The following is a 56124-nucleotide window of genomic DNA, read 5'->3' as shown; positions in this document are numbered from 1 at the left end:
CCCATGTCGTCACTCGGTCACTCACGATAAAGGGGAAGTTAAAGGGGAGCGCAGACGGTCGATGGGGGGCGAGCGCGGTTGTCGAGGGGGGGTGGGGGGAGGGGATTGGGTGGTCCGTGCGCACACATACACGGGCATTGCACGTGGGGTCGTCGAACGCCGCATCGAACGCGCCGAACCACCGATGCGTAGCGCCACTGAGCGATGAGTAGGCCCTTAGATGACGGCTATCTCTTGAATTCGCTAGAGTTACAGGGGTGGCTGCTGCCACCCCCACCCACCCACCCACCCTCTCTCTCTACTCATCGTCTATAACACTCTCGCGTCGTTCTCTTTAATTGTTTTCTTCGTTTTGTTTTTGCTCTCTCTCTCTCTCCTCTCCAACTGCTGAGAAACGTGTTTGCTTGCTACCTTGCGTTGTTCTTCTACCTTCCGTTTCTACACATTTCTCTGTTTTTAAATTTTATTTTTCCCCTCCGCCTGCTCCGTTCCCTCTCCCACTTTTTGGTGTTGGGGAGTGTGTGTGTGTGTGTGTGCGAACCCACAGCCTCATTTGCACGCCGCTTTTTGCTGCCCCGCGATGCGATACGGCGACTGAAATTTGTGTTCGGTGCGGACGAATTATGAAACGAAAACCAGCACAAAACGTCGGACGGCGAAGCTTCGCCACACACCGCTGTCGAGAAGGGGAAGGGTTGTTAGGGTGGCGTCCGGTATAAGGGTGGAAGGGTTAGATGTCGCTCGCTGTGTTTGCGGGGCGCAGTGTTGTACCAAAACTGGTTCCATTCGGAGGGTGTTTTTTTTTTGCACCATTTGCTAGAATTAAACAAAGCGTCAAAAGTTTTGCGCTGGACAACAATATATCCAAACCCAAAGCATTGGAAACTCACCGTGTCTGTCAGGTTCAGTCGGTGTACTGAAGAATGTTTCCCAACGGTACATCACTGGTGGCGAGTGAATGCAGATGAGGGATGCAAACGTGATAGGATAGGCTACCTAGCAGACCGTCGCTCTCATCACTGCTCGGACAATCCACCTCTTCTGCTTCTTGCTTCTCTTTGAGACCAATCCCCCCCCCCCCGCCCGCCCCCCCCCCTCCACTCACCAAAAGCGAAGGGCTCATAGTGGTGGTCAGGCATTCGCGTTGGAATGCTCTCAATAAGATCTTTCTGATTGAGAACGAGCTAAACGATCGCAAATTGCTCGTGCCTTAAGACATTACATTTTCCATCGAGAAATTTAGCAAAGTAACCAAAGCGGTAAAGAATGCTGCATTGTTGTGAATGATGGTATAGGTATTTTCCCTCGCATGTGTTTGTTCTGCCCTGATCACGCGGAACTCCTGGAACTGGAGCAGTGGAATCAATAGCACGTCGCAAGCCTATGGTCAACGAGTTTTCATTTCAATTGATTTTTATTACCGGGTTTCTATTCCTAGGTGTACTACACTATCATCTCTGTATAAATTTGTTTAACAGCTGCTAGAAAAGGGGTAAAAAGCAAATGGAAAACAATTACCCTCGTGCCGCTCACGACGGACTGTTGAGAAGCGTGCCTATACTCTTGATACGGCGGTTTGGTGAAATATCGGGAATGTATTTTGGCGATTCACCCTCAATCCGGTGGATGATATATACACCCCCTAGAAGTAACCGGATCGAAAATGTCGAACGAGCGGCAAGCGCGTTCCATTTATTTTTAGTTCCCGATGGACAATTTTCCTGTGCGAAACATTCTTTGCCCTCCCTCCCCCCTTCCTCCGAGGGTCGGTGGAGTCGCGAAGGGGGGGGGGGGGGGGGGGGGGGGATGGACCTGGTCATCTGGTCTAGTATTGTGCGCCTCAGCCTAGCCCCGCATGGAGCGGGCCGAATGACCGAATGGATGGGTGTTTTTTTCTTTCTTGCCTTTTTAATTGGAAGAAGTGGTGTGGTACCCGCACACTCAATTGGCTGTGCCGGGTCGTGTTAGTGAACCTCCGCGGCGGCCCTGGGCAGGTGGTGCGAAAGAGTGTGAGGAAGGGGGTGTGGTGGGGGCAGTGACCTGCGAGAGGCAGGCGGGCGGGCGCGGTGTGGAGCCCGAGAGTCACGCAGAAATCACGACGGCGCGCACTCTCAAATGGTGGCCAAAGCGACGCCGCAGCGGTTGCAGTGCCGACGCCGACGCCGACGTCGGCGACGGGGTGGACGTTTTTGAAATCGTGGCGTTATTTTTAGCCGGCGGCTTGTGATCCGGCCGACTTTCACCAGCAGGGCGGCGCCGAGGAGCCGAGGATGGGGGGGGGGGGGGGGGGGTTGTATGGCAGCGAAAGGAAGAGGAAGTAAATAGAGAAAATCGATCGATGGCGGGGCAGCGGAAGGGTTTCGGGCCTGTTGCGGGCGGGGTTACTACACGTCTTTCTATCTACCGCTCTCGTCGAAGTACGTCGAAACGAGCTGACAAACGAAACCCAAAGATTGACACAGGCAGCCTAAGGCATCGGACCCTGCCTCGCTTACTCTGCTCCTATGGTGTTACTGTAGCACACATTTAGGACTCGATGCGCGCTATTTTCGGCCCATGTCGCACGGCAATCTGGAATGGAACGGTTTTGTGAGTGCACCGGAAAAAAGAGGGAAAGCATCGACTCACACTCGTTGGATGAACTGTGTAACCGGCTCATCACCAGATATGGGAAATGCTTTCCAAAAGGTCGTATGTAAATTTCACCCACCCGATACGCATACTGAGCGGAAGGCCTTGCTAGTGCTTCAGCCCCGTAGTCTAGTTGGTTGAGCGGCTCATCAACTACTGCGTCTCGGGTTCAACTCTCACCACCGGGTTCGTCCCGAAATGAGATTATTCCACTTGCTCCTTGTCCCGAAATCTCAATCATGCTTTCAGGATTTTCTCTTCATTTCTCCTCCTCAGCATGAGTTCCCTCGGTGAATGGGGTGACCTCTCTCGTCCTTTTTGAATAGAGTGCCCCCTGGTGAGGGGCCGGAGGGGGGGGGGGGGAGGGGGAGTGAAGGAGGAGAAGGAGGAGTAGGAGGAGTAGGGAAAAAAGGGAGCACTCACCCTCACCTCCCGCATGCCGCGCGAAACTCCCGCGGGAAAGTGAGTTCCGACGACGATGGAGCCGCCCGGTGTTAAATTCGGATAAAGATTTGTTTGGCCAAGAAATAAACCTGCATGCTGTGCTGATAATGAAACACATCGAACACATCGCTAGCTACCCGAAGCTCATTTCAATGAGTAAATAAGAAAAACTTTCAAATGACCTGTGCTTCGATTGAAAAAACGTCTTTAGTTGTATCATTAGTTCAAGACGGGCTTTCCTCACCGTTTTATCCGACTGTGTGCGTCCATTTTCGCTTGATGTTTTATAGGACCGATAATCAGCAAGCTTTTTCGCAGCGCTAGCCTACGGCAGGAATTCACTTCACTTCGCGGTGTGTGGAAAAGCGTTCGTGTTTGTGTGCATACCTTCCTGCGTTTTTTGGGCTTTTGAAAACCCCACATTTGCCCTGCACATATACGTGTATATATACATAAATGTGTAGGCCCGTTTCGGCGGTGGACGAATTTTTCCGAACATAGTCTCGCATGCTCGCTCGCCGGAACAAAGAACCACCCTCCCCGTCCTGTTGTGGCTCCCAATCCCCCCCCCCCCACTACTTCCCTGCCGAGCCACTTGGCCGCGGGGAAAGTCTCGCTTTTCACATTCCTCTTATCGCAGCAAAATCGAACGAGGCTTCGTTCGGAATGTCGTTTAGACGTCGTCCAACTATGGCCTGGTTATTTTATCATATATATATGTATATATATATATACATGTCTCTCTCTCTCTCTCTCTCTTTTTCTCTGTCTCTCTCTCCCGTTCTCTCAGTCGTGCATCATTCTACCACTTTTGCCCTTCTTCCTCTCTCACTCTTCCGGGGCAGACGCATCCTTTTGCACGGTTGATATTAACCTTTCTCTTCCATTTTTCGCCGGGTTTCGCTCTGCCTTTCTCTGGCCTGCTGCGAAGTCGCAACTTCCGCTTCGAATAACCTCAAAATTACCATCCGCCAAACTGCTGCCCTCTCCTCCCCCCCCCCCCCACCCCCTCCACCTCAATTTGTTCATCCTTTGCTCGTTTTAACGACCGAAGCGAGCGCTGCCCGTTGCAATTGGTCCACTTCGATCTTCAAGAGGTCCTACAGTTTTGCGCCGGGCCACTAACCACCAAACCGCATTCCTCCTACACTCCCTTCCCTTTCTGGCGGTAGTCGGATGGCAGGGGACCGAAGCCGTTGTTTTACGCTAGCATTTTCTTGCACAACTTCAACCTTTTTATCCTTCGTTTTCGCCGAATCAAAAAGAATGTGGAAAAAGGAAAAAAAACGAAGGAAATGGCGATCTTTTGGTTATATTCTATTCCCGTTGCCATGTACCCAACCATCTTGGAAGCGTTAGACGACGCCACGGCGAGTTTTCCACAGTGGGCTAATCGAGCGACGAGCGCGCGTTGGTGACATAAGGGAAACCCCTGTTTGACATTACAAATAATGTTATTGTATGCAGTGCAAATTGAAAAGTTCACGATTGTTTTATGCCTTTTGTCCGGATGGTGTTGCGCTACATAATTTAACATTTCCCGCTACCGTTCGGAAACTTTCTTCCATATCTCACAATCATCGTTCGCTTGCGTTAACGTTTTAGTTTCGTTACGCTGGCGAAAAGCTGATCGCAATTCGCGCCCCCCGTGTGTTTGCTTTGTTTGATTATACAAGTACCGCCCCCCCCCCCCTCCCCCCCCACCCCACCAAACAAATGAAAAACTAAATCAAACAAATCGGCTGCCCAACAGTTGGTAATGTTGCAAAGCACCGCCGAAAGTTCAACACCGAGAAGAGCAACAGTTATATCAGAAGTTGTCGAAACTCTTGCGAAATCGGATGGGGGGAAGTGCAGAAACTCCCGCCGGAAAAACATATTACATTACACTACTGTGCATTTATTGAAGCTCGGTATTTTCCACTCCGTCGCTTCGGCGCTTTGTCCTAAAGTTTTATGCGGTTTGAGAGTAGCAGTTTTTGGAGGTTTTTATTAATTATCAACCCACCACAGAGAAGGAAACCCTTAAACTCACTCTCCCCCCTCCGATCGATGAGTTTTATCCGAGACGCATTTTTCCGCTTATGCAATCCTCGGCATAGCTTTTCTGTTTTATGTACCCCGCTCTTGCTGTTGTGGGGAAGGAAAAATGGAGCACCAAGGGAGTGGGGGTGGGGGGGGGGGGGGTACCGATCGAAAAGAATGGGAAAAGCTCAGTCGATGGGAACAAAAAAGAATGTGTTGTTGTGAGGCGCGCTGGGTACAAGTAAACAAACGGATGAACATTTTTTTATCTCTTTTCGTTCTCTCCCTCGCTCGACCTCGGTTTTTCAGCCATATACACTGCTTTCCTTTTTTTTTTCTTCTCCGCTTTTCTGCATTTTCTTCCACTATTCTCAGCGTTACAGATGGGCACTGTTTTCTAACAGTTATTTTCCTACCTCCCGGTCCCAGCATTTTCCTCCTCCGGATGTAGAAGCCACTGTGCGCGATGAAACGAGAAAGCAAGCAAAATGGTTTGAAAGGGGTGGGGAAGAGGCTGCGTTCGGGGAAGTAAAAGAGAAAATCTCTAATGTGCTTGCCGCGCACGAAAAATCTGTGTGTGTGTCTTTGTCTCACATACACACGCGAGACAGGGAAAGAAAAAGGGAGAGAAAGAGAGAGAGAGGGTGTGAGTGAAATTCAGATTCTGTTCTCTTCAATAATATTTGCCGATTTTTCCATCCATTCGGAAGTGTTCATCTTCCTTCCGTTGGTAAATGGGTGGGTGAGGGGTGGGGTGGATTTCGGGGGTGGAAGAAAAATGTAGTGTATCCGTTTGTTTGTAAGGGAGCAAGGGGAAAAACAGAAAACAAGAGTGCTGCGACGAGTTCAACAGGGTTAGAAATATTGAAAACGCTCGAAACGCTGAAAATTTCCACTTTTGCGTTTGCGAAAAGTCGTCAAACATTCCTAATTTCCACTGAAAATTAAATTTAAATGCGTATGCGTGGAACAAAATTCTAATGGACATTTTTCTAATCCAATTGTTTTCTCTCGTTTCTTTTTCATTCGCAGGTATGTTCAACAACACTCTACGGTCTAGTTAGACGCGAGTTCCTCTTTTCTGGTTCGTATTAGAGGGGTTTTCCTTTCGCTGTTCCTATCAACCGTCATCATTTCGGTTAGTGGACTTCACCGTTCCTCTCTTTCCTCCCCAACACCTCCCCCTCCCCTCCGAGTAACGGGTCGGGTAAACTGTGTTCGGTAAACTATTCTTATAACTTTTCCTCGGCGGACGGGGTGTATTTGACCTTCTTGTGGACAAACGTTTTGCTGGTTATGTGATCGCGTCCATTTTTTTTCTCCTCGGGGTTTCCTATTCTTTGTGCAAGTGCTACGTTACGCAACGCGCTGCACGGGGTGGTGAAGTGCGTAATCAAGCTTTTAAAGGTAAGCGACACACTCACTCCTCTCCGAGGCCCGAGGGACACAATACGGGGTTGCGGCGAAAACTTGTCATGTGCCATTTTGTGTACCCTCTTCCATCGCCCCCCTCCTCTCTTTCCTCTTCCATTTCGCTAAGAACAAATTGGTCACTTTGGGTCGGGTCAACATTTTTAAATACAAAACGGAACTATCCATCTGCATCCGAACGGTGGCCAATTTCGCGCAACATTTTCCGACAAGTTGTCCGCCCGGCGCTAGTTGAGTTGGTGGCGGAGAAATTGTTTATCGATAGCCAAATTTTGCGAAACGACGGCCTACCGAGCTGCTGGGATGAAAAGAAAAAAAAAACACATACACAAACACATACAGACGGACCAAAACCATTTTCACACTATAGACGCGAAAATGAGAGATAATGCTAGCCATCGGATTCCGGTGGTGCGAGCGGACACCACCACCACCCAGTCAAGATGGAAAACCCTACCCTTAGGGTGACATTTAACGGCGCTCCCAGGCCGAGGGAGTTTTGCAAATGGCAAGAGATATAGAGCAAGAGAGAAAAAGGCTGCTAAGTGGGTAAATATGCTTCGAGTATACTAGCGACTATGTATTTATGTACGGACCGGTCAAGACTTTCCCGGCGCGAAAAGCGGCGGTGCACCCAGGCGGGGGGGTTGGTGGAAAAGCGGCTAGGGATGGGGAAAATGATCCAGAGGTATGCTGCTAGTGGTGGTGATGGAAATTGGAGATGGTTTCAGAATATCAGTCTTGCCGCCGCTGTCTGCATCTGCTTGACTGACTACGTACCTGCACACATACACGCACACAAACATTGCACCACGCACAAACACAGTAATTTTAAATAAATTCATATGGTTTTGCTACTCCTTCTCCCTTGCACACATACACTTTCTTTCTCTCTTTTAGGGGTGTGCCTACCCTTCTCCGATTCATCTTCATTTTCCAGTTTTTCATCGCAATACCCTTCGTCTCTCCAGTGGAAAATGTTTGTGTGTGTGATTTTTTTTTTTTCGTTTCCTACATCGGTTTGCTGTGCTTTTCTTTTGTTAGACATTTCTAGCGCGGAGACGTCCGTGGCGTGCGCTTTGGAAAATCGTTATATTTTCACTTACCAGCTGGCAAAGTGTGCGGACATGCAAAAGAAAAACCTCGAAACGGGGGTTAGGAAAGCTGACCCCATCCTGTGGGCTTGGAGGTCGTACGGGAGACGGGTGGTGGGCGACAGAGGTTGGTCGAGGATCTGCCAGCGAATGAACGAAAAAGAACTCAAGTGAGGTTTTTTATTAAATTCAATAGAGAGATCCTGCAATCAAGGCCTCCCAAACACACACTTTACTTCGAAGAGAAAGGAATCGGGCGTGAAGGAGAGAGGAAGAGGAGAAGAGTAGCCATTGCATTAATCATCGTGAAAAGATTCATGAACTGACCCTCCCGTCGTCTGCTAGATTTGAACCCAGGACGTATCGAAGTTTGGAACTGGGAACTCGCAGCCTTTACCCATTCGGCCATCGAACTGTGGCCTCGGTAGGACGCTAAAACTGCCTTTTATTATAGACGCATTTCGAAACCGAGCCTTGTTGTCTGTCTCTTTCTTGCTTGTGTCCTGGTGCACGCCGTTTCCGTTCGATTCCATAGCACATTTCTCGATGGCCATGGGCTCTGGAAGTACATATCTACATATCGATGCGTTCCGCGACCCAGTTGATGAGCACGCACCGCCACATGAGCTTGAGGGAGGAGGGACACGTACACATTGTGTTCCACTTCTTACCAATACCATTGCTGCTTGCGAGTGCGTTTTCCGACACCTTTCGCCACGCTAGCTTATGGGTTCCGTTTCTGTTCGATTTGACTTGCATGAATTTTCAAACGTGCAGCATAAACGGGCCCACACAGGGCTTGATGTCTTCGGACTTGTTGGGGGCACACCTGGTCCAAGGAGAACAGGTTTGTGATAGGTTCCAGGCAGCTAGTTCCACATGCACTGCAGGTTCAGAACCATTCTCGGTTTCATCCAGGAAAAAAACAGCAATAGCTAGACAAATTGTTGGGCAGCTTTGTTTGAATGGTTTTCTTTTTTTTTTTTTTAATTTAGCAATAAGTGACATGTTCCAGAATGTGCAACATCTGTATCAATAAGAGAGCCGAGGTCTGGAAAACACCCAGTGCGCCCCGTTTTCCAACGGGGCATCCTGTGTGCGCCATTGGACATCCTCTTCCATTTCTCGCTCGCTCTCTCTTTCTCTCTCTCTCTCGCTCCATCGGTGCTTTGGAGCGCACACATACACTCAAAACCCGCACAGGAATGTGGGCAATGCAACAGTAAAATCGCCCGCCGCGACGATGCTTTTCGCCGTCGTCATCATATTATCACCGTTACATACCGGTTGTCGAGCCGGCAGCAGCGGCCTGGTCTTATGCTGTGTGTGTGTGTGTGTGTGTGTGTACATCTGGTGAACTTGAACGGCGAGACTTCGCGCATCGGGGAGAGAGATCGCGTGAGCGAGACGGCGTTCGATTATGTCATTTTCAGATTGGGTGGTTGGCGAGGGGGGAGAGGGATGGTTGGTGACGATGTGTTGTGTTGTTCGCGAGCGTTTTGTTGCTGGATGATTGGTAATAAATTCGCCCGCGACGCGCGAGACCACTCGCGGCAATCGGGAGGGGTGAGTGCGGATTAGGTAGAGCGTGGGAGGGGGGGGGGGGGGGGAGGATAAGGGGACAACCGTGGGGGGGAAATGTCGTCATTCGCTCGCGTTCGATTCTCATGCTGGTTTGTTTGGTTCGGTTGCACTAGAACCGATCGATGCGACGCTGAGAACTCGACCGCTTCGCTGTATCATTTTCTCGATCGCATTCTTTTCCCGTGTTCGATCCTTCGGGGTGTGCGTGTGTGTGTGTAGGTGCCCACTAGTTTCTCTCTCGCTTTTCTTCTATTGCTTCATTTCCCTCCATCTGCTCCCAATAGCTGCGGCTATCGAATGGTAGGTGGGATGGCGACGATCAGGGATGTGATCATCTCTACTGAAACCGAAGGCGAAATCAACACCGAATGACGTTTCTCGTTTTTGTCTAGTCTAGAAGACTAGCTTAACCTCGCCTCAAGACGTGTGCGTCCGGACAGGTGAATATTCGTTGCACGACGTTTCCGTTCCGTGCCGTGTCCTAGGAACTTTCCGCTGTAGAACCATAGACAAGCATCGTTTTAGCAGCGATGGTGGGGTGGAGGAGATGAGGTGAGGTGGGGGCGAAGCAGTTGTTTCGTGCTGTGTCCCTGCTGCCATGGGCAAGTGTGACTGTGGTGTTTTGTTTTCAAGGTCAGTAAATTGTCCCACTACCAACACATGTCCCCAATATTGACGCAGCCACAGATTGGCACCGCGTCGAAGGAAATAAAACATAACAACAGCAGGTCGTATGTTTTATGTGTGCGTGTGTGTGTTTGTGTTTGATTTTAGGGGCTCCATTTTTAATTTGAAGCAAGCAACATGATTAGTTCCCCACGATATATGGAACACAGCCCGGATGGATGTAGACTAAAAAGCAGCCTTTTGCACACCTATCCGCCATCTTGTTTGCGAATCGGCGTTCATCATCACGGCGCTTGCCATTACCATCACCCACGCTGGAAAAATGCCACGCCATCATCGGGAATGGGAGAAGGAAAATCTAAACCACGGCGAGCCCTCCCTTCCCTCCCCCATCCAGCCTTCCTCCTCCTCCATGACTTTGGGTTGTGGTTTTCTTGTACCCAGTACCGCCGGTCCGCTGTTGTTGGGCTCTCGTTTTACGTGTACACTGACGCACGCACGTCATCTGCTCATCCGCACGGTAGATTTGCGTTACCTCGACTGACCATGGCACACCCACACCCAATTCGTGGTTGGTCTTCTCTACATATTCCCCGAATCCTACGCTGCGAAATCTGGGTTGAAGATCTGATGTCTATGGCACAAGGTCCCAGCTACCGGGTACACAAACACACACACATACACACGTATACTCGCATATCAGGTATTCTTAGTCGCCGGCTAATCAGGTGACCTAATTCTGCGATTAACGAACGGGAAGCGCGAGTTAGCATCGCACAATATCGCTTACACCGTCTTGTCCTGTGGTGTGGGAAGCATGCATTCCCCCTGAGCGGCGTTGTATGTTTTGACTACTGTGGCACGTATCCTAGGTCCAGGGATTCTGGAGTGTTCACCATCGTCTGGGTCCTCCCAAGATTGGTAGTTGTTTAGTTGGTCTTGATACTAATTGAACCATATTGAGTAGGACAAAAGTAATAAGCTGGTCGCACACCTGATACTACTGGATGTAATTCATCGGTAGATGAACTGAAACAAATCGAGGAGGCGGTGGTGTATATTTCGCCCTTACGCAAGGTGCCCATTTACTTCCACCCTTGGACGCTGCCGTCCATTATGCTTTTCCCTATGTACTATGCCGTAAGATGTTGGAAGTTTTGCGGCTCCCTTTGGTCTGCTGGCAAAGAGAAGTTTTGTCCAACAATGGCGAACTCCGCCAGCAAAGGAAAAGTATATCGACAAAGAACCCACAAGTTGGTAAAAGGCGTACGGCGAAGACCAGTGGCCCCGGGTGCCTGCGATGACGTATCTTCGCAAAATGTAACCCGCCGGTCCCCCCCCCCCCCCCTCCTCTCACACCTCCTTCATGCTCCTTTGCCTAGCAGGCCCTGGTTGAATGTCAATCCTTTTCCTCTCGCGTCGCCATCCACAGTTGTGGCCGACGCCGAAAACGCTGAGGAGGTGACGAGTGACGAAAGGGAGGAGGGGTTGTGTGCCGGGTCGGGTTTTTGGACTATCTCGACCTCGACCCTTTTCGTGATCGCGCATAATCCACCGACCGCTCCACTGGACCGGTAGTGTGTAAGCAGCGCGTGGACGTGACTTGACGTGCCAGTAGTGGACCACCTCTGGTACCCGGTGTGTCGTTCCCGCTGTTAGTTTTTTGGCTCAGTTCCGAGGGACACCCCTCGCGCGTGTGTGTCTGTGTGCGTGTGTGTTTTTCATCTAACCTTTTTCCTGCGATCAACTCCCGTCCGAGGTTCAATGTGTTTCTTCTGCTAGTGTGTGCTCGCTGTGCTCTGTTTTGGGCATCTTCTGCTTGTTTTTGCTAGCTTATTTGGGGTAGCCGTGTTTGGGGGTTGGTTTTTGTTGTGTTGTTTTCGGAACCTGCTTCGGCTGCCCGACCCGCTGGGAATCTCTCTCAAGACCGTGCGATGGGCCGTTTCGGGCTCCGTTTGGCTCCTCGGTCTCCGCTGGCGGATGTGTTTCTGTTTTTTCTTCTGCTTTTTACAGTACTACCACTACTTTTCTTCTTGAGTATGTCATGCACCGCTTCGCTCGCGATTCTATTAAATCGAGCCGGTCCCATCAGCTCTTCTCGCGTGTGTGTATGTACATTTGCGTGTCCCGGTGTTGGTTTGGATGATAGAGCCCACCAGGAGAGAGACTGTGTCATCGCCAGCACCCGAAAGTCGCACTAGTAACAAACAGCCGCGGCGACGGGCAACCATTTTATCACCCCGCCGATGGTTTTTGTTGTTTTTTTACCCTCGCCCCTCACATCCCCCTCTCCCTCTTCGTCAGAGGGTGTACGTTTTCCATCGTCTACGTTTCATCTTACCGCTGGCCTGGGTCGGATGATGGTCTTGCACTCGTTGTTGGACGGAATTGCTGTTGCCACACACACCGACACTTTCCGGTGCAGGGTTTGCAGAAAAGGGGGGTGAGGGTGGGTATGTGAGGATTGGCTTGGCTGAAAGGCCGATCGTTCATCGCTCTCCGCCGCGAGGGGTTGCCGCAAATATGCTGCATTTTTCAAGTCAGTTTCGCCTACCCGCACGCCATTTTATCAGCCCAAAACCAATAACGTTGATAGTCTTCCCGGTATGCTACATTGTTTCGCTTACTCCTCGCTCTATCGGTACTAGTTGGAGGACCCTTTCTTTGCATGTCGATGATGCAAGAGTGCGTTCTCGGTGCGTTTGGGTGTGCCCGATGCTCTACCGACGCTCAGACGCTTTCCCAAAACCATTTGTCATCGACAGTGGGTGTTGACTAATCGAGGTTGTTCGCAGCTTGTAGTGTACTAGATATGCACATCATCGAGAGGGTTGTCAGTGTTGCCTGCGAAAGGAATAGGACAGCCAAAAACGCGACATAGCAGCTAGTCACAATCAATCAGGAAACATGGCGTTAGCAGTCCGTACTTAACACTTTCGGGATCTATCTATCGCAGGAAGCTGGATTCAAGAGCCATACGGGAATAATACTTCGATGAAACAGAATATGAAGGATAGAAGAAGAGGTAATAGCTACAAGATCAAAACTGCTTTGTTGGTTATCAGTCTTAATAGCTGGGTGACCAAGACCAAGAGAGCTCTCTTCCAGTTGAACTTCATTCGAGAAGTATACAAAATTTCCTACGAACTGAGCCCCACATGCTCGTGTCTAACTTATCATCGACGAGGTATTTGGTGAGCTGATAGTAGCATTTCTTTCTGTGGAGTGCTTTGTTTCGGTCGTGTACGCTGACATGATTCATAAGCTCATGTCCAGGAATGCAATTTGCGCTACAGAAATATGTCGTCTACACGGGCGCTCAGCCCAGTCCTATGTCTAGACAGACACAGGCAGGCAAAACCCACGTCTTTTTGTAGTAGACGTTGGTGGGCCAAACTATCTCTCGCATAGTTTCTGGTATGAATGAACTGGATTGTGATTCTTCTACGCTTTCTGCGGTACAGCCGGTACATCAGAATCTCGAACGTCTCGGGTCATGTTCATTCCGTGAGATTCCTCAACCCATTGTGTTGGGTTTCGTATAGCTTCAATTAATTGTTGCCCACTCAACCAAATCGGCGGTGGTTTCCTCTCGTCAACCCCGGTGGGGAGAGGGTGGACCGAGTGGGTGGGGCTCGCGGGCAGGCGGAAGGGACGGCTGAGATCATAGCGGTTGAATTAATGTCGCGCGCGCTGTACTCTGAGTACCAAGCGAAAGATTGCGAGCAACGGCGAGAGAAGGCAAGACCGTCCAAGAGTGGTCATGTTATTTGGTTTTTTTTTTCGTTTTTCCATCTTGGATGGAACTCCTCGCTGTGTTTGCTGGGTCTGGTCTGGTGCTGTCTAAGAAGAGATGGTCTGGGTTGGTATAGAAAAAAAAACACCACCCGCCAGTTCGCTGAGAAGTTGCGCGTTAGCAAGAGCGAGATGCGGCGACGGTCTATAGAAGAGGGATAATAAGGATTTAAAAATAAGGGCAAGACCGGGATAGCCGTACACGCGAGAGAAGGTTAGCAGGATTGGGAGGATGTCTAGAATGAGAGGCGCCACCACCCACTTACCTGTTCCGATAACCTGTGCCCGGTCTGCGAAATGCCGCTGGCGTTATCTGCAATTTTCCGCGCTCGGCCCGTTGGTGCGCACGAGATCTTCCGTGGTGTGACACCGGAGCATCTACGTCAGGAGTCAGCGGGAGTGCAGTGTCCCTGTCGCTCCTGCGCCGAATCTCGGCTGCGCGAGCGGCCCTCTCTCTCTCTCTCCCTCTGGCTCTCGCGCGCTGGCTCGCCTTTTCTGCTACCGTTCGCGGTGGTGCTACGGTTCCGAGATATCGCAGCTGTCAGTGGAACGAAGGGTTCCGCAACCGCAACACTACACTCTCTGCTAACGAGGCGCGCCGCCACACCGTGCTTCGAGCCGGGCAGCCGAGTGTCCTACGCCAGCGGTGTATAGCATATTCGCTGTTCGGGCGAATCGGGTCGGCTGGTCGCCATCTCGAAGCTTGCCATTAGAGTAGTGCACCGCGAAGCGAAGAGATAATCGCCAATCGGCAGTGGCAGGAGATCATCGCCGCGGCTAGCACGACCACACAGCTGGCGCTTGGCCACTATCATCAGCCCCCAGCTGGCAGGCAGTAGTGTGAGTGTTTTCCGCTAGTACGGCGGCTGCAACAGTGTTGTGTGCTCCAGCAGTAGTGCGACCCGGTGCTGGCCTGGCGGTTTGCAGCAAGAAGGCAGGCAGGCTGTTCGGAGGAGAAAGCTGTGCAGCGGAAACCGCACTATCAAACGGCGGTGCACTTTCTTTCCTGCTGTGCACACAAGCCCCTCGCATTCCAACCGGCAACCCGGCCGCTTCCACCCAATCAGCCTTCGGTGCTCATCCTTCGTGTTGCGCCCGGGAACGGTGAGAGCTAGCTTTTTTGTTTTGTGTTAAGCAAATGGGAAGTGGGGTTTTGTGACAGTTCGTACACCACTTGAAGCGCCATTCGGTTCAGGTCGGTGCTTATTTTTTGTTTGTTTTTCGGGAGGCACGAACTAGCTGTCCTAACATGCACAACCACAACTTCCAGCGAGCAAGCACAGCGAGCCAATACACTTCATGAACAGCGTGAACCATCGGCTAATCGATTCTTTCGGAATCCGCCAGGATAACAACAGTCCATTCTGTGTGTAGTTGTTCGCGACAGTGTGCGTTGATAAGTGTTGAAAAAGAAAAAACGTATCAAATACAAATCTTTAGTGATTAGCAGAACAAGTTTACTGGTGTGGAGAAGGGGTAACGGGTTTGTGCGCTGTGTTGTTTGTGTCGGTGTGTTTGGTGGTCCTAGGAACCCGCAGTTTCTTCCCTGCCCCTTTAAAGAAAATCACACAAATCTCTGTCACCGATCAAATCGAGCTACCATTCGGCCATCGCGATGCAGACCGATCAGCAGGAACGCAGTAGTCGGCACATCGCGGCCAAGAGGCAGCGAAAGCTGCAACTGCTCCAGCAGCAGCAGCAGCAACAGCAGCAGTTGCGCGAGCTGCAAGAGCAGCAGCTGTTGCAGCAGCAGCACCAGCGCGAGCTGCAAGAGCAGCTCAACCAGCAGCAGCTGCACCTCCAGCTAAAGCCGATTCCGATCCTACCGCAACCGTTCCACTATCACCTGCAACCGTATCAACCCATCAAGCATCCCGATGACATGCTGAGTTCCGCGTACTACATCTACGTGAGTACCGCTGGTGATGTGTCGTCCCACACATTCCGAGGAAGTGTGGGAGTAGACGGCTATATGGGCCCTTTACAAAAAAAAAAAAAGAAAAAGGGCAGCAAAATCAAACTGGTTCACAGGGCTGGTTCGAAGGGTTTGTTCTAACATCATTGCCGCTGGCACATCGGTGCCGAAGCGACGTGTGCCGTCGCTCTGCGTTGTGTAATATACCATTTTCTTTGGTTCCTTAGCGTGTGTCCGTCACGGTGTTTAGCGGCCCGTAGGGGGGTGGTTCTAGGTCTAGGCGAACCGAGAGTGAAAGGACAAAAACTAAAGAGGAGCTCCTTCCATTGGTACAGCAAACATTTGCCTTTTGATGGTAATAGAAAAGTTCACATACATTATATAGCCGTTTTTTGCGCAACCGGAAACATAGGTACGTTTGGTGGACGCATTTTTGCTGATAGTAGCGGTGTACATAAGGATGGCAGGCAGAACAGCGAGTTATTGATCGATATCTTTGTGCTGTTTCCACTGGTGAGCTCAGCTGGGCCTAATGGAACCAGTTCGAACGGCAGGAGCAAGTGTTCGTGTGCTCGACCAGGGTGTGATATAAGAACAGTCTCTTGTGCTCGAAATTAGATGAAATTTTTCGAGCAAACATCGCGTGAGGAGGCGCCCAGTCTCCCACTCAAACCGTCTATATGCAGATGCGGACGGCGGTATCTTCTGATCGGCAATGATAATGCTGTTGTCGTTTGTTTGCATTGCGGATTGCACCATCGATGTGTAAGAACAGCGATTTCTTTTCATTGATGCTGAAAAAGCGGTGATGGACCTGTGCCAAGCCACACTCCTATCGCGCCGCGTCATTGAGAGGGTGAACGCTGGCAAGGTAAAGGGTTGAACGAACGGCCGAACGTCATTATCTCTCGGCAGTACACAATCAGCCCGTGGAATATTCCATCCAACGTCCAATAGTTGAGCAACGAACGGAAGATCTTGCTTTGCGTCGTTTAATTTGTTTCCAAACATCTTTGGACAAAGTTTTTACAAGCTTGGGTTTGTTGTAAAAAGAGTTGCAGTAAGAGTTTTTAAGCCATTAAACAGGGTTTTTCGTAATTGTATTAAATTCATCATTTAGTGTCCCAGTTTCCTGCACCTTGGAAGAAGTTTTGTAAGTTAAATCGGATATTGAAGCATATGCATTGAATTAAGCAATTGAAACGTTTGTTAGCTGCATCTATCGTATGACAACGATATGCCCTTGAAGTTCACTGTGAGTTTCCGAATTTCTTGCACAAGTTGAAACATACTCGATATTGTACAGCTAGGTTGTAGTATATCGAGATAGACATGCGAATCCAATCACCGTACGCTACACCGCAGCGCTCAATCGGTGTGTGGTTGTTATCTGCTCAATTATATCTGCAAGTTTACCTACACCTACAGCTAGATTTGGATATTGAGTCGTGTTAGAAACCTCCGGGTGGATATGGTAACACCGCCACAACTCGGCAGCAAGTAATTCATACATTTTGACGTTAGATTAACCTTAAACTGACGTACGTCATCGGTGATGTGCACATTGGAGCGTGTACTTTGCACATTGGAGCGTGCGGTTTGCGATCGCGCTTTCTCCCTTCGTGGTGTTTTTCCTTTGCTTCCTCGTTTATGAGGCTCGCTTGTGATGCTAGTGAGTTTAAGTTGATCGCAATCGATGACGCATTGAAGATGTCGTAGGAGTTCGGTTGGGTCGGGTCTCTGGTTTACACTGCGTTCGCGGTTCGGAGATACTAGCAAACGGAAGCGCTTTGGACGGCGGCCATTTTTTATGGGATAGAATATCTGCATCATACGCCGTTCTGAAAAATTCACGACGCCAGCTCCTACATGCGCTAGGTTGACCGATCGCTAATTGCTTCGTCCTTGAGAAACTAAAACAAACGAAAAAGAACACACAAACACAACGGGCGACAATGACTATCCACTTGTATGGGAGCAGTATTAGCATCGCTGCGGGCGAGGGGTGAGCGAGGTGCGAAGATATTGTGTGGGGAGATCCTTTCAAATCACATTCTGTGCGATTCGCGGTTCGAGTCTGCCCAGTCCGTGCACGACATCGGTAGAAAATGTTACCCATTTCCAAAAATAATGTTGCGGCCCTGTTGTGTTGTGGCTGTAAACGTCTCTCCAGATCTCTTACTTGAGTACTTTTGTTGCGTTCAGTAGCAGTGGCAGCCTCCGCGCAACACCGTCATCACCCACCTCCCCCCCCCCCCCCCCCCCCCCCTCCCATTCCCCCGTTACCATTGGATGTAAATAAACAGAGGAGAGGATTCGCCTCGCTCCATAGGAGACACATCGTGGTTGCAAGGCTGCCTCCCTCGCGGAAACCGAAAACGTTACTTTCTATTCTGGATGCTTCCGTTCTGTTTCCATCTCCTTTACCGACCCCCTCCCCCTCCCCCTCCCCCTTTGGCTAATACGTGCTCCAGTTGTCCTTTTTTGGCTCGGGCAGGTTCTCCTTTGGATTTTTCGTACCCACATCTCTTTCGCGCTATGGCGCCGTCTGACGTTAGTTCATACCGAGTCTAGCTTGACCCCCACCTCCCCCCCCCCCCCCCCCCCTCCGCCATGTTCTTCACTTACTTACCCGAGTGTATAGGCACAATCATCGCCGTCGTCATCATCCGGGTCTGTGTCCTGCATTGGCGTTCATCATCATCGCACTGCTCCGACGGCTCCTCTACCGGCTCGGCGAAAGATTTAACAGCCATCGGCTTCGCCATTCGCAGCATACTTACACCATTTGTTAGTGTTATTTTTGTAATACTCCACCGAACCCAAAATAACTGCTCCGTCAACCCGCGCGAATGTAGCGTTGCGCTATTGTATATGCTGTTGCCAGTTAGTTTTGTAGCCTTTTCGATGCCTAGTGATGATTCAATCTCGTTTCAAACAACACTCTGCTCGATACTCCGATGGTTGTTGGTTGCAGAGTACTCTATGGCTAAAGCTGGATACCAGAGTTGTAATGCGTCACAGCAGCTGCCGCCTGGAAGTAATCTCTCGAAAGGCATGGAGACTACGACGGAAAACATGCGCCCATTTTGAATTCTTAAAAGGTACAACTAGCGAAGGTACGGCTAGGCTTTCGGTGGTTGCCGTTGTTTGTGGTGGTTTCGATTCGATTCGCTCGTAAATTCCACAGGTGAAAGAAGTGGAGCAACGTGCAGGGAGCGGAGGGAACGTGTTAAAGCGTTCGAGCAGGATGAGGCGAGACCCGGGTGGGAGAAGGAGCCGTGAGAAGCGCACGGCGGCCTAAACATTTCTGGTCCAATTCCCTTTGCGAAACCCAGCGAACCGAGAACCGCTCGCCGAGTGTTCCTCCTCGGGCTTATGTACCTTTCCGGGCGACCTTTCTTGGCTCCTTTCTATCTTCGCTTTCGCTTGTGCGCGCGGTCCAATCTCCGTTCGCTCGCGGGAGCCTTCGGGCTCCGGTGGTCGCGTTTGCATGCTCGAAAATTTGCCCGTTCACAAGCCGCGAACTCGGAGGCGGCATCCGAACAACGGGTGTTGCTGTGCGGGTCTTATTTGCCCCTACCGTGCCGTGCCCCGCTTTCCCTTCGGTCGTCCTCTGTCCAGTCTTATGCCGGTCCTTTTTCCACCTTCGTTTCCAACGGAACCGTGGCGGCCCTGCGAGCTATGGTCCGACGCAGGGAGAGCGAGCGAGCATCTTCTTTCACTTTCCGGTCCACACGGTTTTTTGCCTTTGCTATTTATTTATTATAGAGGCCCTGCGCCTTATTACACATTGCCCCGGTCGTCTACTAACCAGTTTTCTTTCGATATATTTCTTTACCTGATGTAGCCGAGGCGCACATAGCGTAAGGTGGGGCATAGGTAGGTACATAATATGCAGTGCGTTGAATTCGGTGTTGGTTGCATTCTGCATCAGGATAGTTTGTCGAAAACGGTTCTCATATTTCGGTGGAACTGACTCTGTTGTACACGAGTACGTCACGCAAACATGGAGGCGATTAAGTGATTCACAAGTGGCAGCGTTCGTTCGATTAGTAATCGAAACACTGGTCCTCCTCCACCCCTGTACGGGGAAGACCGTGCTAAGTCTATCCGTGACTGCCAAAGGTTGTTACGCCAGAAACGAAGAAAGCGAACCAGAAGCTGCCCATTCTTGCCCGGCCTAACTCTACAGACCGACGACAGCTTAAGCACGGCATTCTTAATGTTAACTTTTGTACGACCGGCATCTTGCTCTCTGCGCCTTTTCGTCCCATTGTGTTGGTTGCGAGCGGCCAGCGAAGGCTGCGAGGCCAAACTTCACTGCGGCGAGAAGTTTGCTTTTGGGCGATTTTCCACTTTTAGACCCCCTGCCTTGCGTTGTGATTTCTATTTATGTACTCTTTCCCAGTCGGTCTGCTTTTTCCTGCTTCAAGAATTGGCTCCATCGCCAATTCGCCAAACCGTTGCGATTTGCCTACAATATATATATTTGTACGTTTGTGCTGCCTGGTGGTTCGGTCGAAAGTGAGAGCACTCTGCAAATCCACAGCTCGGCAACCTATAATGGGCACCTAGAGGTTCGGTAGTCGGAGTCCTCTCGTCGCTAGGTGATGGTTAGGCGAAGCCCACCCCGAGTGGAACCGAATCAGTGCAGGGCTCCGATGTTGATGGATTCGAGTTTCTGAATGCATGTGGATAGATGCACCATTTCGAGATCTATACTTCTCTCTATCTCACGCGTGTTTCTTCTCTAACCGTTAATTCTTCATGGACCTACCTTATTCACGCCAAGTACCTGTTCTCCATATCGTCCTGTCTGCGGTCCCGTAAGGGGTACATGTTGTTGCTGTTTATACCGTTCCCGCTGTCAACACGGTATCACAGTTAGGGCCAAGCCCTGTACCCCGTTTCACGAGGTTATTGGCATGTTCGACATCGTGTGCGCTTCGACCGTTGGAGCTTGGCATATTCGATGATCCCTAAATGCTGCTGCATAACCATCCGCCATATTGGCCGGGGGGGCTGTTTACGGAAAAGCTCCACTCTCGGACTCTTTCTCCCTCTCTCTCTTTCTCTCTTTTGGGCGCATCTCGTGCTCAAGAGACCCTTAAGGTTCCTGACTTTCGTCCATCGCACCCAGTTGTTGCCGGAGTTGATGAAAAGTACCGGTGATCGAGACCCGGTCAATAATTAATGTGTCCCCTTTCGGTGTCCGAGCATACGCCTCCAAAATCCTGACTTGGACGCTTTCCCTCACGAAAGTCACAAAAAAAGAAATGTGAAACAGTGAGAGACACCTCTATCTTTCCCGCCCGGTGTGTGTCACTATGCGGCACAACGAAGTCTGTGTATGTAATAAATCATCCTTCGTGTGTCCTAAGGGTAAGTGGGGTTTGAACAGCGAATGGGTTGTAGTCCTCCGAACTTGCGAAACATCTTGAATGTCTTACGGACATCACCACAGCAGCAGTTGCAGGTGCTCTCGATGAATGTCAAATTGGTGCTACACCACTGCGTGCGTGTGTGTGTGTTCGCAACATCGACTCCTTTAAGGATACATGCCACATTATTTATGCACCCTACGTGGCCTGTGACTTTACCCAAATCGCCGAGTCATGCAATCGGTGGTCTCGCGATGCCTCCCTGTCCTATCCCGCGGGGCATCATATCTTCTGTCTTCCCCGATGCCAAAGGGTCCCTCACGTCTGCTCCTTCTGTACAGCGGTACCCTTTCTTTCCATCTCTCGAGAAACAATAGGATGCGACTGCTGGTTGCTGTACATCCAGAAAGGCGTCTGCTGCCGGGGTTGTACCAAGGATTGCATGTGTTTAGGCTTCGGAACCAGTATCTGCTTATATCCAAACTTCTCCGAGCGGGCCTTTATATAGTGTGCTGCTTGAAAACAGAGAAATGCAAAAATGAGACACAGTCGATGTTGCGCTAGTGAGCCTATCCAGATATCCGAGGAGCCAGCTGTGGGACACGATATCCATCTATCCTACCATCCGGGCAGGTTATTCTCCACCCTGTAGGAGTCGAGTGTGTCCTTCAAGCTCTTGTTGTGGGGATTGTTTTGGCTCGGGCTTCCGTGTTGATCCAATTTGGATTCCTTCCATCTATAAGGGGTCGTTCCATCCACGTGTTCCATTCTGGACGGGGTTTGCATTGAAATTGTGCCGCTCTCATGGAAAGAGTTCCACGGGAAATCCACAAGAGGAGCACTAGGGCATATGGGGTGGGATGAGTGCTTAGGGAAGGTGCGCTTGGTTTAGTTTGTTTTTCGCCTAAGTCTCGCCGGCTATTTAATTCAGCTTACTTGACCCCCGCGTAGCCTCCCCCCCGTCCCCCGTCCCCCATTGTACTAAGCACACGTACACAAACGCAGAGCTTCGTTCGGCTGTGCTCTCGAACGTGAACGAATGGTGAATGGTGGCCATCTTGTTTTCGGTGTACGGTGGGTGCACTGTTTGCCATTTGTAGTGTTTGCCATTTTCTTTTCCCAAGCCGTGGGGCGGCTTCGCCCGCGGAAGAGAAAAGCCACCGAACGCGGCGCCGACGATCATGATATGGCGACATCGCCTATCGACCGGACTGCAATGATTAAGTCAGCGAGAGGGAGAGAGGGACAGAAAAGAGAGTGATAGAATCCGCTGGAAAGGGTCCCCCCCCCCCCCCAAGGGGGTTAGGAGCGAAGTGTTGGGAGGTGGAGGGGGAGGGAGAGGGGGGGGGTGGCTGTCAATCGATAGAGCGAGAATAAGGGAGGGAACGTGTGTGTGCGCGAGTTCGTTCGTATGTACCACACCGAAACCTTCATGGAGTCAATGTTAATATTTATAAGTACGTGCTGCGTGTGCACACTATCTTGCCCACCATGTTCCCTCCCTAGCCCCCCTTCCCCCTCCTCTCTCCAACCTATCCGCGATCTTACCGTCTGAACCTGCTCCTCTTCTTACCCTCCTCATCATATACACCCGGACTTGCTGTGGTCGACGAGGCGGCGGCGGTAGGTTTATCGCATCCGTCGTCTCTCACCCCGAAAAGGGCCTCTAGTTACCATGTCTCTATATCGCCCCCCCCCCCCCCCCCCCGCCCACCCCCACTCCTGCACCCGGCAGCATCATCTCTCCCTGCGTTCGATTCGGTTGCGTTGCCTACCAACCGTTCGCGCTCTAGTCGCCCGACCGGGCATGGGACGGAAGAGGAACCGGTGGAGGGGTGCGTGCCGTGCCCCCCCGTACACCGTGTGGTGTCCTACCATCCCAAGACCATCCCAGTTCTGGTATCTGCGCTGCTCCCGGAACCATCGCCTCCTCGCACTCGCGCGTTGGTGCCTTCTTTTTGAAACGCAAATAAATAAATTTCCGAAAAGGTGAGGAGTGCGAGCCGACCGACCGACCGACCGACCGACCGACCGAAACCGGCACGACTATACACAGGCAGTCAGGAGGCGGCAACCCATCGCCAGCGTCGTGTGTGCAGGTCAGCTGTACGTGCGTACGCTTAGAAACAGCGATCTGCTGTACATTTATATGTACAGTCACACCCCTGGGACGACACCCGGTGCTTGTGGTGCTTTTCGGTTCGTGGACGCTGTACCGATAACCGAGAAACAAACCGAGATTTTTGCCAACGGCTTTCAGGGCTTTCCGACGACGAGAGTGCGTCGCTGCGCGCCCTGCCGCCTTCGTGTGTTTGTTGTGTCCGAGGCGCGCGAGGCCTACATTATTTTGCTTCGCACCATCGACGCAGCAATCTTCACTCATTCCGGTTTAGATTTGTTTTATTTATTTATTTATTTTTTCCCCCGTGCTGGTGGCTTACGAACGCGACTGCCTCGGCAAACAAAAATTTCCAAACACACACACACACACGCACATATATATGCTCTTCTGACTTGGGCCCATGAAGTTAAATTAAATTAAGTATCGGGCCCGTCTTGCTCGAACCCGTTTCGCTCCGAAGAATGGGCCAAATGGTGGGCAAAAGACGCCACGCTTCAGTATGAGTCCAATATCTGTAGCCTCACCCGTGCACAAGGTCACGTCTGTACGTCTTATCTTGGTGTTAAATGGATGGACTTTCTGGGTAATGTTGTTACCAGCGGAGATACCTTTTGGAAGTTTTTTTTGGAACCCGGGGCCTCCTCGAACCGTCCATGAACCACCGGTGTTGTGGAGTTAGCTGATTCGCTGCAGGATAGGTTTCAATCAATAGCAATAAAAATAGTTCAGAGTTCAGAGCATAGAGACGTGTGCCTTTCGTGTCTCCATGTGTTTCCATTGTGATCGGCCGGGGAATCTTTGAAATTCCGAATGGAGAACTACCAGTGGCACTGTTCCTTCCATCACCTCCACCATTGAGAGGACGGCGTTGCAAGCGTGGGACTAGGATTTCAAAGCATATAGATGTATGTTTTTCCTATGCAGAGGGATAAATCATTTAACGGCTAAAATCAACATACCCAACCTGAGGGCCGATAGCACCAATGGCGGAAGGATAGTAGAAAGGAGGCATCCGGTCTCTTGCCGCGTTGGAAAACAAGTATATCCTTTCTCGTATGTACCGCTCGCTTTACGCCTGTATCCTGCTGGTCTCTCTCTCTCTCTGTCTTACCAACTCCATTTCCTTATGCCGTTCTAGGGCCTGTTCGACCTTGTGCGTGTGCGTATGGGTGCGGGCTTTTCGGGAAAGTGCGATGGATAGCCTTTTTTCCATGCGAGAATTTTCCATCCTTACCACCCGTGTTGCCTGGTGTCACACACGTCGACCAGAAAATTAAGGACCTGCCTGGGAACAGTTTCCCTCTCGTTAGGGTCCTCGTTTGCTTGACAACTCTCTCTCTCTTTTTTCTTTTTCTCGCTCTCTCTTTCTCTCTTTCACCCTCTCTATCGCTGGCTCTCTTGCTCCTTCCCCTCGTGCAAGGCTGGTGAGGGAATTTCCTTGTTTCATGCCATACGCACCACAACCACACGCTGTTGTATTACTCACCCGGTTAGCGAAAACCTGCACCAGGACAAAGGACAAATGTGTGTGCAGCTTCGGCTGCAAGATAATGATGGCCTTCTGTGTATTGTACCCTTCGTCCTTTTTAACTCGGGTAGTGTGCATGAGGACCGGGTGTGTGCAAGCGATGACAGCGTGGAGCGACCGACCGGGAGCGAAGCATGATGTACAGCTGGCTCTCAAGTATCAAGAAATAAACCGTCTCTCCGGCGAAACCTTTTTTTTTTTTTGCTTTTCGGTACGAACGGTAGAACAGTTGCTTAACACATTAACTCCCGAAAAACTCGAGTGCGACACAGCAACGGATGGGAGTTGTTTTTCCCCGTGCCCGTGCACTTCGCTGGCATTTGTGTGCGTAAGTGTGTGTATGTGCTAGAGGAATAAGGTCGGTCATGGTTGGCGATGGGGTGGCGGACGCGGGGGTGCGATAGTGGAACACATCGTACACATGGTGTACTTGAGCATATGATGTGTTTGCCATACGACACCCAACGCGGAAAAACGGAAAAGAACCACCGTATAGAGCACTGTCCTATTCCAGAAGGGGCCACTTGAGCTGAATGGTTTATGGTTGTCGATTATGTGTGTTACATTTTTTACAGCTGCTACTTACACTGGCAAGCCAGCGCGTCCTCGACCCTTCGGGTGCGTCTATTTTTATACGATTCTAATGCTTTTTACTATTTGTTCGATGCCCTTTTTACGCTGCTACTGCTACCGTGTCCGTGCCCTGGTGGTGTTGCCTTGCGGCATTTGCGTTTTGCTGTTCTTCTGCTTTTCTAGGATGGTTCATATGTCTCCGGCTGAATCTATCGCTTTTAATTGGTTTAATATATGTCAACTAATCAAATCATCGGTTACAGAAGGTTCCAAAAGGTTGTTGAAACATCTCACCAGCTGCTCTCCACCATACCTCTTGATAACAGTTGGTGGACAGTCAGCTGACTGCAGATTAGTATTAGAAAATTATTCATAACCAACAATTGTGAAGACACGATGCACTGCTCGAATAGCTGAGCAATAGTGACGCATACGAATAGGCAACTCATCTTTTAACCCTCGTCTGCCTTGTACCTACCTCTTGCTTCCTGTTCACCACGCTCGATTGCAAACAAAAACAAAAAACCTTCTTGTTCGTTGTCCTTTCTTCCTCACCAACTACTACTACTGTAGCGATAACAAAGCATGAACTCTCTCGAGGTCTCTCTCTCACTCATTGCTCAATGTCGTCCGGTTTGCCCGAGCGAGTGATAAGTCCTAGGCTATCTCGTCGTTGGGCAGAAAGAGAGCGAAACGACAGAAAAACATAGTGGTAGTGGGGGTGGGGGATGGGGGGGGGGGGGGGTAGGAGTGGAGTGGTAATGGTTTCGATTTCGAAAGCAATATTCACCCCCATTCATTCATACACTTTTGTTTCACTTCTTGGAAGACCTTAGTTACTAGAGGCGCCATATTTTTGTTTTGTTCAAATATGCTTGGGTATTGGGTGGATTCGAACCATTGACCATTCCCACCTGCAATCAGATGTTCGCCTTTGCCCGCTGCACCATGGGATCGGTAAGGATTTGTGGCACTGATACTCAATACGGTTATTCGTACATTCCAATTTGCATGGTGTTTAACGCAGTTTTTTCAAACAACTCTCTTGCAACAACGTTTTGTGCTATATATTCATTCTCTATGGTTATCTAATTTTGCAATACGTCCGTGTTCTCCATCATTCATCTACCTGTGAACCCCCCCACCTTCTCTTCTTCCTTATTCGTGTTTGGATCTCGCTCTGGCGCAAAGGAACCACGGGAAACATGTCGCGTTTCTCCGAAGGGGAAGTTCCCGAGTCGTTTTTCGTTCTTTCGCGTTGCGTCAATTTTATGCTGCCTTCGCTACGGGTGCTATGTTGCGTCGCCGTGATAGCGGCTGGCGGTTTTTAGACCATCTTTCTCCCTTGCTTCCGGTTTCCTTCCACTTCCCTCGCTCTCTCTCTCTATCGCTCTCTTTTTCGAATTGCGCAATGGCTTTCTGTGCTCTCCAGACATAAGGACCAGACTTCTTAAAGACGATTGTATGTTGGGTTCGGTTCTACTGTAACTTTCGTTGCTCAAGATATTCAAGAGGCCTCGGTTCTGCTACTCTCGTGTTTATGCAGCTTGAATAGAGTTTTTCATTTTCGCCATACCGTAAGGGAAAAGCAAATTCAAATTTTCTTTTTCTACATGAGCATACGCGTGTGCTGTACTGCGCGAGCAATGCTCTGTTCGAGATGTTGCGCGACGTCGCATCGCGAAAACAATATCCTTTCGTCCCGGATAAATTTTATTGATGTTGCGTCACTGTTTACCCATGCTATAAGGAATGGAAAACGCGGACCTGGGAGTGTTTGGAAAAAAAAAAGATAGGTAATAATGTCCACACGCCCGTGAGGTGGTCAACACTCGATGGCTGCTCAGCAATATGGTGAAAGAAAATGGTCATCCCAAATGCATGGTGTGGCATGTTTCACTCCAGTTTTTCTCGCTAGACTCATTTACCTTTCTCATTACGTATGTATTGGCACATGTTGTGGTATTTTCTCCTGGGATGCAGTGGACGGTATTAGGAGGTAGTCTGGGGGGGGGGGGGGGGGGGGAGATGGGGGAGTGTTAGGTGGTGATCACCCAGGTGCCAGGGGTGGGGAGCAACAACCAGAGCGACATACACACCCCAGTCGGTGGGGTGGTTTGGTGTGCGTGAGTGTTGATGTGCGCGGACGCCGATTGGGTGTCGTTGATGCCGATTCGCCGAATATCAGCCAGTTGCATCGCCGCCCGTCGGCCTACGGCATGTTTTAGTACCGCGCGGCGTATTGTGGCTCTGGTGCGTGCGGCTGACGTCTATTTAGATCAGTGCTTCGCATCCCCTAGTGTGTACTCGTATGTGTATGTGTGTCTACGCGACAGTAGCGGAGGTGGCACAACCTTACATCAGGGGTGAGCAACTAGCGAGTCATAATTGAACCAACATTTTGTTACGTTTCTTCTTCCCATCTTTTCTCAATCATCTTCCCAACAACGAACGGTGTTGGATGCATGTTTAGTAAATAAAAATAAAAGATTGTACGATATGGGATCTATACACCTTGGCGTGTTGGTGGGGGCGCATCTTTGAGAACAGTACAAAACCAGTTTGAGCTTTTTCAATGTCGGCTGTCACGTTGATTTCTCCAGCACCAGTTGGTTCCTCATCTCTGACTGAAACTACCCGGGACTATCAGCCTTTTGCAGGTACGATTCGATCCCAGCGGGCCCTTCGCACGTTTCCACCTGAGCTTCATCAGGGATTTCTGAAGTTCGATCGCAATCACGGAAAGTTTCTATGTTCCCCGCACACCCATACTGATGCGATTCCACGGGTGCCAGATGGGAATACACGCTGCACACGCGTTCGGCACGGCGCTAACTGTCCGCGGAGTTCGTTCTATTGTGTGTGAGTGTGTTCCTTTTTACGATGTCGCGGAATAATCTTGTAAACCGCTGGCAGCCACCGTCGGCAGCAGCAGCAGCAGCAGCAGAAGGTTGCTGGGAGCTACAGCCCCGTGCAGCATGGCGGCGATACTCGGCCCGCGTCGACGTCGCATGCACGTTGGCTGACGCTTTATTTTATTTTTTTTTTGCCGTTCCCTTCTCGCGGCTTCTCGCGGGGAGGGCCCACACAGCGATATTGCGTTCGGCAGCGGAAGCAGCGGGCAGCTGGGAAACAAATCCACCACTCACACAAACTCACCGGCGAACACGATAGGAGGACACGGATCTCCGGCCGGATTCTCTCGCTTTTCTTGGCACCACCGAGTTCACAAGGGCGAGAATCGCAGTTCGCGTCTAGAAGCGTTCGCGGAGCCCCTGTGACGGGTTTGTTGTGTATATGTGTGTGTGTGTGTGTGTTTTTGTTTCTGGTATTCTTGTTATTATTCAGCTGAGGGGCTCAATCGAAAACGCTACTAAGTTTTCCACCAACCCCCGTTTGTTTGTTGTTTTTTTTTTCTTCTTCATTTTCCTTGCGGCTGGTCTCATTGACAGAGGAAAAACAAAAAAACGGGAGGAGAAGGAACTAAAGCGAAAGAAAGGGAAAAGCAAGAGCGCGCTGTACGTCGTAAGGTTAAAGAAGATTTAATTACGCATCTTTTCGCCCCGGTCGCTCGGGGTTGCGTTTGGCCTGGTTCGGCGCGGCGGTGCCAGTCCGCTGGTGGACACAGTTCACGTGTAATCGATCTCTCGCGCGCGCGGCTAAACACAACACTCATACCGGACCAGCGGCGAAGCGCATGTGGCAAAGATTGCGAACAGGAGTGTGTGCGTTTTTTTTTGTTTTTGGTTTAATTTACCTCCGAACGGAAACGTGGTGGTGTTGTGGCGGCGGCGGCGGGCGCGAAACACGCGGAAGTGGCGCGACGATCTGCGAGCGCGGGGGATGATGGCGCGGCTGCCGGGGGGTAGGGGAGGCCGCATCCGACTGCATGCGACCGCGGCTACCACTCTGCCACCGTTGTTGTTGTTGTCATTGATGCCGTCGTCGGTGGTGTGTTTGCACTGAGCAAAACAAAAGCAAACCCCGCGGCCGTTCCGTTGTGCGGGGGATTGCCGAGCAAGGCAGAGACCAAAAGTAGGCAAGGTAGACTGGCACAAAACTGCGCGAATGGTGACACAGAAGTTGAGTACTGGCGCTGCTGCTGCTGCTGCTGCTCGAAAACTGCGCCAATCAGCCGTTCGGGGCTGATGAGTAGCAGTGGCAGCAGTGGCGGGCCACCGTAGTAGTAACAGTTTAGTGTGGCATCGCCATCGGTGGTCGGTAGTGGCGCAGGAAATGATGCCTAGCAAAAGCTCCGTCGGAAGTGGTGGTAGCAGTAGTAGTATTGGTGGTAATGGCGGCGGCGGCGGCGGTGGCGGTGGCGGCGACGGCGACGTCGGCCCGTACTGTGATAATACAAGCCGTTACGAAAGAAAGAATGTGCGCACGACGGCGGCATCGTCATCATCGGCGATACGCAAGTATGTTGTAGCAGAAGCCGCACAAGCAAAAGCGGCAGCAACAGCAACAGCAACAGCAACAGCAACAGCAACAGCAACAGCAACAGCGCCAGCAGCGCCAGCAGCGAATCGACCGAAAAGAAAGCGTGCCGTTGCCGTCAATGTTACCACCGCGCTCGGCCGCCATATTGATTTGGGCATTGCTGCGGTGGTACGTGTTGTGTATTTAATTTGTGTTTTATTTTTATTTCGGTCTACCCTCGCACCATCCCCCCCCCACACCCCCCTCCACTTCGGCGCTCCACACCATGTCAGCCCTCCAGCCCTGCAATCAACAGCGATCAACAGCGGCGCACAATCGCCATATTCTTCCACCCCCCTCCCTCGTTCGGCGATATCCACGTGATGATAATTTTCCCATGCAAGTTTCCACATCGTTCATGTGCTTGTTTCGTATTGTCCTGCCTCTGCCTGCACGGAATCCTGGTTCTTTCGCTCTAAATCTCGAGCATCTCGAAACATGGTTCTTGTGCCGATATATGTTTCTCGCCCCCCAAACCGCTCGAATGTGCGTCAGTTTTTAAACCCTCCAAACCCCAACCCCCATCCCCCACCCCACCCGTCAAAGGATCGCGGTTGAGGTTGAGCGAGCCTGGCTGTTCTTCTTTCTGCTGCAACATGACTATCACCCTATCGCCCAACGTTATGCTTCATGCTATCAAATCACAAGACGACGGCAGGAACAAGGTGGACCTGAAATGCAGCTGACCAACCATGTGTGTGTGTGTGTGTGTGTTTGGGGGGTGATTTTATGTGTGCTTCTAGGGTTGATTCAAACCGACACCGAACCGAATGGTATGTGTGCGGGGCTATGACAACACACCAGCAACATCTCAAAACTCAAAACAGCGACAGGCAGGGCCTGGGGCAATGCTGTTTTTGGGGAGGCATCATGGGGCGGCTCCTCACAATATACGGTCGGTCAGGCAGTGTTTACGAGGAGCGCCTAGGTGGTGTGCGTATGTTTCTGTAAGGGCCCGTTGAATCATTGTGCTGGATTATACCGATCGATCGGTCAATTGGGCGCATGGCTGTATGTGTGCCACCCCTGTTCGCTTGCACCCCGCAGCTTAAGGGTTGGTCTGTGTTTTGTGCGTGCGTTTCCTTCCCGTCCGGAATTTTCTTTCCACTGAGTTCATGTTTTTATTTGTCTGGCTGGCTCTCTTTTCTTTTTCATTCTCTCACACTCTCTCACTCTCTCTCTCTCTCTCTCTCTCTCTCTCTCTCTCTCTCTCTCTCTCTCGGCATTGCCGGTACGTGTACGTGACTGCATTGGTGTGTGTAGCCTGCGGTCAGTTGTAAAGGGACACAGCCGTGTCGGGGTACAGCCGATTGTGTAGTAGTGCCCGTGTAGCACACACGGTGAATAGATCAAAAACCCCAAAAGGAGCAAAACTTGGCTTAGGCGAGCTTGGGCGAGCTTTCATTTTTCACCCCCGGGGGTTTTTTTGCACGACGGAGGAGGGGTGTGGGCAAAGAAAATTTGTCCACGATTAATACATCGTCGGTCGTCCATTCTGCCGTGTGGTGTGGTGGTGGTGCAAGTGGAAAATCGCGCGCTGCAGTGAAGTGCGCTGCCTGGTCTCGCATATATCCTGCCAATGTTTTACACCGAACATCCCGAACATGTCGACCATCTTTTGGTCGCATTAAATTAGCTGATTTCGGCTTCGCCTTGTGTAAATCGGAAGACAGGAATAAAAGCCACCGTCCGGACCAATTGATAGTGCCAGAGGGAGTGAGAGCGAAGTGGAAAATGTGCGTGCTAGAGGGGGACCGGTAGATCCGGAGGGGTGCAGTTTTAAGCTGATACATTGATAAATACACAGCCACGCACACTACGATACACTTCACACATACACAAACGCACACCCCTATACATTCGTACATTCGCATTCAACGGAATGGACATGCTGTGCGATAATTTGAATATGTAGGCTTGCGAAAAGCTGTGGTGCTACGATAATTATTTTCATTTCAACCGTTCTCGACCCCCTTGCCGACTTCCTGTCGATGTGTAGAAATATTCCATTTTGCTGAAATATAGTGTAAGTGATTGTGTCAAAAGTTTCAGCATTGTCGAGAAATGTGAATCGAATTTTGATGATGGTTTGTGTCCGCGTCGTCCATTTTTGTCTCCCTCACGTCAAACTGTGGAAGAACTAAATGTGATCAATCAAAGAAAATAAAAGTAGAACATGGGTTCAATCCACCATCGAAGACAACGGGGTGGAAGCGAGAGAGCGAGATAGAGAGAGAGAGAGAGAAAGATGCAAAGAGCGAGTGAGACGGGGAGAAAACAGAATAAAATGAGGGAGAGCGCAATTCATCCTTGCCATAGTAGTGTGCGAGCGTGTGTACAGCAAACGCCGCCAGCCTTGCCGCATTTGTGTGCGACTCAATTGGTTAGACCGAGACCTGCTTCACATTGGTGCACGGATAGCGCCACAGCGAGCCTTGTGCATGTGTGCGCCGCAGTGTGATGTCCTTTCGGTTAGTGCACACGTTGCGTGTAACGGCGAATGCAAGGAAACCGAACCGTGGTTGTGTGGGTGTTGCGAACCAAATGCAAAGTGGTTTCGTGATTTACCATTCTTTCTCTTTCTCTCTCTCTGTTTTTTTTATATGTGAGTTCTCTCATTCTCTCTCACTCGCTCGCTCTCTTTTTCGCACATTTTCTTCCGATTGTTCTTCCACATTTAAAGCTCTCCTTTGTATGGATAGCTTGCCGAACAGATCCTAGAAACAGCGAGAGGTGTACATCGCCGTTTGGTAACAGTGGTTTTTTGATAAATTAAATTAAATAACGAATTGGCGAACGTTCGCGAAACTCGCGCTCTGCTTGCTTCTCTATCTTAAGGATGACGTTAGCTTATTGTTTGACTATTTTTATTTCCACCTTCCTGGTCTGTTTTATAATAGTTTGTTTTTTTTTTGTTGATCTGCCTCCGTAGATGTCTGCCGCTACTCAGTTGCACATGGCACCACAGGCAACCATAGTACAGCAAGTTGACCAAGCCGTTCCGCACCATCATCATCCACATCTCCAGCAGCAGCAACAGCAGCAGCAGCAGCAGCAGCAACAGCAGCAGCAGCAGCAACAGCAGCAACAGCAGCAGCAGCAGCAGCAACAACAACAACAACAACAGCAGCACCATCTTCATCACCACCACCTGCAACACCATCAGCAGCCACAGCAACATTACGCCGCCAACAACCAGCAGCTTCATCAACAGCCGCAAGTGTCGCCGGCGGTGGTGACGACTGGCGAGCTGCAGCAGCAGACGGCGGCGGTCATAACGGCCAACGCCAACAGTGGAGGAGCCCTTGGTAACGGTGCCACAGGTGGAGGTGGCAACAACAACAACAACAGCAACGCGCAGTCCGCCACCCCGACGAACACGACAACGACTGCCTCGGCGTCCACGTCGCTGTTGCCTCCTATCACCGGCACCGGAAACGCGCTGCATCAGCAGCAGCAGCATCACCACCATCATCCCCACCAACACCACCCCCAGCAGCAGCAGCAGCAGCATCACCAACAACACCAGCACAACCACCACAATCACCACAATCACCAGCAGCAGTCGCATCATAACAACAACAAGGATCAGGACTCGAACATGAGCGCCGGCTCGTCGCCTAGTGATAAGGAGCTCGAGACGATCGTCGTGAGTGCGGCGGCGGCAGCTCAACCACCCAGTCAAGCAACACCGGCGTTCCCGGCCGGGGCCACGACCAACAACAACACCCCCCGGCTGGTGGGTGCCACCCCGGTCGAGAAGGTAACCAGGTCCGGGTCGGATCGGAAGCGAAAACGGAGACCACCGGACGATAACGGTGGCCCCGGCGGAGGAGCGTCAACTGCGGGGGGAGCAGGAGGAGGAGGAGGAAATGGAGGAGCAGGTGGTGGCACAACCACCGCAGGTCATATGCGTGATAGTAGAGATAATGTTAAGGCCCCGCGGCTTTCGCAGCCGCTAAGTGATACTAAGAAGATAAATGATTACTTTTTCAAACATTCAACGGCGACAGTGGTGGCGACGGTGCTACGGGGTGCCACGCAGCACTATGCCGTCGGCTCGACTACCAGCACCAGCACCACCAACACCACCAACGCCACCGCCGCCGCCGCCGCCAACAGCGTCACGACGTCTGCCAGTGGCGCTGTCGGGGTCGTGGTCAGCAATAGCAGCAACAACAACACCGCTGGCGGCGGCACCTTAGGAGCAATAACCAATTCGTCCCCCCAAGTCGATCCGGGCGGAGGAGGGGCGGCGGGAGCGGCGAGCGGTGGCACGAATGCGGCCACAGGCAGCAACCTGGCGTCGCGCGCACTCACCAAAAGTCCGAACGCGCACCAGCAGCAGCAGTCCGCCACCCACGGTCAGTATCCGATGTATCCTCCCACGTCGCAGACGACGCAGCTGCTACCGGCGGGCTCGGTAGCGGCGGTAGCAGTCACGGCCAGCTCGAGCAACTCCAGCATCATCGCCCACGCCACCAGCACCGTCGGCAACGCGAGCAACAGCAGCAGCACCAACGTTCTGCTGCAGCAGCAACAGCAACAACAGCAGCAGCAGGATCTGTTCGTCGGTAGCACCGGAACACGCTCCGGCGTGCGGCAGTCGATCTCGTCCTCGTCGTCGGCGTCCGGTGGTTCGGGCGGCGGTGGCGGCGGCAACACCAACTCCCCGACCGTTCTAGTTCCTGCGTCGCCAGGCTCCCCGGCGACCTCGGCAGCGGCGGCCGCAGCGGCCGCTGTGGCTGCGGCAGCAGCAGCCGCCGGACCGACCACCGCCTCCACCGGGCCCGTGGCAGCTCTGACGACGCCGATCGTCGCCACAACGACAACGTCGTCCGCCGCGACACCTCTCTCGCCGGCGCTCTCGGCCACCGGCCAGGTGCTGCGGCAAAACTCCGGTGGCGACAGCGCCGTTGTTTGTCAGCCGTACTCATCGCTGGTCATCATCCCGCAGCACCTGCTCGGTGGTCGGAAGCAGCAGCAGCAGCAGTCATCGTCGGCGTCGTCGGCTTCAGCGGTGGTGACCAGTGCGGGCACCGTATCGGCTACATCGAACCAGCAGCAGCACAAGCAGCAAAGTGGCGTGGTCGGGAAGATAGGCGCACAACAGTCTACGACAACAACCGGCGCACAGACGACGATCACGACGAACGCCCAGCAGCGCGAAAACCAATCGGGAACGCCACCCCTTCCAACCTCGCAGCAACCTGCTTCCACACAGGCGGTGGCGGCGGCTACCGGTCAAAGCGCAGCAGCGGTAGGGACGAACCATCAGCAGCAACGGGACAATGGTGGCACGGGAGTTGGCAGTGAGCAGCACCTTCACCTCCAGCGGATAACAATTACCTGCACCAGCAGCAACAGTAGCAGTAACGGTGGAGGAGGTGCCACATCGACCACCAGCGGAGTAGAGGTGACCGGTGGCGGAAACCCCACCAGCACGACGTCGGTGGCCACGTCCACCAGCACACCCGTCAGTAGTACGAACAATAACAACAACAACAATTCCGTGCTCCAACTCCCAGGCGGGGCTGTTGTGACGTCGTCGGTAAAGTCAATTGCACAGAAGCTGCAGCAATCACAGCAATCGCAGACACAGCAGCAGCAGCAAACACAGCAGCAGTCCACGGCGCTCACGTCGTCGTCTTCCAGCGCGGCCACCGCCTCGACGCTGGTGCCGGTGATGGGCGGAACGTCAGCCGTCGGGAAGCAGCAGCTCCTCGGCGATGGGGTCAACAGCAACAGCAACCTGTTCGCCGGCAGCTCGCATCAGGCCACGGCCGCCACTGCGACGCCGCCCCTAATGGTGACCAAGCTGGTGCAGACCGACCTGACGCAGGCGGACATCACCGAGCGGGACCACGACTTCGAGAGCAACCGGACGCGCATGGACGAGCTGTCGCGCTTGTCAGACGAGCAGAAGTGCCAGCTGAGCGTGCACCAGAAGGCGATCGAGCAGCACAAGAGCCACATCAACAAGTGCATCGAGGTGGTGAAGAAGCTGCTCAAGCAGAAGAGCAACATCGAGAAGAAGGAGGCGCGCCAGAAGTGCATGCAGAACCGACTCCGGCTCGGCCAATTCGTCACGCAGCGCGTCGGTGCGACGTTCCAGGAGAACTGGACGGACGGCTACGCCTTCCAGGAGCTGGCAAAGTAAGTGTACAGCCTTTTTTCAGTAAACACCATCAACAGCTGGATTCAAATCCGATTGGTTGAACCTTCAGATAATTAGCGCGTCCTTTACCTCCCTCAATTTGTTGATCGGAGTTGCTAATGGTTTGGGGAATAGATTTTGATCGACCTTTTTCTATCCTTTCGCCCCCAGACGACAGGAAGAGATTACTGCCGAGCGGGAGGAAATCGATCGGCAGAAGAAGCTGCTGATGAAGAAGCGGCCCACCAACAGCGAGGGTGGCCGCAAGCGTAACAACTCGTCCGCGTCGGGCGGTGCGTCCGCTGGCGGTGCTGGTGGTACCGATCGCGTCGGTAGCGGGGTCGGAGGGGCCGGCGGATCCGGCGGTGCTGGCGGGGTCGGTTCACTAGGTGGCGGTGGCGGGGCCGGCAGTGGTAGCGTCGGTGGCAGCAGTGGTAGCTCGAGCGGCGGATCGTCACTGCATAACGGCAACGATAGCACGTTCCTCAAGCCCGACCCGGTCGTGAGCAACAGCTCGATCTTCACGCTGCAGGAGTACTACGAGTGCGATGAGATCCTGAAGCTGCGCCAGAACGCGCTAAAGAAGGAGGACGCCGATCTGCAGCTCGAGATGGAGAAGCTCGAGCGGGAGCGCAACCTGCACATCCGCGAGCTGAAGCGGATACATAACGAGGATCAGGTAATTATTAGCATCGTAGATGAAGTAGGGGCGCGCTTCCCCAGTGTTAACCCCTGTTTTCGTTTCTAGTCGCGGTTTAACAATCATCCAGTGCTGAATGATCGGTACCTGCTGCTAATGCTACTCGGTAAGGGTGGCTTCTCCGAGGTGCACAAGGCGTTCGACCTGAAGGAGCAGCGATACGTCGCCTGTAAGGTGCACCAGCTCAACAAAGACTGGAAGGAGGACAAGAAGGCGAACTATATCAAGTAAATATACCCCCCTGCCAGTCCGGCACGACAGCTATTGATGAACCGCCCTTGTCTTTCACGCTCGCTTTAGACACGCGCTCCGGGAGTACAACATCCACAAGGCGTTGGATCATCCGCGTGTGGTGAAGCTGTACGACGTGTTCGAGATCGATGCCAACTCGTTCTGCACCGTGCTGGAGTACTGCGACGGGCACGATCTGGACTTCTACCTGAAGCAGCACAAAACCATCCCGGAGAAGGAGGCCCGTTCGATCATCATGCAGGTATGTGCGGGATTTTCGTGAATCGTGTCGGTCGGGACATCGGAGTAACCCTAATCTATCTATCACTTCGCAGGTCGTTTCGGCGCTCAAGTATCTCAACGAGATCAAGCCGCCCATCATCCATTACGATCTGAAACCGGGCAACATTCTGCTGACCGAGGGTAACGTGTGCGGTGAGATCAAGATCACTGACTTTGGTCTGTCGAAGGTGATGGACGAAGAGAACTATAATCCCGACCATGGTATGGATCTTACGTCACAAGGTGCTGGAACTTATTGGTGAGCAACGAAGCAAGCAGTGGGCCCCCACCCCGCCGCATGCCGATGGAATATGGGGCCACTTTACTTCTTCCAACCTCTCTCGGCATTCCGCTCGACGGTCGCTGATTAGATTTCGTTCGTGCTACTACAAACAATCAAGCTGTCTGCCCTGATCTGACCTGACCCTAAGTAGTAACTAAAGTAACGCTCTGACAACTGACCTGTAAAGTGCTGCAAAGTGTTTAGTTTTGACGTTAACGGATAGGCAACGAAATCCGAACCCTAGTGAACAGCAGATTCCTTTTATCCTCTATGATCTAAATCACATAATGGTTTAAAATACTTAATTTGTTTTTCAAAATTGTATTTAAAGTAACTGTTTGACGTTCATTGAAAACTGGCAGTAAAGTCTACTACGTCTAGTCATATAACACTGACTTTGCCATTACCTAGCGACAATTAGAAATGTTTTCTGTTTGCGATAGAAAACTCTCACTTTCTTCCATACCATTTTCACCCTTCCATCCCCCCCTGCATCCAAACCCACCCAGAAGAAGCCAATTCCGATGCAGAAAAGCTAATTCTCCAACTGTTTGTTCGTTTGTTGTTTCCAATTTTGCGCCCGTGTTCCGTGTATCGGCCGGTCGTCGTCGCCAGGTATCTGCCACCGGAGTGCTTCGTGGTTGGGAAGAACCCGCCGAAGATTTCGTCCAAGGTGGACGTCTGGAGCGTGGGCGTGATCTTCTACCAGTGTCTGTACGGTAAGAAGCCGTTCGGCCACAACCAGTCCCAGGCGACCATCCTCGAGGAGAACACCATCCTGAAGGCGACCGAGGTGCAGTTTGCGAACAAACCGACCGTATCGAACGAGGCGAAGGTATGTTGGTTGGCGTCTATGTTGGTATTCTCCGTGTGTCTTATGTCTAATGTTGTTGATTCTCGTTTCCAGAGCTTTATTCGCGGTTGCCTCGCGTACCGCAAAGAAGATCGGATGGATGTGTTTGCGCTGGCGAAGCACGAGTATCTGCAGCCGCCAGTGTCGAAGCACAACCGCTCGTCGAACGCGCAAAATCAGCACGCAGCCGGTCAGAACAGCAGCACCGGGGCGACTGGTGCTGGTGGTGGCGGCGGCGGCGGCGGTGGTGGCGGTGGCGGGTCGGGCGGTTCGGGCGGAGCCGGCGGGAACCAGGCCGGCCAGCAGACGTCCTTCTCCACCGGCATGTTCGGCAACATGAACCAGTCGAGCTCGTCTTAGCTATTTTTCCACCACAGCAGCATTGTAAATAGTAAGAAGCCTGTACCTTCCTCCAGTACGAGCGTCGTACCACCACCACCTCCGCTACCACCAGCAATGCCGTCTTTCACTACCATCACCACCACCACCAGCAACACCTCCGTGACCACGCTCACCACCACAATGAACTTGGCCACAATGAACGCGACCGTCAGCACGGCAGGAGCGACGACCACTGCGATGGCATCGTCCTCATCATCTAACGCGAAGAGTAGCATTAATGCGAGCTTTTCACTACGCAGCGGTGTAGGAATGGGTCGCCGTTCGCTACTCTTGACACGAACGCTATGTGCGCCGAATTCACCAACGACGGGCGAACTCGGTACCAGGAAGGGGGGGTTGGTCGTGCCATCGCCACCAGTCACTAGCCGGACGACGAACAACGCTCCGACGCCCACATCGTCCTCCTCATCGTCCGGTGCTGGTACACTCGCCCTGTCCGTGCTAAATGCTGCTTCAGTGCTCACATCATCTTTCAACCATAAAACGACGACGACGACGACGACTACGGCCAAATGCACCAGAAAAGGTCTCAACTTTAAGCCGCATCAGCAGCAGCAGCAGCTCAACGGCATCGTCTCCAATCAATCGCTCCTGCTGCGTCATCAAACGAACAATGCGATCAAACAGCAGCAACAATTGCCGTTGCCATCATTCGCGATGCTAGGCGACCCACAGAGCGTCGGTAAGAAAGCAGCGAACAGCAGCAGTGGCAGCAGCAGTGGCAGCGGCAGCGGCGGCAGCAGCACCAGCACCAATAACACCAACGTCGTCGTACCGCTGTGCAGTGCCAGCTTCAATCAACAGCCGCAGCAGCAACCGGTGGCGCGTAAAAATTATCCGTCGAAACAGCAACTGACGCTAATGAAGGGCAGCGATAGAGGAGCCGGTGGTCACAATCCGCTGCCACCGCCGCCATCAACAATTCCAACCTCCACCACCTCCTCGTCGATGTTGGTGAACGCGGCGGCACACGCTCTCCTAGCTGGGCGACACAGCAATGGTTGGCGCAACGCAGCCGACTAGTCAAGCTCGCGGGAACGGAAGAGGAACGATGGTGAGGGATGGCGTTACACTCCTGTGCGGGACCTGTTCCTTTTATGTTTGGCCCTCGAGATCTACGATTTTTTTTTTTGTACACACTTCGTTTACTCTTCAATTTACTCGCGCGCGATTTGTTTTTTCGCTTTCGTTATCAAAAACTATCATTGAAATTTTCCAAAAAAAAGCGCTGAACATTTACACATTCCCAGCTAACTACCACAAACGAGATCCATATACGTAAACCAAAACCACGAAAAAGCATCAGGCAAGGCTGCACCGATAGCAGAGTTGAATCAATAGTACACTAGCATGACCATCAGGGCACATTCCGAGCGACAGAAAGAAAGTAGGTTTCGGCTTTTCGGTCGAAAGCAGTGTTAACGACGGCGGCTTGCACGACGTAATTTGTATTCCCTTTTTTATAAGCGCGGATCTTCATGGACTACTATATTTTTTTTCTCTTTCTATGTTGGCGATTTTTTATTGTTTTATCCGTATTGACACATTTCATTTGTTGTGCGCAAGTTTGTATTTCATCTTTTTTTATTTTATAAATACATCGCACATTTGGAACTCTGGTTCTGGTTGGCAAGGAAGTGCGTTTCTATATGTAAGCAACGATCCTTCGCAGATTGTAAACAAAAAAAATAGGATAAAAGTGTGTTGCAACGCCTCGTCTCGCTATAAAATAAAAAAGCGGCCAAGACTAGTTTTGTAAAGCAGACTAGGAAAGCAAGAATTTGTAAATGTTTAGCCAACGATCATCATCGAAAATGTTATCATCATTCTTAGAAATGTTCCCACTTTTCTTTTTGTACCTTTTCTGACACAACAAATACACACATACACTATACTAGCACAGGATGTTGAAAAAATACTCCCCTACAAGCGCGTTTTGTTTGAGGTGTTGTAGAGAAAGCATTGTTTGAAACACGAAATTAAACACACTTTGACGAGGGCAGATCGAACGTCCGAGTAGTGAAAGACTAAGAACGCACCAGCAGAAGGGGAGGGGGTGGGCGGACTAAGGGTGACAGCAAGCAAGCGGGAACGGTTCGAATTAGCATCCTTTCCGTTTCGTTGATTGATTATTGATCGCGTATCGTTTTGAGATCGCTAGATTGTTTGACCGCCTTCCCTTTCGGCAAGGAGATAGAGGTAGAGCGCATAAGGTTTAAGTTTAGGATAAGTACCGCTTGGGCAGACCGCGGCTGCTGAGCGGAGAGAGCCGGGAATTCGTATTTGGTAGGTGTATTATTTGTAAATATAATTAAACACTTTTTTTCGTTCAGTAATTAACAAGAAGTAAGCGAACGTTCACCGGCCCCTTCGCAGCTTTAGGTGGCACTCCACTACTCCTTTTCGCGTAATCGTCCTACACCAACCCGAAGCAAAAGGGATCGCTCACACAGTTGATGGTAGATTTTCGTGCAGCGTTTAATCTCGCGCGAAGCAAAATAGTTCGTAAGTTCACGAGAGGGTTTTGCTTGTTCCAAAGGAGGAGCCCACACTGTAGTTTTGGGCCATACGCTTGCGGAAGCGTGCGTAACAGAACTCATTTCGCGAAGCAGGTTTGGCTGAAGACAGGGGTTTTGTAAGTGTTCGGTACGTCTGGCACACAATCGATAGGAATAAGACTTTGATTTCCCAATATCTACAGAAAAACAAAAACGATTCTGACAAAACAGGCTAGCTTTCCTCTATCCACCTTTCGCAGCACAATGATGCATAAAATGACTCTTTTCTTGCTCATAACTGGTGTGACTGGCGAGGATTGGTCCAATCTAACTTCCACACACAAACACACACACACCGCCGACAGTTATCGTCGCGATGCGTTTAGAACGAGGCGCATTCTACATTTTACATACATTTTTATGTGACATCCCATTCCTTCGCGTGAGTTTACTTTCACATTTCTTAACTTACGGTTTCTTTTTTGTATTTCCGTTTCGCGGCGATGACTGTCGCAATGGTAGATGTTCGACACACAGTAAAATAAGCTCTACAGACTTCTGCAAAGTATTTGCACGATTATAAATTGCGTCTGTGTGTATGTGTGTGTGCGTGTGTGTGTGTTTGTGTAAATGTGTGTAGCAAAAAATCATAGAAAACAGAAGGCAGGGACGGGGGGAAGCCCGGTGTCCTGTTTTCCCGAAGCATATGGGAACTTGTTATCGTACATATATATTAGGGTCAAAGAGAAGTTGAAGATAAAACTTCGCGTAGGAAGCTGCTTTAAGGCATAACCGACAGTCTTACACAGTCAGCAAAAGGAGGACCGGGTGCCGGAACGACGATTCCCGCAGGAGTAGGATATTATCTATTATCAATCGAACGAGCGTGTTGGATACGCCGTGGCATCGTCGTGAGCAACGTAGTATGATTTTCATACACGTTTATGTTTCTTCTCATGTTTGATCAGATAAGAAAGTAACTTACTTTACAGAACCGTTTGTTTGTTTATTCGATAAATTGCCAGGAAAGAGGATCTACAGTGATCTTACCCCTTCTGCTGAAGCCTCTCAATGCGGTGTGTGTTTGGGTGTGAGAAAAAGAGTGTTGCGAAACAAATTACCTTAGGAAATCTAAACGTGGCAGAGCTCTAGCAATGACTAATTCACTCAAAAACACACACTGCCACACACTCACACATACACATACACACATATTTGTACTACGACATTATGTATGGTAGTTTGAGATAGATTGCGGGAAAATACCAAATTTATCCAAATCCCTTGCGGTTTGCGTGTGTAGGATGTACTCTAGGGTCTTTCGCCTTATATAAGCCAAAAGCCCGTGCGATCTGTTACCGTTAGCTACCATCCTTAGACGGCACAGCGTAAAAAGAGTAAGAAGATTACCGGGAAGGAGGAGGAGGAGTGACGGAAATAGTGTAAGGAAGGGTAAAGTGTATCATAAAAAAGTATACATGAAGACGGACATATGCGACATGACAAACGGTGTAAGGAAACGTAAATCAACCCCTTTCCTTCTATTAAAACAGTATGTCATAAAAAGCTCGCACTCACCCCCGCAACCCCACCCTGCTTTCCTCGCCAAAGGCCCAACACGCTCATTTATCTAGTGAATAAAGTATCAAAATCTAGTGGTTATAAATAGTTGGAAAATACATAGCGACCCCGAGACAGGCGCGGACGAATTGGTGGAAAGTTGACGAAACAAACAAACAGAATTAAATAAACAAAACACCACAGTTTCTCGTGAGGCGGTGGAAAGTCGATCGCCAATCAAAGCATAGCGAAGAAGAAAAATGAAATACTGTACAGTCCACAGCCCTGCACAGCGATCCGATGGAAATAAGGAAATATAGAAAGAGGTCAAGAAAGAGAGAGAGAGAGAAAACGGAGAACCGGATCTAAAACGAGTTGGGACGAAATCGCAAACCGTAGGCACCGGAACGACAAACAGACATGGGCAAATCCGGAGGAGAAAACCCGGCAAATCAAAACCGCAGGCTGGAGTGGGTGAAGTAGTATATGTGAAAAGAAAAAATGATATGATAAGGATACCGGGCTGGGCAGGCTAATCCTGCCAAGACAAAAAGTGACTAGAACGGAGCGAAAAGGGCGTAAGTTTTGTTGAGTGTGTTTTGGGAGATGGACACTAGCATATGCTGTCGAACCTGGGGTTGGTGTTAAGCTGTCTGTAGCTGCGTGTTTTTTTGTTTGTTTTCTGGCGAGCATAACTACCAGATGTTTCGAAGGCATACACGTAGACGATTTAACACTGTTCAGAAAACGAATAAAAAGGCTAAACTATAATAATAATAATTATAACAAGAATAACTACGATAAATACAAAACAAAATTAGTGTAGCTCTATACTATATGCCCGCAGCCGCTATAGAAAGGGGTTATAAAAATGGGATGGGCACTCGGGGGTCGGTGATCCCCTCTCTTTCCCTAAATGGCGGCCCTCCTTGCACTAGAAAGTAAATGTTAAAAAAAGGTAATTACAACAAGTAAAAACCCACGTCAAACGCGCGAGCAAAACTTGCATCAAAGGCCCGTGTATGAATGATTACGAAAGCATTAGAAGGGGAGGGAAACACAACATGGAAATAAAAATAAATACATTTAATAAATTTGAAGTAATGAATATTAAAGAAGAATTATTCAATAATGAAAAGGAAAAAGAATGGAATGCCCAATACAGATAAATAATTATAATAAATTATTTAAGATATGAAAAATCTTCTATATGTAATAATTACTAAAAAATTGAAGTAAAAAAATAAATATTTCAAAAATAACTTGCAAACTGTGTCTCACAGTGCGAGTTGATAAATGTTTATGGAATAGCAATTTAACAAAACGGTAAGTAAGGGATAACTCAGATTATAAAGAAAAGACGCTGATAACTGTACAAAGAAGAGAAGGAAAAATGGGTCAAAAGAAACATTGCAACTCCTTCCTGCTCCTTGACTAAATCGATCCAAAATTTCGCTAATCTGCCAGGAGCGAAGGACCGATCAGGAGGTAACAAGATCGCATCTCGGGACCTTCGCCTTCTATTCATAAGAATTTGAAATTGTCTGCTCCAAACTCGATCCAAAATATCGCTAATCTACCAGGAGCGAAGGACCGATCAGGAGGTAACAAGAACGCATCTCGGGACCGTCATGAGAATTGAAATTTTCTGCTCCAAACGTCGTTTGAAACTCGATCGAAAGTTTCGCTAATCTACCAGGAGCGAAGAACCGATCAGGAGGTAACAGGATCGCGCTAGAGAACGTGGAACAAGATGCATCTAATCAGGGTAAGCGTTACTGACGGTACGGTAGCTTCTACATCTTGACCGTATATCGTAGAGGCTGGCAACCCGGTATCGGGAGAACCGTTATACGTTAACAACGTAGCACACTGACTTTGTGATTTGGTTTGCGTCCGTAGGACGAGTGATGGGGAAACAGGATCCATTCTGAGAACCGGTTCTTCGAATCCGAATCCCAATCCGTCATATCATGCGTTCTCATCTAGCTTGCCTATTTTTCATATCATTTGTCAAAGTAATAATTAGATAATCAATTGTTGAATTGATTCAGAGGCGATTTCAATGTCGCGTGTGGTCCTCAGGACCATCAGGAACGCTATCGCTATCCGCTCCTCCTCCGGAGCTGTTTCATTTCAATTCCCTCAGTTACCCTCCACTATGCTACACCACTGGTGGCGTTTTCATCCCACTGCCGGCTCTACAGAAATTCATTAGAGCTCTTGTGTGTCGATTTGTGCGTGACTAGTGCCATCCTCAAGTGGCCTTTTTATCTGGCTGACCGATAACCGGAAGAGCACACGAAAGGGCGTATAGTAGTCGCAAGGGTTTCATTCTTTCCATTTGTTATACGTGCAAAACCGGAACAACTAGGCACCGGACAAAATGTCCCCTAGCAAAGCAACGATGGTGACTCTGTCGCTGGCGCTTCTGGTCGCGCTAGCAAGCGGCCATTCCGACACTTCGAGCGTGCTCTTGAGGGAGGACAACTTCGAGTCGGCGTTGGCGGCGGACAACTTCTTTGTGATGTTCTACGCGCCCTGGTAAGCAGGGCGAGTTTCCCGGCGTTAATACTTCCTGTTGGTGGGGGCTCGATTGCTCGATTTTATTTTTAACCCTCCTGTCTTCATCGTTTTCTGTTCCTTCTTTTTTGTTGCCATTGGGCAGCCCAACTTGCTTCTTATCGCGACAATTGAGCGAACGTTTGTGCTTCTTTCGTTGAGGCTGGATTATGTACCTTCGCCGTGATTTGATTGTTCTGTCCTGCGAATGGCAATCTGAGATCCGTGTGTGTCACGCGGTGCTTCGAGATTTGTATTCTGACGCGTATTGACCTCTGTTTCGGCCACATTTCAGGTGTGATTACTGCAAGAAGCTTGCCCCGACCTGGGCTCAGCTGGCCGAGGGACGCAACAACGAGGCGACTGGCTTGGTGAAGGTTGGTCGCGTCGACTGCACCACCGATGGCGACCTATGCACGCAGCATGACGTGACCGGATATCCGACGCTGATGCTCTTCCGCAAGAGCGACACGAGGCAGGGCACGAAGTATCGCGGGGGCCGTAATCTGGAGCTGTTCAACGCGTTCCTCAACGAGCAGCTTGGAACCGCGTCCGGCTCTACCGGCGGCGACAGTGAGAAGGAGGAAGGTAGCGACGATGACGTACCGACACCACCGACGCCGCCCGCCTCCCCATTGCTCGAGCTGACTGAGGACACGTTCGCGAAGCACATCTCGAGTGGTAAGCACTTCGTCAAGTTCTACGCACCCTGGTGTGGCCACTGTACCAAGCTGGCACCGACGTGGGAGGAGCTGGCACGCAGCCTCGAGCACGAGCGCGACATCCAGGTGTCGAAGATCGACTGCACGCAGTACCGGCCAATCTGCACCGACTTCGAGGTGAAGGGCTACCCGACTCTGCTTTGGATCGAGGACGGCAAGAAGATCGAAAAGTACACCGGGCCGCGCTCGCACGACGACCTGAAGGCGTACGTCGCGAAGATGGCGGGTGGGCTGGCCAGTATGGCCGAGGGCGGCGAGGAAGGTGCGAAGCTCGAGGGCGCCGACAAGGAGGACAACAAGTCGGTAGTGGTGCAGCTGAGTGAGGGCGACTTCGCGCACGCGATCGCTAAGGGCGTGACAGTGGTGAAGTTCTACGCGCCCTGGTGTGGCCACTGCATGCGCCTCGCGCCTACCTGGGAGCAGCTTGCGGAGAAGATGGCGGCCCGCACCGACGTCACCATCGCCAAGGTGGACTGCACGGTCGACGGCAACAAGGAGTTGTGTGGCGACCAGGAGGTCAACGGGTACCCCACCGTCTTCCTCTACCGAGCCGGTGAAAAAGTGACCGAGTACTACGGGCCCCGCTCGCTCGACGATCTGCACGAGTTCGTTGTCCAGCATCTCGCGGCACAGGACGACGGACCGCACGACGAGCTGTAAAAGAATGGCCATCATGCGACTCGATTGCATTTAATCCTTTCCCCTCGTCCTGTTATTACTCCTCCGAGTGTCCGATACCAACGTCATAACCGGACGGGCAGCGTAGCGTAGCAGCAGCAGAAATAGCTGCAGCGGGCGCACACCGCTGCATACGTGCCGCGGGTTTTGTACTTTTCGTTTTCTATATTTGTTGTACAGGATGAATAAAATGAACAAAAGACCTTCTATTCTACTACGCGCTACGTGGCGGTGGTGCATTCTCAGACAAAAATAACAAAAGATGGTGTTTAATGTTTGTTTCCTAATGCTGAAACATCCCTGTGTAATCAGTGTTCAGGTGAGATATCGCGCCGTAATTGCTCGAGATAACAGATTGGAATATGGGAAGATATTGCGGCATCTGATTTTTACCCGATTTACCCGAGGGCTCGGTAGACTTTTCCCACAATATGAACAAATGAAATGTATGGTAGGGACCTCTCAACCTAATGTATGGGGGATGAAATCATGTAATATGATGTGTATGTTTTAACTTAGTGTGTAACTAAGTTTGACTTCATATTGATATTCAGAGCAAATGACTCGTTTTTATTAACTAGCTCAAGTTTCAACTAGCTTCGTAAAGTTAAATATTAATAGAAACTCTTTGAATTTCATACCTACTAAGAAATGCATTGCACACTGCAAAATACTTGATTTAGCTGGTCTCAATCCTTTATAGAAGCAATTTTTATAAAGCTATATTTACTTTCTAAAAGCTCCAAAAACCGTTGCGGCACTGTCTTTGGGCTATCACAAGAGTTTTATAGCTTTTAATAGTGCTAAAATAAATTTCAGTTATTATGGGGTTTATTATAAACGTTTTAACAAATTTCAAATGTTATTATGGGGTTTCGAACAGACATTCGAGTTTGCCTGCTTGTACTTACCGCTTATAGGACAAAACGTTATGCTAAATGTGATACCTCATTGGAAATAAAAGACATTAAACTTCGGGTTGATGTAATATTAGGTTTATACTAAATTTATTATACATAAATACAGGTTGTTCAAATATATACAAACACAAGATGCGTACATTAAACGCAAATTTAATAAATCTCAAAACCCGATCGTAACTGACTACACTATAGATGGGACATGTGCTTGAAATAATATAACTATTATACTGAAGAATATAACGATGTTGTGTGGTCACCATATCCCGTTGATTGAAAATAGAAACTCTGTGTATGCCAATAGTAGCCAAATTTTACGCATGATTAAACAATTTAACACTGACTATCGTTTTATAGACTTTGACCTACCGCTTTAGTTACCGCAAAAGGACTGGAAATGGTTGTAGAGTAAAATATTATGCTATACTTCGATACGTAGTGTCAACAATGGTATAGACCAAACCAGAACCTATTCATGAGTTTCTTTTGTAGTCACTTCATCATCGCTTGACATAGTTCGAATGTTCTTAGCTTCATCGTCACTTTCCTGCATTTTAAATCGTTTAGCCATCGCCATCGATTTGTTCAGCGGATTGTCCGGCAGATTGGGGAATCTAATAATATATATCAAATCAGTGAATATGTCGATGAAACTAGAAGAAGACATTGCATATACTTGATCTTGGTGCAAAGGATATCCACTCGTTGATGTTTCCATTTTTTGACCGGCCGTTTGGAGGTGGCCCACCTAGTGGATGGAGATCGTTTGATCCCTCTACCACTTGTGGAAGGGCTTTCCAGCTGCCCGGTTGACTCGACAACCAGTTGCACCGCGTTAATGAGTTTTTGTCGCTGCTCCCGTCCATCCAGAATGCGAGATATATTGAGCCCTTTTCCAGTAGGCGCACTGAGTGGAAACTTTTCATTAAATTGCTGCGCTTCGAACTTTGTTGTCTGAACGGTGGCTGCAAGAGTGCAAGTTAGAATCAATCCAACTTTGAGACGATACAGCAAAGATCGGATAATAACACTTACTCCGTTTCAATTCTGCTCCCTCGGCACGGTACTGCGCGATTTCAACATCTTTTTGAACCAACTGCTCGGTTAAGGATCGATTTTTCGCATCCAGCAGCAGGACCGCACGCCACAGGGGTAGAATAACGCACTCCGACATCTCATCGACGGATCCCGGTTTTAGCCTGAACTCCAATGTGACCGGCGTTTCGTAAACATAGTACTTGACGGCGAGAGTCCGATGATCTTCGCATGCATCTTCATCCCCAGTAGCGCTTGAATGCAACGTGTAGCTAGCTGGTTTTTTCGCCAGAAGGGTATCAATCAGGGCTTCGGTGTAGCAACAAACAGGGTCTCGCTTCTGTGGAATACAACAATGGGGAAAGGAGGTATTACAAGCGGTGACTTGCAAGCGACGGTACAACACTTCGATCGCAGGCATATTACATTTTCACGCGCTACCACCGCTTCGATGGACAGTTGTTCAATCCATAAGGATTTCATGTCGAACATGATGCACTTCAAATGAACCTGTTCACCGGGAACACGCACAATATCTACAAAATAGTGGCCGTCATCCAGTTGCACGTAATCGGCCATTTTCGCCACTGGTTCGCTAAGTACAGGCTAAAGGGCTGAAAATCCATATATAACAATGCACTGCCCGTTTGTTTAGCGAAAAAGATGATAAATTTACAAGTACTGCCTTCATTTTGTTTTGCTTGCGGTTTGACAGCTTCACGTCGAGATGAACGTTCCGTAGCAAGGTAGCTATTACAGTATATGATAACCTTGTCGTTGCAGGTGTTTATCTAGCTACACAGCAATGCATGCAGAGATTCTAACACTAAATCTAAGTAAATTTTATTTCAATTTATTTCTATTTCAAATATTGAAAGTAGAAAAGTTAAAGTAAAGGTTTGTGCTGTACCTCACACTGGTATAATGCTGTTCACACTGAGGAACTTACTCACCTTGGTTAGTTGTCAAAGTGCTTGTCAATGATAAGCAGTGTTGTAATTTTTCTGTGACGGGTTTTCGTTGTTTTTACGTGAAAGTAACATCTTTAATGGTCGACTGGCTATCATTTTCGCTATTTTAAGATAGCTCTTTTCTAAATAACTGCGTTTGTGCGAGTTCGGGATAGTAAACAAAGCTCAAAACCCATGATTGTCAAAAAGAATGTGCAACATGTCAGCCATACCTTCCGCTTACTCCTTGAGGTAAATCGCAGTGGTTTCTAAACATCCGTAAAGTAATCATAAGCAATAGACCGCGAGTGATAAATAGTTTCGCAAATTGCACGACGCAGCCTGCGTTTCGCAATACATTGCATCGACATTGAAAGGATCTAAGGAGCAAAACAACAAATCGTAAGCGATTGTAGGTTTCCTGGGGTGGTTGTTGCGATAGTACTGCTCAGTCTTCTAATAACACCCACAACGACGCAATCTCGACCTGTGTTTGCAGTACTTTGTCAACTGGACCCGATTCTGGAGCACGGATCCGGTGTAACTTTTGCGACGTCGTGTACGATCACAGCCATGGTTTACCTGGTGAAATCCATCTAAGTATCCGATCAATTCGTAGTCCAATCCGGATCACAACACCATGGACGCTGCGACGGAGGATAAGCAACAGCAGGACTGTGAAATGGTTGACGTTGAGGAAAGCAAAGATGTGGGCAGAAAAATGGTATGTACTACTGTTGTACTGTGTGTGAAATGCGGTCTAACCAGTCGCTTAAAAGAGGAGAGTAATATCCATGGAGAAATTAGGGCGTAAACTTCTGTTACGACACGGTGCCAAAAACAAAAACAAATGGATCATGGAACACTTGTTTGTACTGAGAACTGCGTCATTTGTGCTTTACTTACTAACATGTTAGCAAACACCATTGATTTTAATTATACCCTAATGAAACATGTGAAGCCTGAACTTTCAAGTACTTCGGAGTTGATAGAGAGGCTTACCCAGGACGCAGCAACCAAACAACCATAATATTGTGGACTTGAACACCGTTTTATTTGTAGGTTTATAATAAGGACAGTGTACTGCAGAAGATAGCGAACCTGTACGCGGAACGGTTGATGTCGGACGTGACACTGGTGGTCGGAAAAAATCGTTATCCGGCGCACAGGATCATCCTGTGCGCGAGCAGCGACGTCTTCCATGTGATGCTGATGAACGCTACGTGGCGCGAGTTTGGCGACGCGGTCGTGACGCTGCAGGAGGAGGAAAAGTGCCATGGTGTGTTCCCGCAGTTCCTTCGCTACATGTACGTTGGCCAGATGACGATCTCGGTCGACACAGTCGTGTACATCCTGAAGTTAGCGGACAAGTATAACATCCGCGACCTCGTACAGCTGTGCGTCGACTACATGAAGGAGCACCTGAACAAAGCGGCAGCCAACGGGTGCTTCGTCGAGTGGCTTGACCACTCGCTGCTGATCTGCCCGGAGCGAAGGGATCTGATTACGCTCCTGGAAAACTATCTCAAGTGGAACCTGGAGCTTGTCGTGGCGCATAACGGCTGGCTCGATCTGAGCCCGGGTATCATGCACTGGCTGTTGCAGCAGAACGATCTGGCAATCCGCAGCGAGTACCGGCTGTACGAGCTGGTCGAACGCTGGTTCTGGTACCAGAAGCGCAAGATCGAGAGCCGCACCGAAATGCGCGAGAGGGAGCGCGAGAACGCACTGAACAGCATCACCAGCAACGTGCTGGTGTACATCCGCTTTCCGATGATGCGGCTGATCGAGATGGCGAATGTGCTGGTCAGCCCGTCACTGCGCGAACTGAAGGAGTTCGTCGTGGCGCGCGTCGCCGACGGCATGAACTTCCACTCGGAGCGCACCGAGGTGATTGCGGCGGCCCGGCAAACCGAGTACGGCGAGCAGCAGTTCACGCCACGGCTGTACACGTGCGACCTGTGGAGCCTCGGCATTGCAGTCAACTTTTTCGACAACATGGAAAAGTACTCTAGCTTTCCATCGATGTTTTTCTCTCCAAGAAACTTCATCGACAGCGATTCGAAGGATGGTAATTCTTTTCAAAACGAGAACGAAAACGATTTATGGTTTATGTCAATCGTTTTGGGTTCCTTTTCTTCTTGCAGAGGAATGTGATGGATGGGATGTAGAGTTTTTCCCGCTCGGTGTACGCTACAAACCTGCGCAGCTGATTGGCGTCTATAGTGCCTCATCGAGCCGCGATATCCCGGAGAGTATTATCCGTACGGTCCGATTGCGAGTGACGTGCCAGGCATCGTTGATATGCGAGCGTCGATACATGGTAAAACTGGGCGGTAAGCATTTCTCCAACAACATGATGCTAATGTGTTCCTCTCGTCTTGTAGATTGGCGTTCTGATTGCCGGCATGATGAACGACCAGGAGTACGTGCACACGTGCCACGTCCGTATGGCGTACTTCTCCAACGATCAACGTGTAGTCAACATCGACAACCTGATCCCGTTCGAGGAGTTGCAGCAGGTGATGCACAGCCCGTCCCGGTACCTGGTCGGCGAGCGGCAGGACACGATCAAAATCCAGGTCGTCATCGTGCCGTTAAATCCGTTCTCAAACCTGTTCACTCCACAGCTGGAGTAGTCTAAGAATTCGAACCGGACGGGGCTTTCTCTAATGGCCATAGGCGACCGACGGCAATGTATTTACCCAACGCCAGGGTGGGACTTTGTTTTACTTCCCAAACATTGCCGTTAACACGTTAAGCGCTATGCCCAATTGCACTGCTAAGCCTACCTAACGGGCTCTGTCGGTCCGAGCAGACCGACGCCGGCTTACGGGGAAGAACACTGTCGGCCCCATGGGGCCGACGTAGCGCTTAACGTGTTAATAGACGGGCCGTAATGCGTGGGTAGGTCGTCGGCCTCGTTTAGTGAGTGGTTCTCTGTCCGCGGAGTAGGCTGTAGCTTTAGTGTAACTGTAAATACTATTGTCCCCCACTTGGCCGGTGGTGTAGGCGAGATTCCCGATTCGTTGTGCAAGAGAAGGCAGAGGGAAAACTAAAACCTAGTGAGCCTTTCAGACAGGCATGATACTGAACTTAAATATTAACCAGCTGTTGTCAGTGCGTTACAATCGGCAATGTTATGGATCTCGTCGGATCGAGAAAGAGTCGATCAGGCATTACTCAATGGCCAATCGAGACCGACCGAAGCGAGCGCATTATTTAGACACTGGAACCGATGAACTGATGCCAAAGTGATGGGACGGACAACGTACGTATTTAGGAACCTCCTGGCTGCTCGCTCTCGAAAAACATTCTTTCGAGCGACCATGGGATACAACTCCACGGTTGTTACCCTCCTCGGGGAATATCTGACGTTGGCAGTGTTCGAAATCGAGACTCATGCAAAGTGATGAGCTGCGTTCGATTATGAAGCTCACGAAATATAGAATAATATCTATACAATACAGGTCGTACATATAGCAAATCAATGGAGCTTTCAGAGTGCGAGATGAAGCTCCCGAAATTGAATTGTCCACCAGACGCGCGAAACAAACAACATTATCTATTTTTTATTATTATTATTATTTCCTTCCCACGCTGCCTTTGCGTCTGGAATCCACGAAAAGTACTTGGACGGCGTCCGCACATTCCTTTATCCCTCTACCGCGATCGGCAAAAAAAGGTACAGAATGATTTGGTATTTGGTAATGACTTGAAAAGGCTGCGTTTGATATGGATCAGTGTTATTTTTTCATTTCTATTTTTACGGTGCTGCCGTATTCTACGATGGATCCAGTGTTAGTTAGTCAGTTTTTTCCCAACTCCCGGTGTGCAATCGCAGTTCGATGCCTTTTGTTTCCGAATAAACAGAATGTTTTTTTCGCTGGTCCATGATATTAACGATGCGTGCGGTTGGTTATACTGTGAAGTCCTTGTACGAAAAGCTTACTGTATATCACATTTTGTTAGCAACACAAAAAAAAAATGATAAGTGAAATTAGCATATAAGTTAAGGCAATGCAAAACAAAAAAAACAAATAAGCAGTGTGAAAGCAATTAACTTATTCCCCGTGTCTACATTCTTGTATGAACTCTACACTTGGTGCTGAATTGCTGTGTTTAATTGATTTCTAATTGTTTTGTTCAAATAAAACATGTTGCATTAAAATAATTAATTTTATTTATGTTCCATCAAGCTTTAAATTTGATAACAATACGCTTCGTGTTGCGTTTGATATGTATAATTCATGTAAAAGAACAATTTCCAAACAACACGCATGATTTTCGCCAACGGTCAATTCAAATATGCTCGCTTAGCCAAGCTTTCGTTGTTCGAAAGTGTTTATTTTAAAATAACAGGTTCTCCCCGTAAAATAACCTTCTTTTTTTAATCTGTTCATATGGTATGTTATTAGCAATTTTACAATGCAAATAGTTAGTAGAGAAAATATTTTTTCTGATATCACTATTCTACGAAACAGAAAATTATTTAAATAGCTGTTCGAAACCGCATATAAACTAGAGTTGTGTAATTCCGATTCCGATTCATGAATCTGAATGATTCTTTGCATCGTTTTATAGATTTACGAAACTTAAAAAAAAAAATTGTGAATCCCATCAATGATTCATTAATGTTAAAAGAACACGAAAAGTAAAGACCAAAAATGGGTAGAGAGACCCCGCTCCCCTGCTTTTTTTAGTCGATTTTGAATCTACGCTACGCGAAAGAATCATCAAGATTCGTGAAAGATTCATGAAGATTTTGTAAGGTTTCGTAAGAATCAGCAACATGTGAAGATTCATGAATCCCAAAAGATTCATGAATCTTAGGTGAAAGATTCATATGAATGAATCTCGCCTAAAGATTCATAAGGCACAACACTAGTATAAGCCGTAAACATCAATTTTCGACATCATTTCAAACCGGTTGTCATTGACGGCCGGTTAGCTTGCGGTAAACAAAGAAAGCAGCACAGCACATCGGCAAAATACATTTATTCCTCGTGCAATTGAGTTGAAAATACGACGAAATTCAGTGTGTATGCTACAATAAATAGTATTTATTAGGCTACTGTGTTTGAGAGGTATGGAACACCAATGGTGGTTTCATAATTTGCACAATTGTCTGCGCTAAGCGGTTAACGCAACAAATATCAGTATGCGTCATCCTCGTGTTACGACAAGCGACAATTGGTAGGAGCTGAATTATTTGGCTCTGTTTGTTGGTTGTACAGTGTTATTAATAAGTCATACTATTTTTTAGAATTTAATATGAGGGTGGACAGTGAATAGTTTCGAAGGCCACTTCGCAAAAACAATCGTGATCCGCCAGAGTCCCCGTATCTCCCCGAGTAAAGCAGTCACCGCGCAGTATTTTCTTACCAGGTACGGGATTCAATCAATGTAGCTATAGTGTTACCAATGTTTATTATATTATGTTTAATGGCTCTGTTTTTACCTGCAGACGACCGACATCATGCAATACGCAAATGAAGACCCACGCTCGGACCGCCGCCGGGCAGTATATAAATATTTCAATAATTACGTAGTAAAGCATCCGGAAGTGATGTTAAAGTACATAGCGAACCGGACCAAATGGAATAAGCTGAACGTCATACAAATCCGCCAGCAGGTGAAGAAAGCGCTGGCTGAAGCGAAAGAAACTAATAATGCTGCCGATACCTCGACCCAGGGACAGAGTCGTGCAGCTAACATCCACACGCGGAAGGAGCAGATGTACCTCCGGTTGATCCGCACTGAAATGACACTCCTGTGGGAGGCAGATTACAACAATTGGAAGCTCAAACGAGACCTTGAGGCAAAAACTAGGCATTTGCGGGAGATGGCAGAGGCGCGAGCGATGGTCAAATTCAACGCCATGACCACTATAAGACGGCTACAAGCCGACGCAGAGTTCACTATGCTGCGGGTCAAACGAGACCTTGAGGAAAAAAATGAAGAGTTGCATGTGATGGCACGGGCGATGTTACGTGCCGCGAGGATTGTCCGACAGGTCAAACGAGACCTTGAGGCAAAAACTGGGGAGTTGCAGGCGATGGCACAGGCACGGGCGATGTTACAAGCCAACGCCGAAAGCACTATCCAACGGGTGCAAGAAGACTGTCGAAAAGCCTACTCAGAGAATCAAGAATTACGAGAAAATCTAGCTATGGCAAATGAGGAGCTGCAGATGTTGCGCATGCAAGTGAAGTGGAAAAATGATAGCACGCAGGCAAAGTAACATATCAGCAGAATATTTATCAAACGATAGTTTCTTCACGTGCCATTTTCGTACAAAGCAACTAGAGCTGCAGATGTTGCGCATGCAAGTGGAAAGATGATAGCATGCACGCAAAGTAAAACACCAGCAGAATATTTATCAAACGATAGTTTCTTCACGTGCCATTTTCGTACAAAGCAACTATAGCTGCAGATGTTGCGCATGCAAGTGGCGAAAAAGTGGAAAAATGTGAGCATGTACGCAAAGTAAAACATCAGCAGAATATTTGTCAATATTTATAAAACGATAAATTTAAGCAACTATAAGCTATAAAGTAACAACTAACCGTGTGTTAACATGAGACAATAAAACATTACTAACAACAACTGCCACGATTATTAATCGATTCTTTGTTTGTTAAACAATTCAAATA

General features: G+C 49.7%; 5 protein-coding genes across 5 annotated transcripts; 4 read left to right on the top strand and 1 right to left on the bottom strand.

Moving 5' to 3' along the window:
- The first annotated feature begins 15241 nt into the window (after positions 1–15241).
- LOC131268756 (serine/threonine-protein kinase tousled-like 1) lies at positions 15242–38522 on the top strand. Its single transcript, XM_058271033.1, has 10 exons — positions 15242–15540; positions 32568–33074; positions 33132–33661; positions 33707–35791; positions 35964–36471; positions 36541–36719; positions 36793–36985; positions 37059–37264; positions 37904–38123; positions 38196–38522. The coding sequence occupies exons 1-10, from the start codon at positions 15247–15249 to the stop codon at positions 38499–38501; spliced, it is 5028 nt and encodes a 1675-aa protein (XP_058127016.1). The 5' UTR covers positions 15242–15246; the 3' UTR covers positions 38502–38522.
- A 156-nt stretch (positions 38523–38678) lies between these two features.
- Positions 38679–39566, top strand: LOC131268755 (uncharacterized protein DDB_G0271670-like). Its single transcript, XM_058271032.1, has one exon. It carries the CDS (start codon positions 38679–38681, stop codon positions 39564–39566), a length of 888 nt encoding a protein of 295 aa, XP_058127015.1.
- A 5211-nt stretch (positions 39567–44777) lies between these two features.
- Positions 44778–46841, top strand: LOC131269428 (thioredoxin domain-containing protein 5 homolog). The gene is made up of 2 exons (XM_058271782.1): positions 44778–45145; positions 45459–46841. The coding sequence occupies exons 1-2, from the start codon at positions 44988–44990 to the stop codon at positions 46543–46545; spliced, it is 1245 nt and encodes a 414-aa protein (XP_058127765.1). The 5' UTR covers positions 44778–44987; the 3' UTR covers positions 46546–46841.
- Positions 46842–47543: 702 nt separating this feature from the next.
- On the bottom strand, positions 47544–49208 carry LOC131269432 (uncharacterized). The gene is made up of 4 exons (XM_058271787.1): positions 48945–49208; positions 48519–48858; positions 48160–48448; positions 47544–48097 (listed from the first exon to the last, which is right to left on the bottom strand). Exons 1-4 carry the CDS (start codon positions 49095–49097, stop codon positions 47953–47955), a joined length of 927 nt encoding a protein of 308 aa, XP_058127770.1. The 5' UTR covers positions 49098–49208; the 3' UTR covers positions 47544–47952.
- Positions 49209–49557: 349 nt separating this feature from the next.
- On the top strand, positions 49558–53581 carry LOC131269424 (BTB/POZ domain-containing protein 17). Its single transcript, XM_058271778.1, has 5 exons — positions 49558–49880; positions 49968–50192; positions 50531–51539; positions 51616–51791; positions 51856–53581. The coding sequence occupies exons 2-5, from the start codon at positions 50109–50111 to the stop codon at positions 52105–52107; spliced, it is 1521 nt and encodes a 506-aa protein (XP_058127761.1). The 5' UTR covers positions 49558–49880; positions 49968–50108; the 3' UTR covers positions 52108–53581.
- Positions 53582–56124: the final 2543 nt, after the last annotated feature.

Source organism: Anopheles coustani, chromosome X (genome assembly GCF_943734705.1).
Source record: "Anopheles coustani chromosome X, idAnoCousDA_361_x.2, whole genome shotgun sequence".
Lineage (NCBI taxonomy): Eukaryota > Metazoa > Arthropoda > Insecta > Diptera > Culicidae > Anopheles > Anopheles coustani.
The sequence above is the reverse complement of the archived record's forward strand: the minus strand, read 5'-3'. Positions and strand labels throughout refer to the sequence as shown.

What these genes read in the sequence shown, in the direction of transcription:
- LOC131268756 (XM_058271033.1), top strand. Translation starts at nt 15,247, where the DNA reads ATGCAGACCGATCAGCAGGAACGCAGTAGTCGGCACATCGCGGCCAAG. An exon ending in AAGAAGGCGAACTATATCAA is followed by an intron (nt 36,720 to 36,792) that starts GTAAATATACCC and finishes CGCTCGCTTTAG; the next exon opens with ACACGCGCTCCGGGAGTACA. An exon ending in CCCGTTCGATCATCATGCAG is followed by an intron (nt 36,986 to 37,058) that starts GTATGTGCGGGA and finishes ATCACTTCGCAG; the next exon opens with GTCGTTTCGGCGCTCAAGTA.
- LOC131269428 (XM_058271782.1), top strand. Translation starts at nt 44,988, where the DNA reads ATGTCCCCTAGCAAAGCAACGATGGTGACTCTGTCGCTGGCGCTTCTG. An exon ending in GTGATGTTCTACGCGCCCTG is followed by an intron (nt 45,146 to 45,458) that starts GTAAGCAGGGCG and finishes GCCACATTTCAG; the next exon opens with GTGTGATTACTGCAAGAAGC.
- LOC131269432 (XM_058271787.1), bottom strand. Translation starts at nt 49,097, where the DNA reads ATGGCCGATTACGTGCAACTGGATGACGGCCACTATTTTGTAGATATT. An exon ending in CGGTGGTAGCGCGTGAAAAT is followed by an intron (nt 48,859 to 48,944) that starts GTAATATGCCTG and finishes TGTATTCCACAG; the next exon opens with AAGCGAGACCCTGTTTGTTG. An exon ending in GGGAGCAGAATTGAAACGGA is followed by an intron (nt 48,449 to 48,518) that starts GTAAGTGTTATT and finishes GCACTCTTGCAG; the next exon opens with CCACCGTTCAGACAACAAAG.
- LOC131269424 (XM_058271778.1), top strand. Translation starts at nt 50,109, where the DNA reads ATGGACGCTGCGACGGAGGATAAGCAACAGCAGGACTGTGAAATGGTT. An exon ending in CGACAGCGATTCGAAGGATG is followed by an intron (nt 51,540 to 51,615) that starts GTAATTCTTTTC and finishes TTCTTCTTGCAG; the next exon opens with AGGAATGTGATGGATGGGAT. An exon ending in TATGCGAGCGTCGATACATG is followed by an intron (nt 51,792 to 51,855) that starts GTAAAACTGGGC and finishes CTCGTCTTGTAG; the next exon opens with ATTGGCGTTCTGATTGCCGG.
- LOC131268755 (XM_058271032.1), top strand. Translation starts at nt 38,679, where the DNA reads ATGAACGCGACCGTCAGCACGGCAGGAGCGACGACCACTGCGATGGCA.